The sequence below is a fragment of the Vidua macroura genome, chromosome 2, assembly GCF_024509145.1.
Source record: "Vidua macroura isolate BioBank_ID:100142 chromosome 2, ASM2450914v1, whole genome shotgun sequence".
NCBI classification, from domain to species: domain Eukaryota; kingdom Metazoa; phylum Chordata; class Aves; order Passeriformes; family Viduidae; genus Vidua; species Vidua macroura.
Window position 1 is genome coordinate 64361567 of NC_071572.1, and position 72089 is coordinate 64433655.

Sequence of the window (72089 nt, forward strand, 5' to 3'; positions counted from 1 at the left end):
ACTCTATGCAGGTCCAGGTAGAAGGAGAAAGCAGATTTCACATGTTTACCTGGATAAAAACCTCCTGTTGGTTTGGGTTTGCACCTGAAACTAGGAAAAATGGTAAACAAAGCTTCCTGAGCAACTGATGTTAAGAGTCTCCTTCTTTCCAGTTGTAACTGCTGTCTTTCCTCACAGCAGAGTCCTACAGCAGGTTATTGTTCACAACTGAAGTCAAAGCTCTGGAGAGAAAATGTGTCAGGGACAGGAAACAGCAGTGAAGTTGCTGAAGATGATCAGAAGTCATTACATAAGAGGATTGAGACATAATTACTATTTGGTGTAAATATTTAAATATTAGATTAGCATAAGTTAGCAGAAAAAGACAACATTTTTAGCAGTTTTAAAATGGCCTCTGAAAATTATGCAGGAAAGAAAGATAATACAGTATCTGCTTGGAGACCTAGACTGTCAGTGAGAAAATTAAGGGGAAGTTGCAGGGTTGTTGAGTTTTGTATTGGCCTATTGAGGGAAATGAATATGTGAGAGTCGCATCTACTGCTGCTATGATAGGGAGTTCTTACCTGAGGGTAGGTCAATATTTCTTATCTGTTGTGAATGGACTTTGAATTCACCTTTATCTACCCCCTCCTGTAACTGCTTCCAGCAAACTCTGGCATGAGTTTTAAAAGTGGTAGGACTGCTCCTAAGAAGAATCAAGGGATGAATGGCTTCAATTTCATCCTTCTCTTTGCAAGCAAATTGGAAGACTCCTAAATGGGCATAGTTCAACTTTATTTTATATGGGTACATCATACAATGACATTTGTGAAGCCTGCTGAGCATGTTGTCGTGACATGACAATGCAGTCTCACAAGGTTAAAGTGTCATGATGGCATGGAATATAATTAGGAGAAGACTTTCTTATTTTGATGATCCATAGTTGAGGGGCTTTTCAATTAAATTGTGTCTAATTTCCTGCATGCTTTCCAGCTGGAGGTCTGCATTTGCATTCACCCCTGCAATTGGAACTGAGAGAATGGTTCAAAAGGGATTTGTAAGTGTGTTGAGTTGATGTGCTCATTAGTGTGGTTATATGGTATCAGGAAGCCTGGAAAGTGCAGCAGCAAATGAAAACATGGCATACCACAATGTCACTTCTCCTTCAGCATTTGCACCCTGTCTCTGATAAAGGTCAGCACAATTTAGCTTATTACCCACATTGCTAAAGTGCATATGAAATGGAGAAAAATGACACAAAATGAGCCTTTAAGCCGTATTACCCTTATACTATTTGAAACGATGCTTATTAGGCAATTCCAAGTATTTAGGACTGTATTCAAAGATCTCCTGCTAAAAACCCCAAACTGATTCTTTCTTTTAACATCCCTTCTGGATTCCCCTCCCCTACTCCAGCACACTCATGTCTGATGAATTTGTGAAGCTGAACTTTGCTTAAATATTGGGTATAGGAGAGAATTAAGGCTGTGGTGTTTCGGTTAGAGAACTAAACTATTTAGTAATTGTGCAAACTTCCATCCAAGGAGTAAACTAAATTCTTTGGTTTAGGGTTTTCACTCCACCTGGCTTGAGTGCATCAACAATGCATTTAAACACCCTGATAAACAAAAGTGTGAGGGAGTGTGTCATATCAAGGCAAATCTGCAATCTTCTCTTTGAATGCTTTCAAAATAATGCCTGGAGTATTTGAGCTCCCTCCTTCTCCCTTATTTGGTTCTTATAATTTTAAGCAATTCTCAGGAAAAACTGTTGCATATCTAAGCATCTTGGTTAATAGAACTACCAGATGATATTACAGGCTCTTCTGGCTCAGTGTGTTGATAAAAGTAAGCACATGTTGTATCAGCGTACTGAGAGCTGGCAAACAGCCGTCGCTGCTGTCCCAACTACATTCTCACCCATTCATGTAATGAAGGCTGAAGACATTCACAGAGAAAAGCATCTTCCAGTGGAAACAATATTCCCCCTCAAGGGGTATGTTCTGAACTCTAGAGCTGTTTCCATGACTAGTTTTTAACTCATTCTTGTAGTATTGATTCTTTTTATGTAATGATTATTTTCTCTTTAGAAACCCACAGTTATTGCCACTATCTTACAGTTTTGGTTTTAATATGATGTTTTAGATAATTTTTACATTAATTTCATTTTCTGGACAAAGTTAAAGAACAATAATTTTGATGATTTATTTTGATTTAGTAAAAGAACATAGATAGTCTTTACTAGAATAATACATGGAATGTAGAGTATTCTCTAGTATCTTTTATCACAGCATATCCATACTCTACAAGTAATTAGTCTTGTAGAACCCCTTTAGGACACCTAAAAGCAGATGTCAGAACTTCTGAGCTATGTTCCTGGTTTGGTAGTGTTTCTTGTGGTTGCATTGCATAATGTGTTTACTCTCTAACCTACTGGACCAATTTGTGAAACAGATTCAACACAGTGGAAACAGCATTACCATATATTGTCAGCTAAAGTGCCATTGGCACACAAAGGTGGGCAGTTTCACTGAAATAAATGAAACTACAAAGATTTACATCAGGTCAAAGCTAGGTCTCTGAAAAGAGTAGAACTTAGTGGACTGCATAATTCTACATATAGAAAACTTGCAGAAAAAGCAATCTTGTGGACTGTGCAGGACAAAGAGAAATGTTTTCTCCTGTTGGTTGATTCCTCTGCAATTCATGCAATGTGACAACACTCCCATTTACAAGTATTCAGAGTCAGTTCTGTAGTAACCTATGTGTTCATGTACTGAAGAAGGCTTTCTCCACATATTGTCAAACACATTAAACTTCTTAAGGAAAAAGTAAAAGAAAATCCATCTGCTTATTAATGCACTGTCTAATTGTTTCCATGCAATTTCTTTTATGTCAGAAACTATTTAACAATATTTAAGCTTCTCCATTCTCACCAACTTTGTGGCTAATTACCTAATTTTTTTCAGATATTATCTAGTAGTTAACATTATAATGGCTTATAAAAACACACTGTGTTATAGCCTACCACATAAAAACATACAGTTTGCACATAAATAGAAACTGAAAGTTTGCATTGTTAAATCAGCTTGTTAACTCTATATTTTCAGTCTTCCCTGTGTAAAATACTATGAAAATTATGAGTTTATTTAAAAGTTAACATGTAGTGAAATTGTCTGAAGGAAAGAACAGAGGAAACAGTCAGGAAACCTGACTTTAACCACATCAGTCCTAGATTTTCAGTGCATATATTTTTTGCCTAGCAAAAAAATAAAGTAATATAAACACAAACAAACAAAACCAAAACAAAACACCACCACCACCACCACCAAAAAAAACCCCAACCAAACAACAACAAAAAAAACCCCAGCCACAACAAAAAAGATTAATGGACACAAGAAATCAAGCCCACAGACAAGTGGCTGTGGTAGAGGTGTGCTGCTAAATAGAAAAGACAATTTTGCAAAGCTTGCATAGACAGTTGTTGGTTAGAGGAATGCATCCCTCTGGAGTTTGTAAACACAAAAATTATCTGAATCAGCAGGTAAAAAGTCATATGCAGATTGTGTAAGAAGTTCAATGGGGAAATTCATTTTCCTCCTGGAGATTTTCCAACATTTTGAAGCATTAGTATCAACCAAGGATTTTCTATTACCTCCAAGATAAAATCCTACTGGTGAAGATCTCACCTGTCCCAAATTTTTCTTCAAGGGAGGGAGAGTTCCTAGGTCCCATTCAACCTGCTCTGCCCCCTAAATTTCTATCTTATAGTTTGAAAAGAGATTGTTTGAAAATTTCTAGAGAATCAAAAAGGCTTAAGGGCAAAAGGATGCTGAATTTTGAAACTGTACATCAGGAAAATACAGTTTCTGCTCTAACCTGTCGACAACTCTCTGGAAGTGACTAGTGGGTTTAAACCATCAGGTTTAAACTTATTTACCAAGTTGATAAAGGGCAGGCCTCTGAAATATGGATGATTAAATACTCAGCACTGTGGGCTCCCATGCTCTCTGAGCTTGGTGCTTGTCTAACACAGCCTTTTAGGACTTAGTAATGAATTTTGGTTTAATTTTCTAGAAGAATAAAAGTCTGTGTTCATAGCTTTCAATCCTACTCTCCAAAAGTCTATGTGTGTGCTTATGCTGAGCTGAGATAAATTTCACAAATAAGAGGTAAAGATGCTTTCCAAGTACAATTAATGCTTGGGAAAGACGAAGATAACAATACAGGGAAAAAAAGTTTCATCATAAACATCTCAAATACATTATCCTTGTTTTTGTTGGTAAAAAATTTACCATGCTGGAAGAAAAGCATTAAAAAGCAGCTATTATGGCATTTTTTCTGAATATTTTGACTTACTTAGCCCAAAGCTCTGTGATTTTGATGGAAACAGCATACTGGGGAAAGAAAACCAGTTTTTATATTCAATTCAACTCTCTTCATAGGCATTTTTTTTTTTTTTTTTAATTGCAGCTCATAGATACAGACAGCTTGTGAGCGTCTCTACATGACAAAGTTCTCTATTTCACTGCTTGGTTTCATACATTAGCATCAGAGGTCAGTGGTGGCCATATGATGTAGGGAGCCCCTGTCTGGGGAAATCAGAGGAGGTGGAATCATCATCACTGGGGCTGGAGGCAGCAGTCTGTTAATTTTATTCCTATTTATGGAGTTAATTTTATTCCCATTTTGCTGTTATGGTGTTGTGTTTTGAATTTTGTATGTTAATAGTGTTGGTAATAATGTTGGATTGAAAGCTGTCCAGGGACCATGGCTTGGGAACTGTCTGGGCATTGGTTGGAAAGTGGGGAGGAATTGCATTGCACATCACCTGTTTTGTATATTCTAATGCTTTTATCATTACTATTACCACTATGATTTGCATCCCTTTCTGTGTCGTTAAACTGGGTGAGCAAGTGCCTAGTTGGTGCTTTTTTACTGGTTGGGGTTGAACTGTGTCAGGACCTGACAAATTCAAATTTAGCTGTGTGGAGAAGGGATAGGAGGGAGAGCATGTTCTTTAGCATGACAAATGAGGGATTAGAGGTGCACTATAGGGCTTCATGCCTGTTTTTACCAGTATATGACATTAGGCAAAAAAAAAAGTCTTGGGCAATAGAATTCACTTATCCACATTTCTAAGTAAGCTATCATTAACCCAAGGCACTTTTAAGGAATTAAAATGTGGTAAGAATATTCCCAAAAGGTTATTTTGATGTGAACATCTTGCTTGCAGGACAGGTTGGATTTTGGCATCTGGCCTTAGTGCCATGGAATAGTCCAAGGCCCATTTAATTTAGATGGTAGTGTAGAAGGAGTATGTTTTCAGCTAGAAACCCACCATTCAGCAATTACTGTGGATGATCCCAGCTCAGGTCAGTCATACCTAGAGCTGTTGAGAATTGTGTCACAGTTGTGTCATGAGCCACACCAATACCTGTCACCTTCATACCTTGGCTTACCAGCTTCCCTTGCCCCTTTACACTTTCTCAGTGCAGCCAAAGACCTGACCTCACCACTATTGTATGGTAATGATATTGCACCCTTTAACCTCTCTGAGTCTTTCCAAGTCTAATTTGCAAGGCCTGGAGAAATGAATTGTGGGCTGATGGTTTTCAGTCAGCATTGCATATAGATAGTCACTTAAAAGGCTTAGCAATGTGATCCCATTTGTTCAAGAGGATTGAGCTTGCATAGATATAAATACCATTTACTCTGAAAGGAGTTGACTCCTCTGGATGAAGTTCTTAAGAATCTGGTGACTTATCATCCCTTCAATATAGAGGTCAAGCATGATTACTTTTTGCATCCGTGCATTTGTTTGCAGCGTAAGGCATGGTCAAATGGTTTTTCATACTTTTTTCCAGCTAAGAATGCAAGAATAAACTCAAAGTTGCTAACACATCTAAGTAAGCCATTAACAAGGCTAATTATATAATTGCAAATAGAAGTTCTTTGAATCCTATTTGGATATGTGTGCTGCTGATCAAGTATCATAGACAGTAGCAAGGTCAGACTGAGTTTAATTTCAGATGTGCAAATAAGATAAGCCTGTGAGAGAAAGGAGAAAGAAGAGGTAGGAAGGAAGTCTGCTAATAGGCAAGTTTTTTTCTGGACATCAATGAGGTTTATAATGTAGATTCACTATTCTGTTACTGAGGTATGAAAGTTACTTCCTAGCCTCAGTAAAGTAAACCATATTTAGCAGCAACTGTTGATAGGTGCATGTGCCTGGGAAGTGACCAATATTCTTTGTGAACACAGTTTGCTTGCAGTACTCTGGGTTGCAGGGTTAGTCTTGTATTGTACTTGAAGGACTAAATCTGGTTCCTAGATTACTTCTGTGAAAAAAACTGAGTAGTAAAAGCTGTCTAATTCACTGTTTTGCTAGAAGGTATTATCTGAGAGTAGCTGATAGGAATTCAATTTACTTTTAGATAATGTTAAATTAACTATTACTTTTTCAGAGCAAGAAGAGAAAAATCCAGTATTGCTACTGTGCTCTAAAATATCCTATTTCCTTTTGTGGGACATTCAGCTATATCTTTTGCTTTGTTGCTCTCAAAATTAGATTATTTTCTCTGGTTTTAATATTAGTACTTGCTACAATTTTCTCATGAGTATTCTGCTAAAAAAATTATTTGTTACAATATTATTTACTAATGTTGCTGTGTAATGGGTTTACATGGCAAGATTTTGGTACTGGGGGGACATACAGGGATGGATTCTGGGACAAGCTGCCAGAAGTGTCCCCCATGTCTGATGGAGCCAATGCCACCTGGCTCCAAGACTGCCCCACTACTGGCCAAGGCTGAGCCCATCAGCAAGGGTGGTAACACCTTTGGGATAATGTATTTAAGAAGTAGCGGGGAAAGAAAAGACAACTTCAGCAGTAGAAGCACTGAGAATATGTGACAGAAACAGCTCTGCAGACACCAAGGTCAAAAGAGAAGGAAGGGGAGGAGGTGCTGCAGTGGCTGGAGCAGAGATTTCCCTGCAGCTCAAGGTGCAGACCACAGTGGAGCAGCTGTGCCCTTGAAGCCCATGGGGGACCCCACGCTGGAAGCAGTTGGATACCTGAAGGAGGCTGTGATGCCATGTGAAACCCCTCCTGGAGTAGGCTTTTGAAAGGACCTCTGGCCCCATGGAGAGAAGAACCCACACTGGAGCAGGCTTTTGCAGGATTTGTGGACCCATGGAAAGAGGAGCCCACACTGGAGGAGGTTTGCTGGCAGGACTTGTGAACCTGTGGGGGATCTATGCTGGAGCAGTCTGTTCCTGAAGGACTGCACACCATGGAAGGGACCCATGCTGGAGCAGATTGTGAAGAACTGCAACCTGCAGGAAGAACTCGTGTTGGAGAAGTCCATGGACAACTGCCTCCTGTGGAAGAGGCCCTACACTGCAGCAGGGGAAGAATGTGAGGAGTCTTCCTGATGAGGATGAAAGATTAGCAGACATAACGTAATGAACTGACCATGGTCCCTATTTTCTGTCCCCTCTCTGTGGGGGAGGAAAAAAAGAAATCAGCACAAGTGAAGTTAAATTTAGGAAGAAATGTGAGGTGTGGGGAATATTTTTTAATATTTGGTTTGATTTCTCATTATTCTGCTTGGATTTGATTGGTAATAATTTAATTTCACCAAGCTGAGTCTATTTCGTTTGTGCTTTGCTGAGTGATCTCTCCATATGCTTACCTCAACTCACAAATCTTTCTTTATATTTCCCCTCCCCCATCCAGCTGATTCTATCCAGTGAATAGAGCAGCTTTGGTGGTCATCTGGTGTCCAGCCAAAGTCAGTCCACCACATGATGATGTGCTTCTAAAAGTTGCACCTAATAAGTGGAGCACTGTGTCTACTGCCTACTGAACTGCATTTTAAACTAGTGGATAATTATGTCAAGAATGAGATTCCTACAACATAAAACATACGGCTTGCTTATGCTTGAAGGTTTAGCAGAAGCTTCATCTGAGGTTGGGTATGCTGACTTTCTCCGTGATAGCAGTGGAAATACTTGATTTATTGACTCATAAGGGTGGCAGGACTCTGAGTCATGCATGTATTTCCTTACTTGCCTGATGCACCTTCAGCTGCAGTAGCTGTAGAGGAGTAAGGTAGTTCTTTCTTGGTCTCATGCCTTGTTTTGGGAGTGGAGTGCATTTGGGAATGAATTATTTGGAATGAAGCCCAACACCATGGCACTCACTGCAGACAGAGTCATCTGCACAGACAGAGACACATCTGATATAGCTATTGGAATAGGACTGAATGTTTCTGAAATTAGACTAAAATGATCATAACAGCTTCTATTGTCAAAGGCAGATGTTCTGTCTATGCTCCAGAAAAAAAAAAAAAAAACAAAACCAAAAACCAACCAACCAAAAACAAACAAACAAACAAACAAACAAACAAAAAAACACACAAAAAAAAACCACAAAAAAAAAAACAAAAAACAAAAAAAAAACCACAAAAAAACCACAAAAAAACCCCACCAAGAGAGTGGACTGGAAAGAAGAATAGCTGTCAGTATGGAATATTATGACTCTCTTTTCAGAGTTTCAGTGTCTTTAGTAGTATTGTATCAATTTCTGAGGTGCTTGTGTTGTAAGATAATTAACTGCAAACTACATTGAGAAGCAAATCAAGAGAATCAAGAGTGAAGCCTAAAATATGAGGCAATCTGAATCTTAACCTTAAAGTTTTCAAAGCTCTGACTTATAAACAAATATGGGGACTTCAATCCACTGGTCAGGGTCACAATAGACAACACCACCCCACCACCTGAGATCAGTAAAAGACAATTGAATGACTTTTGTCTTGCTCAAGGTTTGTATTTTCAAATACAGTGCACTGTAGCAACTCTGCTGAACAGAAAGACAGAGACAAAAGTGGTAAAAACGGCAGAAAAAGAATTACCATAATATTCTCTAGGATGTGAAAAGACACTGTGTGACAGAGAAGATGTGCAGGAACTCAGCAGTGGGATGTTTTTGCAAACTGGGTTAGAAAAGACCAGAGCAACATGTGAGGAACATGACACACATCCATTGAGACATATTTCTCTTTTGCAACATCACAAACACATTTCCTTCTATCAACTGGTTGACTTTTGGGAGAGAACTGTAACTTTAAGGATGTGTCAGTCAGGTAAGGGACAGAAAGAGAGGCAAGATTTATCAGAAAGTTGGGGAACCTCTAGGAAAAAAATTAAACACTTCTATTTTAATAGCTGAACAAAGAGGACAAAATGGGAGTAGTTCTTGGAGTCAAAAGTCCATACCCTTGGAAGAGAAACAGCAGTACTTACTGTTACCACATGGAAACTCTTACAAAGAAAGAAAAAGTGAAGAAAATTATCCATTTTATGGGAATTATGTTAGCAATATACACTCATCCGATGGGATGGTAACAAGTGCCATCAGCAAGATACATTTTTGCCATTACTGTAAACTGATTGTTATTCTAGATGGGAAAAATCTGCATGCAATGAAATCTGGGTGAATCCATATTGGCTGGATTGCAGAGCCTGGATCTTCTGGAGATCAAGAATCCCAGAAGGTACTCCATCACATAGTTCTAAGAAAATACTGTTTCCTTGACATTGCAGCTTCAGGAATGGTGTTTGTCTCCCTTTGCGCAAAATCCTATCAGAAAAGAGGAAAATAATTTTGACTGATATAGTAATGCAAAATTCTTTGTGTAGAGAAAACAGCTGTTTGTTAGGGGAGATGTTCAGGGGCTAGCAAATATAGAGCTTCAGTATATATGCCCACACATATTTATCTTGGGACTATGCTACTTTCTTCCTGTATTTTTGAAACTGTAAATAGTAAATTCATGAATGTTCACTGGAATTCTACTAATAGGAAGAGAAAGTGCATACTCTTCCAAGATCAGTACCAACTTTGGAAACAGGTTAGTGCAGTGCATGTCTGTGGCAGGAGGTGATGGGTTTATGTATTTTTTAAAGAAATGGTTATATTTTTTTTCTTCCATTTAACTTGAATTTTTTTTCTCTAGCAAAGGACATCAAAAAGATGCAGCTAGTGACCTTTTGGAAGCTGTTTTTTTCTATAGTCCTGCTTGAGTGTGGTTTTTAGTTGAGCTGCCCTTCAATTATAACGAGAAGAATGAGATAATTAATATAAGCTTGCTCCTTCTCCCTTCCAACTAAATAACAGGTTTATTTATTTTATCTGTGTTGGTACTTATTAAAACACATTCCTATTCCCTAAGCCTCTGGGTTCATTTACATCTTTAGAAACATAATTAAACTTCAGTCATCCATAGCTGTCTGTCCACATTTGAAATTGCCAGAAGACAGGCATTAGATTAATAACTTGCAACAAGTTATATCAGAGGGGGAAGCTGACACCGTTCCTGAGATGGACTTTGTCTTAAGCATGGAGACCTCTCCATGTCCAAGTCCGGCAGGGAGTTTGTGTGGGCAGGGGGGAGGATATAAAGGGTGACAAAAATGTGATTTTTGGTTTCCAGGCATGATTGTTAACTTTGCCTGTGTCAGCTGGACACTTCTGAACGGTATGATTTTTAGAGAATACGTGTGAGGCATTCTTTAAAAATAGAGATCCTTTAATGTTTTGCAAAACAGATACTTTGAAATAGAATTACTTGGTGTGATTTACAGAAAATTTGAACCACACATTTGTAGGATTTTTGCTTGTTTGTTCTTTTCTGCATAAATAGTGTGTTTATTTTCCCTCCAGAATTTTTTGAATGAAGAATTCATTAATTTATTAAAATGTTGAAATGGAATAAATAAAAGTATTATATGTAGACATCTAAAAAATGTGTATGCACTGTATAGCAACACAGGCTGTCATTTTAAAGTAATGTGCTACACAGAAAAGGGATTTAAATTAAACCTTCTCTCCATTACTTTAATGGATGTTTTAGAGAACATGTATTGCACTGCTTCTCTCTTTTTTTCTTGGTATCTTTTCCCCATTTTCTTTATTCATATTTTTTCCTTTTTTCCTTTTTTCCTTTTGTGTTTTGTGTCATTCCTTCTAATTTCCTGCCTTACTCTCTCTCTCTTTTAGCAGAGTTGGTTTTTCTTTTTCCACCTTTCCAAATTTCTGTTCAGCTCCACCAAAGACTCTCAGGGCTAATCTCCTGTGTGTCCCTCTAACACCCCCTGACTCAGGCTATTCCTCTGCTTTCTAATACTCGTCCTTCTACATCTTCTTCCTGTTTTCCTCAGTCATCTTCCTACTGTTTTTTCTTTCCTGATTTCATTTATGTGTTAACACATCCATGAGAAATTTCTTATTGTGACAAAAAAAAGTCTCTCCTCTGTCTCTCCTAGCTATCCCTGGCTTCTGCTCTTGGCCTCAGCAACAGATTTCTGGGGGAAAACCTCTGGCCTGTCCTGTTGGAAATGGTTTCTGGCAAAACGGTGTGAAACAGTCAGAGCAGGCCAGTGAGTGATTGTCATCAGGTACAGTAAAGAAGGATGTGAACAAACCCATGAGAGAAAGGGGCTCTGAAGGAAGAAGTTCCTTTGAGACCTGTCTGACATCAAGCAGATAGAAAGGGGATGTTTAACAGAAGCTGGCAATATTTAACAGAAGCAAGAGGTCTTCTGGGACCTCATCCAGCCCCAGCTCTCAATGATACAAAAATATCTTGACTGTATCTCAAAATACAAGCAATATTGGTTATTTTTAAAGACCAGACGTGTCTTAGGGACAAAAAAAAAAAAAAAAAAGACCTATGTGGTTCACACAATTTAAATCAAATAATGATTGAAGTAACTTGTTGTTTTATTAATGACGTAATTAACTGCCAATCACTAAATTTTACACATGGGACAGCATCAGCTATACAAAACAATAGCACACTTCCAAAATAATAATAAACATGTATAAATTTCTAACCATCTTTCTGAAGGAATCCTTAAAAAAAAAAAAAAAAAAAAAAACTAAGCTAGTTTTGCCCTCACCCTGCCGAGCTGTACATATTCTCCCACCCAGCCCATCCGCACCCATTGGGTTGTGAGGACATTCTGAGAGTGCAGGTTCCTCTGCTCACACACCTCTCGTGCTGGAGATGCTGCTCTCTACAACCCACCTGCTGTGAAAGCACCCTGGCAGTTAATCTATGGCCCCTGAGGTGAGGGCTCCTGCACATTGTACCCAGTATTGTCAGTCCAGTGGCTGGCTGCTCGCTGTGTGGGATGGATGGGAGGGCTGCTCTGTAAGGCTGTGGCAGAGGTGACCATGCTGGCTGGCAGCTCCTGTCTCTGCCAGACCAGGTTTTGTCTGGCCCTCTGTTTCCAATCTGGCATCTTTGCCCCATGTTAGAGATCTTCTCATTTCCCATTTATTGCTTTTCAGGTTGATTTCTTCTTTGTATCAAAAGTCAGTGTAATTCCCTGGTTGCTTTTTAATCTGGATGATGGCCATTTTCCTCTTTAACCCCTTTCTCAGAAGCTACAGGATTAAGTACAAAGAATATACATCAGAACATTGTTCCACCCACACTGACCAGCTTTGCTAACAAATAGGATTAAATGGCTTGGTTAGTATCTCTGTAGTCTGCCACATCATCTTGCTCTGAGCTGGCTTTTGAGACTGCTGCATTATTCTGTGTAAACAAGCAGACACAGAAAACTCTTGCAAACAGGAAAGCAAAAATTAATAAAAAAACTACCCATGAGGAATGCCTGTGAATAAGGGAGGGCTAAAAGCACCTTGGATCTCTGGGGAAAGTCTGCAGCATTGCTCTATAGTTTGTAAGGAAAGCCAGTCTGAGCTTTTGCAGATGAGGTCTCTATTGAATCTTATGGTAGTTTTTCAGCTGTGTAACCCATTACTCTGCCAGATATTTTTGTGTCTCTGGAAGACTTCCCAGAAGAGGGCATGTGCCTGCATTTCAGTCTGGCATCTTAATTCAAACTCTCTTTCTCTCCAGAGTGTCTGTCTTAAAGGCAAATATGGAACAGGGTGGTGTTAATTACCACTGGTCACCATCTGAAGATGAAAATATATGTGGGGACAGATTTGAATGAGAAACAAACAGCAGCAGTACTTTTAAAGACATAAAGAACAATCAGACCTCTTTTGCCAAAGCTGTAACTTGGTATTACTGAAGGGTAGCATTAGATAAGATTAAGTTATATATCTATAAATCTATATGTATATCTATATCAGCTGATGATTTTTTAAAATACTTCTACCAGCTAGGCAATTATACTAAAGTCTAACTGTTGCTAAACAAACATCCTTGATTTTCAAATGTCTACTGTTCTATATTTAATATTTGCAAAGGAAGAAAATGCAAGGTCTGACCCCTGAATAAAATTCCTGCTTGATAAAAAGTTCCTGTTTAGGAATGCACCCAAACTTTCCAAGAAAATAGGCATTTGGTATATATGAAGAATAATTAAAGTCAAATGAAAATGAGATGTTTATATGCTCAAGGACACCAGAAAGAAAGCCGAATTCAGAGTTGTGTTATTTAGTCCCATAGTTTCCCTGTATTAGTAACAATATGAATAGCAGGAAAAAATATCTGAGTGGGGTGGAATTTTTGCAGAGAAAAACAAAAAGCCATCCAGACATTCTTTGTAGTATCCTTTTTTCTCTTAGAGGAACAGACAAGGGAAACTTGGAAAATGATTTGGCTGAGAAAGATGAGGATTTCTACAATGTTAAGCTTTAGAAGAAGTTAAGAAGTTAGGGAAGTTAAGCTTTGAATAAATTTTAAAAGATAGAGCTTTCTGTACATATGTAACCGATAAGGCATCTTGCACTGGAACTCAATGACAAAACAAGTGAATTGCCAGTGAATTGTTGAAACCTGCAAAACAAGACAAAGTTGGAGGTCGTCTGGAAGCTGAAGAGATTCCCAAGAGAGGCATGGATTAAGATGTCAAGGGTACCTACTGACTGGAAGGGAAACAAGATGCTTTCTAAACTGAATTCTGCAGTTCACTGAAGTCTGAAACGTCAGAAGTTGTCACTCAAAAGGGAGAACTGAGGCTGCTGAGGTAAGATCTTGTCATCCTTGAAAGGAGCAGGGCCAGCCAGCTAAAGGAATGAGGATGTGTTTGAATTGGATCAGCTGTGCAACCAGCAGCAGAGGCAGTGAGCAAATGTTGACAAATTCCATATGTTCAGCTTTTCAGGTAAGGTAATTTCATCCCAGAATCTGGACAGCAGTGACAACTGATGAATTTCGAAATGTTTTTGAGAGAGTGATTTGGGCTGATTTTGAAGACACTGCTGGCATTCTTCTGCCATTTTTTTTCCCCCATCAGTCACAACTGTCAGCAAAATTGTGGATTGAATTCCCAGAAAATAAATAAATAATTTTCCCAATGGAAGATTAATAGCTGGCTATATGTCAGGAAAAGGAAAACTTCTAATCTGGAAAGAATGCATGTATATGCAATGTAGACCACTTATGTACCCCAGGGCAGTCCTGTATTTATTTGATGTATGTTACACCTGTGAAATTTGTTAGGTGGATAATTTTAAACATTTAAATGCCAAAAAATTTTGCTATTTCATTATGAAATTCAGATATTTCATTGAAAATATTGGGAGAAACCTCAAGAAAAATGGTTAAATTTACTTTTAAATGTTTCCTCAAAACACGGCTAGTTTGTAATTGCCTCCATTTATTTCATATGAATGCATTTATTTCCATACATATATGCACAAATACAGCCACATATGTATAAATAATACCTCAAAATCATCTATATCCAAATTGATGAACTTCTTGGGTAGAGAAGAAGTAATTTGTCCACACCAGAACATGCTGCCTTGGTGTAAAAAAAATATATCAGGCATTTAGGCACGAATGGTTTTACTACAAGAGTGTTTGGCTGCTTTTCTGCCATAATGACCAAAGATAGCTGACCAGCTCTGCAGCAGGTCCCAGACCTTTTCATCAGCAGTTAACAAAGGGATGGACTGATTTCTAATAGGAATGGGGGAAACGACTCATGTCTGTTAGCTCCATAGGGCATTTCTGGTTCTATAAACTGGTTTGAAAGGATGGAAGTATCCCAGATAATGGCACATTAGTATGGCACAGTGCACAAGCTAACGAGCCTTGCCTCTTGGGGGAATCATTAGGCTGAGGGCAGTGCTATTTTGACAGTGTCATAGTTAACTCAATGGTGCTGGTTTGGTGGGAGGGGGTGAAGTCCCTGAACCATCCTATATTGCTGCATGGAGTGCACTGGCTTGGAGTACCTCTAGTTCTGATGCTTAGGTAATCTAAATTAGGTTAAATTAAATGTTTACCAAATTAATTTAAATTAAATTGCTTCTGAAATTGTCTGTTGTTATATATTGGATCCAGTTTCTAGACAAGACAATGGGGCATTCCATGGACTTCTCTAAGTTTTGTATCAGTCTTCAGACATTTTCATGTAAGAGAAATAGCAACAAAGTGGGAGAAGGAGGAGAAGGAAGCGTAGACCAGCCTGACTTGGCACATTAGGAAATTTAGACAGATACTGCAATAAAAACACTCTGTCTTATCTTCAAAGGCAAAACAGAGTCAAGGCTCAGTTATGACAATCTATGCAGAGAAAGCTGCAGGGCTAGTTAGATGATGAGAGACTGATTTTCATGAAGAAAGATATATGAGCTGACAAGAACACAGAATCATTTTAGAGAGCAGTGCAAAATGTGCTGTTTTTTTCCAGATATTTCCCTCTAGCTATACAGAGACAGGAAGGATGTCCTACAGAAATGTATGTTAGCTCAAGAGATCCCACCTGAATTTCTTGTTCTGCCACAGTCTTTTTGCAAAAACTTGAACAAATCTCTTTTTGTTAAATCCACAAAGGTTGCTTTTCTTAGTGCCAGTTCCAGTCTCTTGCTTGCACTGATCTCCAAGCCATAGCATTTTTTATCAGTGGATGCTGGGCACTTTCAGAAGAGCACAGTAGCTGAGCACCTATATGGATTTCAGTTTCCTTTTGTTTCAATGCCTCCTGAGTAAGAAAGGGAATGAGGTGCTAGAAATTACCCTGTTATCCAGGCTAGCTTTGTTATCCAGGCTAGTTCTGGACAATGGTTTGGAATTATATGCTTTTTTGGTTTGTTTGGTTGTTGTTGTTGTTTTGGTTTGGTTTGGTTTTTGTTTTGTTTTTGTTTTGGTGCTTTTTTTTTATTTTCCGAAGGAGGGTTAAGTGCAAAGTTTTTTTCCAGTTGCTGTCCTTTCCATGTTGCAACAGCAACACTGTTATGGTTCAATGAGTGGTTCAATAAGTGCATTTAAAGAGTGTGAGACTACATAGGTAGCAAAGGTAAGCAGCTGCTTTTCTACCTAAAAGTGGTAAAAACACAGAGGTGGTAGAGGTTCAATTCTGAATAACTGAGTCTCAAGGATATTCTGTATTGCACAGCACAGTGTCACAGCCTGCCTACCCAGGCTGCCTCATTCTGAGGGGAGGCAGATGTTTCAGCATACTAACAAGCCTGTCATGAGTGCCACTCTCACGTGGCTACAGAGGTGTTCAGAACTGGCTTTACTCATAGGAAGCCAGCCTGGGACCTCTGTCATGTGCAGTGTATATGGAGATGCTCAGAGGTATTCACAATGTGCAGATCAGCGTCAGCTCGGGCACGGCAGATTCATGGTGACTTAAGGGAACGTTTCATTAATTTGAAGCAATTATACTTTGGCTGGACAACTGGTCTCTAAACCCTCATTATAAGGCTCCTATACCCACTTAAGGGACAAGGAATTGCTTTGTGAATAGAGGCAGACAGGTCCTTGGCTGTGTAAATCAGTGCAGCTCCCTTTAAGTCAATGAAGCTATTCTAATACACTCAAGGTGAGAATCTGACTCAAAGACTAATGAAAGAGAAGTGACACCAAGAATGAGATTTTTCTAAGGCTCTCAACATTAGTCTGCCTTTGTGCCTGTTTCCTCTGAAAGTAAAAGACTTATTAAATTCTGAGAGAACAGATGCCAAGCTGAAAGCTAAGAAATCCCATCCATCAGACAAAGAGTGCTACAGATTGCACTCTGGTGAGAGGTGACTGACTGTGTAGGTTGAGCAGTTTGGTGCAGTACATTTTGGTCAGCAGTGAAAAAATTGAAAAACTCTGGTCCACTCAAAAATCAGGAGAGGAAAGCCAAAACAGACAGGATAACCAAAACCCAGTATATTTCCACTGCATTCCCAAGTACTGAAACAGAAAAGCTACAAAGCTTTAGATTCTCCCAGGACTCCAAGATGTAGTGTCTAGCCAATGTCAGAGTAGCTTTTTGGATACATGGTTCCATGAGGAATTGTTTAAGGCAAAGCTGTTCAGTGTTGATGTTAGACTATATGCCTAAATCATGTGAGTAGGAGGAGACAGGGCTTGTTTTGAGAAGGGCAGTGGGATGATGTCACTGAAATGGTCAATATCTTTGCTGACCCATAGTGGAATCAGAAAATGTTGGATTAATTGACCTTCACTGTCCTTGCTGTATTGGACCTAATGACAAACAAATGGCAGTACAACATAAATAATTCAAAGAATTTAATTCAAGAAAAAATGTTAAGCAAAGGAGCCAAAAATAATACTTAAGCAACACTCCTCTCAGACAATCTTTTGTGTAATGATACAAGAAAAGAAATTTAAATTCATAAATTAACTTCTAATGGAGCAGGGAATGGGTTAATGTAACTGGAGAAGATAAATGTCAGGATAATTTTTTAAGTGCGTTATCTGTTAATAGCACTGAGCTGATGTGTTAGCAGAACAGCACTGATGTGTTAATGCAACTTGATCAAGCTGATTATATAGCAGCATAAAGACATTTTGCTTATCTGCTGGCCTCATCATCATTCATTTTCAGTATGTTTGAACTGACTACACTACACATCAGTAGTTATGTTTTATATGCAGTAAAATTGCCACATTACATGTTTACAATGATATATGTATATATATTTGCTTCCTGAGGACAGGAAGCTTTCCATCATTCTTTGGCTGTGCAAGTGTTTTCACTGTGAAAAGAGTTTCACACAGGAAACATTTCATTTGTCACAACTATTCTTTTGAATCAAATTGTTATGGTTAATTCATCAATGAGCAGATTCTTGACCAGAACATGAGGATATCCCTCAGTAACAGTTACTTACCTCAGCTGGCTTCAAAACAGGCTTCCTGAAAGAATAAGGGTTCATTTTCTGACTAAGGGTCTCAAAATGTAGTTCTTAGATAATCTTGACCCATGGTTCACAGGCAGCATGCTGTCTGTAGGAACTTCTCCATTACCCACCACCCTAGGGAATATAAATGTTCCAACTTAATCTGGCAGGGAGAGAGAAATACCATATTGTCTGCAAAATGTTTCTGTCTTGTGGCTGGTGCACCAGAAATGGGAACAGTATCCATGTGGAAATGGGCTAAGGCAGGGTATAATTTTTAGCTCTGCTGTGGAAGCAGCTCTGTGGCTGTCTGGGGTTCTCTGCTGAACAGACAATTGTGCTGGCACAGACAGTCATTTAGGAGGCCATCCTTAAATGCTATAATTTAGGGGAGCACATTGTGCCTGCTGTATTTTATAGAAAGCAGATGAATCCCTGCTTTCAACAGTACAATCCAACTCAGATTACTGTTTGAAGCTTTAAGTATTGCCTCTATATGTAATTTTTCTATAACATCTCTGTTTGCATTGATAGTAAAATCTTAAAAGGGAAGAGAAAAAGAAAACATCATTAAAAAGTTAGGAAAAAAAACCAGAAAGTACTGTTTGGGGTAGGAAACTTTTAATGTTAGCATTCATATGAGAACACATGCAGTGCCAGTTCTTTGTAATCATCAAAAACCAGAAAGTATAGGCATAGGGGAAAATATGAAGTTGGAAGTACACATGATGAGAAAAATAACACCTAAATTATTCTTATTTTTGCAATTTCTCTTTAAGGCATTGTTCTCATAGCAGAGAGCATAACTTTCACTGTTTTTTAAAGTTTCACTAATTGTTTTTTTTGCTTTGTTCAGATCCTGGAGAAGTTTGGTAATCCTAATACTACTTCATAGCCCACCAACAGTAGCCCCAAATGGAAAAGCATCTTATTATGAGATGTTGTCTTCACACCAAGAGACATTTTGAGGTAGTAAATAGCAGTTTGTGGAATAAAGCACTTGAAAACATGCAAGTACACTCAGCAAACAGATGGTGTTTAGAATGAGCTGGATTCCCTTTTCATAGCTCCAGCTCAAAATATTTCATTCAAAAGTTCACTGTGAAGTGTTTTTCTCCTAATGCCTTAGCAAGCTATAGTGGTCTTGAAGGTTATCTGTCACCTCAGCTTGAACACAGGCTTTCATTTCTCAAGTATGATCTTACTTGCAATTAGACCATATAGAATACCAAATATTCTGTTCTATTTAAAAAGGGAAAAAAAAAAAAAAAAAAAGAAAAATCTCCACAGCTCTGTTCACAGCAGTATTTGGATTCAGGAAATTGTACTATAATAGCACCAATCTGCTAATGGGGTGTTTCTACAAGAAATTATAAAAGGAAATATGCCTTTTTATGATGAACTCAAGTTGTTTGTGGGAGGTTATTTTTATTGGAAAATTAAACATCATTTTAGATTTGAAAATGTTGTTCCGAGTGAAAGATAAGTCCAACAAAACCCAGGCAGATTTGCCAACTGGAATTTTAAAGTATTAATTCCTATTTCTTTATCCTATTCCATTAAAGGGACTGAAGTTTGTTTATGCTCAGTAACTATAATGGCACAGAATTATGGAGGGACAGGAAACTAAAGAGAAGGGAACTGTGGCCAGTATTGGCTTGGATAGAAGAACTGTCTTCTTTTTAGAAATGATCTCTATGATAGCCAAGATTGCAATGTTGGAAAGTGCATGGAAAGGCTTAGAAGGAGTGAACTCCTTCTTAGAAGGAGTGAATGCAGGCCCAGGTTTGGCAGTGCCTGTACCCACGTGTGGTTGTGTTTCTGAGTCAGAGAGGCCTGGAAGGGGACATGAATTGTCCTGGTATGGGGCAGTGAGAACAGGTCAGCTACAGTCCTTGTCTATTTGGGGAAATTGCCAAGGAATTATTTAACTGAAGCTTGTTACCTTGTGCCTTCTGGCCATTTACATGGCATGTGGGTTTGCCTGTGAATATTGAACGTGCTGCTTGCACGCCCTGCCTCTACTTAGTGCTGTCACAGGGCTCCTAATGTCGCCTTCAGAGCCAAGCTGCCCACCTGCCAAGCCCAGTGCAGCCCTCAGTATGGAGTTATCCAGGAGAGCACAACCCCTGGGCCTGCGAACATTTCCAGAAATTGTTCTGGGTACTTCTGCCTTCCCAGTGACTCTCTCCTTGTGAGCCCCCTGAGCAAAGCTGCTGCAGTGCACCAACACCTGTCCCAGAGACTGCAGCTGCTCTCTGTCACACCACGTCCCCGAGCTCCAGTTTGCTCACATGCAGGGTATCCTTGACATGACACCACAGCCTGACTAGGGCATTAAAATCCTCTTGCTAAGAGGGCTGACTCTGTTCATCCCACTAGCTGGAAGCTGATCCTTTCTCTTCTTTTCTGACAGTATCAAGCCCTGGTTTGCTGGGTTTGCACTCACCCTGGAAGAGGAGCATCTATGACCATAGGCCCTAAGCTGTGAGTCCTTCTCAGGTTACCTCTATTACATGTGATGAATCAGTGGCCTTGCAGCCCTGCTCAGCCCTGGTTCCTGTTGCCACTCTTAGTTATTCAAGGCAGGATCCTCCACCTTGGCCAAGGACACTGCTGGACAGTTTCTAACCCAAGGCTGTCAGGTGGCCCTTGGTGGCTTACAGCCACATACAGAGTCACCCATCGAGCACCAGAACTACTGCCAGCTATTGCCACGTACGTGCATTCAGCACACGAGGCTTCTGCACATCAACCATGGCTGAAACCTGCTCAGATGCAGGCTCCTCTCTGACTGATGTGCTCAGCCATAACACAATTCCTTCCAGGCCTGACTGGAAGCTGTGCTATAGCATTTTGAACAAATAATTGTCCTGCCCATATTCTCTCTGTGCAAGCACACAGGCAGAGAATGATCCACTGACATTTTAACTAGGAAAATATGAGAGGAGAGGGGAGGGGAAAGCAAAGAAAAAGAGATGGAGTGGGACAGAGAAGAAAAGAAAGGCAGGCAGAGGGAAAGAGGAAGAGATAAGAGGAGGAAATATGAGAAAGTATCCTATTTTTGTGGCTATTTTTCTATGACATGCACATAAGCCCAGGGTTTTCTGGAAGGAGCTAAGGGACCAGTACTGCTAATGATGAAATGTCACTCTTGCAGACAAAGTATTTGTGGACATTATTATTTTTTGTACTGACATTCTGGTAGAGAGAAAAAGACAATCTATCTATCTGTTGGTACCCATCACTAGAGAAAGTTTTAGAAGTACTTGTTTCTTCCACGGTCTCTTCTGTGTAAGTTTGAGATTTGGCTGGTTCATTTGTTTTTTACTTTTCAGGAAAAGATACATTCTCCCTTAGTTCATCTGCCTTGTAATTTTTAAAAGCCAGCAGAATTACTACAGCACCCAAGATGCAATATGGTATTTATTTTGCAGACTCTTCACTGTAACTACAGAACTTCACCACAGAACTGGGTTCAGAGGCCTGAACAAAAAGAGAATATAAACTGTCTTCATGTACCCAAAGATATTATGACAGAATAGAAATAGCTGTTTGTTGCTAAAACACAAGTTTACTGTTTTTCTAGTGTACTTTAAAAAGCAAGTTCTGATTATAAAGAAAGCAAGTAGTTTCACATGCAGCAATCTTATTTGAAATAACTACTATTCTCGCATGAAAGATTTTCAGAGGGAATTTTTTACTGTGATTAGCACAACTCTGTTGCATTTTACTGATAATGTTTGTCACAGAAGCCAACCAGAAGCCAGAATATTTTCTTTCCCAGGCTGAGGAGATATAGACAAATACACCAATTGCCTATGCAAACAAAATACTGTATTCTGTGGCTGTCAAATCTGGATCAATTGTACTCAATATTCTTTTCTACTGGTGAGTTCCTAGGACATACATACATATTCCACCTAAAGATACAATATTTGAAAATGGAATTAGCAGTACACAGTCAGAGCCACCAAAATAGGATACTTATCAGAAACCATGCTTCTAACTCACATGATTCAGGAAAAGCAAATGTGGAAATACATCTTCATAAAAAATTCACACAATCACAAATTGTGCCATCTATTTCTGTACACTACATTTTTGTTACTCCTGGAGAAAGGTCTTTTTATTTAAAATAATTGTTGTTGGTTTTTCAAAAGACAAAAAGTATTAATCTTTTCCCCTCTCCTGCTGCCTTCTAGAAGTAGTCAAAGAGCTGAAATTAATTAAGTTCTGACCTCATGTCAGCTTTGTGTATCATCATTAACAGAAAACAACATCCTTAAGGTCTAAGATCTGCACAATTAAAGCCACAAATCTGTGGCTTTTAATCTTGAAAAAAACAAGATTAAAAAGAAAGTGTTGAGAGAGAGAGTTCAAAAGTTGAATTCCCTTGCATGGGGAGATGCAGTCACTGAAATGTTCACCTAAGGTACCCAGGTACATTTACATAAATCCCTTTGTTCTCCTGTGCAATTACCTTTCCATTTGTCTCCACAGAGTTTCCTGTCTCTAAATCTTGTGTGCTTTTCTCATTTATTTCACACTTGCATGTTACAGCCCAGACACTCTCAGAAACAAATATCCATTTGGACAACAGAGGTGATCAGGATTCATCCTGGATTCAGCCCTGGTGTATGGAAACAGCCCATTGTTTTCTTACAGCACCTGTTATTGGCTGCCAAGAAAAAAACACATGCCTGTCAGGACACAGTTCTTTATCACTTACCTTCCTAAAAACCCTGATATGTGAAGATCTGCTGGCTGATTTCATTACTTTATGCTGATTTTGGAGCTGCATTAGATTAGTAGGGCTGGAAAGATTGATTCTGCATTTTACTACACCGTGACTTACACCAGGGTTGCTCATTCTCATACTCTTACCTCTAAGAAATGAAGCCTTTGCTTATTCACTTTCCAAGTTTGGTAATTTCCAAACATGTGGGTTTTGTCTTTAATGCCATCTTTCTTACCTCTTCATATTTAAAAATTTGATCTAATTTTTGGGTTGCATGGCTCAAAAAGTAAACAGATACACTTGTTTCAAAAAATCAATATAACACTTTTTGCTTCAAAATGAAGTCCTTTTCCATTTTCACTTTGCCCTTGAGAATAAAGGGTTGAGTTGAAGTAAAATGCTGTATTAAAAACAAAAATATTGACTATTTTGTTCTTGCTTTATCACAAAAGAGGGAAAAAGCAAAATTAATTAAAGCAAACCTTGATTTTTTTTTTTTTTTTGTTAAGAACAGTTAATTGGAAAAATAAAGATGTAAAGTGTTTTTATGTCTTCATTGGTTTTTTTTAATTACTTCTTTGGATTCATCTTTACTAGTCCTTGGTACAGTCCCCTTTCTACTGATTTCTGTCAAAACCCCAGTTGTTCTCTCTGAATGGTGCTTAAGGCATCATCTTTATTTTTATTGGGGTTTTTTTCCCATTATCTTTACTCTGACTTCTTTTTGTCTTACAGCACTTTTCTCCCATGCTTCTTAATACTAATAAACTGTTTTGCTGTTGTTGAGTCTTCCATATTTCAATTTCATATTTCCACACTTCAATTTGAATTCCTCAGTCCTACTGGCATGTTTTAAAGGAATGTTTGGTCACCCATGAATGTATTACCTCAGGGGAGTTAATTAAAAAAATCTTTAATTGGAGAGGACAAGAATTAATCCTTTAAAGGAGTCACAACCTAGGTACACCTTTCAGTCACCCACCTGTGTACTAAAAAAATCTGCCAGCTTGCCTTTTCATTGAAGTTGTGGGTGATCTCATTTGTTTATGCACTGTCCTTGTGTTGAAACTGGTTAGCTTTTTGCAGAGTCCTGATCTAAAGGACTTTTGAATGTTCTCATTTAGGATGATCCCTCCAGTTCACTTTTTCCTCAACTGATGCAAATTTCCTTAACTTCCTGCCCATCATTTTCCAAACTCTCTCAATGGTACATTGGATGCTACTGTCTTGTCTCCTAACACAAAGTCTAATGATAAAATTGTGATTCTGGTTTCCTTTTTCAGAAATCTGTTTTAGTATCCTGTACAGGTTTCTACTTTATTAGTCTGATTCTTTCTAGCTGAAGTCTTATCTTATCCTTGTCTATCAGAGTGCAAGAGTTCTGAATGTGAAATTCAGGGGGCCTCATTCAGACCCTGTTTATTCAATAAATTAAGACAATGCTCATTCCCTTTAGTGTCCTATACAGATTCCTTTGTCTGTGTATGCACTCTTATCTTTCCTTCCTAACTTCTATATTCTCTGTCATGAAACCTTTTTATACATTTTTCTCCTCTGTTGTTGGAATTCCTTTCAGCTGTAGTTGTACCCAACTCTGTATTCAAAATCTCATTGCTGTTTTGCAAAACTTGCTAATGCTAATCCATTTCTGTAAAAGTATATTCCCTTTTTACAGGACTGATTTTGTCTCACTTGGTAAAATTAATTAATGCAGTAAGTAGTTTTTACTGAAACCTGCAGAGCTTCTCTCCAACATAGGTGGCTGCATCTGACCCTCCATAACACTCTGTATAGTATGTGGTTGTGCTAGAAACAGTCAGCCTGCCGGAAAATTATTCTCTGGATCAGCCAGGGTGGTTGGTTTTACTTTTTTTTTTTTTTTTTTTTTTTTTTTTTTTTTTTTTGTTTTTTTTTTTTTGTTTTGTTTTGTTTTGTTTTGTTTTTTTTTTAACTATGTTCTCTGTTTTCAATATAAAATTGCCTAGAACTGAGACCTGTTTCATAGAAATGTAGATTGGCCTGAGGCAGGGAAACTAGATCAGGTTGCTCAGTCCAACCTGCCTTTAAACACTTCATGGGTGGGACATCCACCCTGGGCAACCAGTTCCAGGGCCTCAGCATCTTCACAGTAAAGAATTTTTTCCTAATACCTAATCTAAACCTACCCTCTTTCAGTTTAAATCTATTCCCCCTTATGTCCTGTCATTAAATACTCTTGTAAATAGTTTCTCTCCTTGTGTCTTAAATGTCCCAAAGAACATTGTTCACACTTTAAAAAACTAGTTACTACCAGTAAAATGTAGCATTAATAGCAAATGTTCCAGGGGAAAAAAAGAAAGACATGTTCTATAAAAAGGTTGCAATGAGGGCATACAAAGACTGTCAACTGCTTCAACTGAAATGCATCCTGTCATTCTGGAAAAGTAACCAGACAAACAAAGGCAGAGGAACAAATTATTGAACTCCCAGTTCACTTTCACTTGCCCTAATCCTGTTTCCAAATAGCAGTAAAAAGCCTGAATTATAGGGAGAGAAGCCTGGATGTACAGCAGTGTGGGAAATGTCAGCTGTTGTCCCTCAGCTGTTTGGGGCCTTACTTTATTTTCAGCTGGCTGCCAATTCTAGTTGACATTGCTGCTTTCTGGAAGGGAAACGCAAAGATGCTGTTTTTGTTATCACTGTTGTTCAAGCCACTAAAGTAGGACTAGCTACAGCTTTTGCTGTTGTTCTGGTTAACAGAGGGCTTGAAAACAGCATGTTTACAAAGTCTGTAGATGCCATTGAAATAGTATTTCCCTGGTAACTTTCATTAAAGTTATCTTAGTACTTCTCCTACTGGTTGGGTTTGTTTTTGTTTTTTTTGGTTTTTTTTTTTTTCCTCCATAGGTTATTGAACAGAAGCATGATTTCCAAAACTGTAAATAGGGCCTTCTGACTCACCCTTCACTCTTTCCAGACTTGTAAATGAAGAGTGTAAAAATGACAATAAATTTCCACTCTTGAAATGTATCCATAAAGGAAATGAGAAATCTATATTCAAGGTGTTCAAGGAAAGACTGGATGTGGCACTCAGTACCACAGCCTGGTGACAAGGTGGTGTTAGGGCATAGTTTGGACTCAATGATCTCAAAGGTCTTTTCCAAACTAAGTGATTGGTGATTCTGTGAAGATCATATGAATACAGAGGGAATTAAGGATGCTCATCATGCTCAAGGGGACACGTTTGAATCAAGTTTCAGGTCAGCAAGAACAATTTTCTCATGTTTGCTGGCAAACCAACCCTTACCAGGTATTAACTTTCACCTTATTGCCCATGTTCCAGCTCATGTTTGGAGCTCACTAAAATGCAAGGATATAAAGAAGATAACTAGTCCTGTTTTGAAAACAGTCACTGTTTTCCTTTGTAATTCCCTTTAGTAAGTTAACCATATTTTATGTCAAAAAAAAGTCAGTTTTTATCTCTAATTGTCTGATTTCTCTTTCCAAATATTGTATCTATGTCTGTCCTTGCTTTAATAAGAAAGATACTGTTCTAGCACCTTGCATTTTCTTCCCATTAAGATGTTTATATGCTGGCATCAAGTCAGCTGTCAATCTATTTTTCTGATAAAATCAACAGACTGAACTTCCTACTTCTGCTACTGTAAAATATTTTTTCCAGTCATGAAGAAATCTATCTGGCATTTCCCTACCCCCACACACCTCTCGTGTTTAAAATATATTTAAATGTGTCTATTAAAATGTATGCAGTTTTCTAATATCAGCACCATGAATGTAACAGAGGTGAATAATTTCCACATATGCAGTCTCCATGCTCTAGCACATAAAGCATAAGAAATGCACCAACATTTCTTACCCTGATCTGGTGATCACTGTTGCTCATCCAACATAACCCACAAAATTTTCTTTTAGTCCCTTCATTCTAGGACACAGCTCCCAAGTTACAGTCCTGATAGGGCCTCTATCTCTTCTCCCCAGATGTTTCTTCATTGATTTCTTTCACTGCAGCAATTCTATTTTCTTTGAATGGATCCAAGACACCAAGTAACCAGGGCACTAAATTTGTTCTGCCTGATTCTCTTGCCATGCCCATTGCTTCTTTGTGGTATCCTCAAGCTTTATCAACCACCCCTCTTAGAAGCCTGTTCAGGTACTTGGCCACCGTCTTGGCAAATAATGCTTGCTAATATTCAATTTAAACTTCCCCTGATGGAGGTTTTTGTTGTTCCCACCCAATCTCATCAATGGATATTGAGGAAAACAGATCAGCATCTCCCTCTCCACTCCCCTTCCTCGGGAAGCTGTGGAGAGCAATGAGGTCACCTATCAGACTCCTTGATAATAACAACTCTACAAAAGTTATTTCTATGCTGCATGAGCTTCTCCAGCTCTGAGTGTGTGACCAAAGGAAAAGAGTGTGTGTGATCTTCTTCCTCTACTTTTCCTGGATTAACCAGAAGGAGGAACTAGAAGATAGTATCAATTTTGTGACAGAAGATAAACTAGAATAAAAAACACAGATTCAGGGAAAGAAATATAAATGGCTCTTTTGATATATCACCTTCCAGTTTTCCTTATCCAGCTCTACCTGGTTGCACTTGAAAACTAGGATGTAAAATTGTAACAAGAAATGCTATCTCCTGGAATTTGTGACTTCTTAATTAGCTCCTATTCAGTCTGAAAATCACAAAGACTATTCAAATGTTAATTCTTCAGATTGTACTACATTCAACCTATTATATGGGTGCAGTCATCCATTATCAAAAGTACAAGAGGGGCTGGAAAACCCTTCCCAAAGCAGTTAGTGCAGATGATACTAATAATGGAATTAAAAATTTGCAGGGACATCAGTATGTTCCTCGATTTGCTCATCCGCTTGTCAGAAGTGAAAAACTTCATAAAGCAATAGGGAAACAGCTATTTCTTTCTTCTAGATACTCTGTCTGTATCTGTATGACAAAATGAAGCACTTTCATGAACATTTCCATACCTGTTTAATTTACTGTTAGAGCTGTTGCAAATACAGGGATATTCTCTAGCTTGCAGGAAGAATGAGAAAACTCAGCTGCTGGGAAGAAATGCATTGTGACCATATAACAGAGTAATGCAGTTTTTCTCCTACACAAGCTGTGGTTTTGTCAGGAGTCCCATCTTCAGGCATCCAGCTTAATTCTGCTTTGAGCTCTTACCTTCTGGGCATGTGTTCTTCTCCTAAGATTTTGTGAGTGAGGAAAAGGGGAAATATCTTTGCTGCTTAGTGAATAATTATCCTCAGAGAACCACTAATAGCCACAAATATACTGCAAATGTGGAAGACAGAAAATTAAGCTGAAGTGATTGTGCAGTAGAACCAGCTGAATGAACCCGGAGAATCTCTAGAGATCTCTGTAAATAGGACATTCTTCCTGGAAGTAATGTGGTTGGTGTTCCTAATCATACATTGTAAAAATGCTCTGCTTTTCTTTTTTTATTTTTTTTTTATGCTCATCTGTAAACATAGTTCTGGACTTGGTACACTGCTTCCAACTAGCTTTTTTGTGCTTCTTTGGTATGCTGCTCTTGCTGGATTTTCAGTTTGTCTTGTTAAATTCCAGTCAGTCCATTTCTACCTAATTGCATTACAACTGTCTGAAAAGCTCAGAACCAGATAGCTTTCTCCACCTTCTGCATTAGATTTTAGTGTTTAAGCTTTCCATTTCTGTGCACAAATCTGTACAGAACTCCACATCCACAAATATTTTTCCTTGGCTCCTTTTTTGCCATTAGTGAGAAAGCCTACTCAGAAAAGTCGGGACTAGAAATAGAATCTCTTTGAAACAAAAATTAAAATGTGTCAACTCCCCAGAAGGCTTTTTGTTTTATTTAGGAAACATAAAATTCATAAGAAATGTCCTGGAAACGAACCATTTGCTTGCTTTCCTCCCAAGGAGATTTTTTGCTAAGTGCTAACAAAAGCAAACCCCCTTCTTCCCCCCCAACTTGGAGTGAAGAAAAGAGAAAAAGCAGGATGACCAGTATAAGAACTACTTTTTTACCCTTCCTTTCCAACCTTTCATTCCAAATGGCTTGTGTAGCTGCTGCAGCCTTGTTGGCACTAACAATGCACATTGAAGTGTGCTTATTCCACTGGCTTTGCTGCTTTGCATCTCAGCTGCTGCTTGTTCTCTCCTAGACTAAGAATTCCTACAAATGCAGGGTCCTTTTCTTCCCAGTGTTACATACACTTGAAAATGCTTTCCCAGTGCTTAATAAATAAACTAAATGAGGTACTGCTTCTTGTGATCACCAGCCACATGAGAACAAGGTAAATCTGTGGATGTCTGGCTTCTCTCACCTTGGTTTTCAATTGTGCAGTATCATCCAATTGCACTGGTGCATGTCATGAGGATGGTTTTTCTTTGGCTCATCTACAAAAACCTCATCTACAATAACCTAGAATTATGCCACTACCCTGTATGTAGGTATTGGTTTGTGTGTGTGCATGCACACACATGCTAATTTAAGTGATATAAAGATGCCTTATGGTACTCAAAGGTTCACAGACACTTTTGTGCAACCAAAAGACATGGATAGATACCTGCTGGGCAGTCCATTGAGACTGGATAAAGGTGGATTTGAAAGGACGACAAATACTGACATTCAGTGGTTTAAAGAGCCCAAGGCACATTACACTGAAAGGAATCATTGTACAAAGTAAATTTCCATTATTATTATTTTTCCCTATTAGTCAGACTGTCACCTTCCAAAAATCTAATTCCTTAAATTGAATGGCTGAAATTTTAATGTGACTGGAGCCATCAGGGCAAAAACTTGCACTCAGGTCCCTCCTAAGTACATATTGAACTAATTACTGGAATTGTCATTAAAAAAAAAAAAAAAAAAAAAAATTGCTTCAGCTTCTGTGAAAAAAGTGTTGTATTTCATCACATGATAATGTCACCAGGAGTTGGGTGGACCCTACAACCTGAAATGTAACTAGAGCTTTATTAAAGCTCAGAGAATGCTTTTGGTGGTTTGGAGCTACTTTTCTGTTCCCTCTGATTCTGAGATTGCTCACTTAAACTGTTGAGTGGTTTGTTACTCCGGGCTCTTCAAGGATGCTCTAAATTTCACTGATGTAGAAGCAAAAGGAGGCTGTGCTGGTCAGGTGATTATAGCTGAGAATCAAAGTTCAGTGTTAATCTCCACTAGATTATTTGTCTCATCATAATACAACTTTATTATCCAAATGAGGGAATAAGCACTTTCTATACCTCTCACAAGAAATAAATTATTATATGAGAAACACTGGTTAAAAAAAAAAAAAAAAAAAAAAAAAAGCCAAAAAACCATCTGTGTAAGTGTCCTGGATTTACAAAGTTGTCCAAGATTTCAGTGTGATACTCAGGGTGAAAATCCTGGCCATCCCTGAATGCTTTTTCCCTAGAAAGTAATGTGATGTGGTTACAGTGGAAGTGCTGCCCCAGGCATGCTGAATAATCTTATAGTTTACCATTCAGTCAAATATGAGTGTGTTTTACCCCAAACAAGCAATTTAAGTGCGGCCCAGCATGTGGCACATACTGATTCTTAATACATGAAGCATAAATTTCCAAGGTGAATACCTCCTCTAAATATGCATCTTAATCACAATCCTAGAACTCTTTTAAGGAATTAAATCCTCTTAAGAAAGCTAACATCCTGCAATGAATTATTTTTAAGAAATTAAAATGAATTAATTTCAAAAGGCAATTGCAAACAAATACAGTAGAAGGAGAACAATTTGCACTAATGACTGGGATAGCCATGGCAAATTACTGAGTTTCACAAATTACTCAGTGAATAAGCAAAACAAATCCAGCCCAAGAATAATGCATCATAAAAATGTCCAGCATTTTGTTTTTCCAGATGCAATTTAATTGTAATTATGGTATAGTAAAGCAAGGAAAAAAATGCTTCTAAATGCATGGAAAACCTGTGGACCAAATGCTGTAGTCTCAATGTAAAATCCTAGCTAATAAACATCTCTTTGAGCTACTGAATTGTTTTCTGGTATTTCTTATAATGCTGTAGGGGGTAAGAGAAATGCTAAATTACTGATATGAATCATAAGGTGTAAATGAATGAGTCTAAAAGAGCAAGGACTATGAATGCTACAGAAGCAGAGGTTAGCTTTCAAAATGAAGTATCACTGTCTGTGTGCTTGTAAGTTCCCCCTCACCATGATAACTGAGTATTTCACAATCCTTGATGCATTCTCTCCTCTCATCATTTTGAAGCAGGGAATTTTTCCATTTCTCAGCTGTGAACTAGTACTGTGGAATAGATTAAAGAGGTCACATACAAAGTCTGCTGATGAAATGGGAATTGACCTGAATCTTCTGAGTCTAGTGTGGTACTTGTTAAAACAGGCTTTCATCTGATAAAGCATCTTAAGTAAAGCAAAAAAAAAAAAAAAAAAACAACCTGAATGTTATTGTTCTCAAGTATTCCTTAGTTCTTTAACCTGTTTATCGGGAAGGATTCATTTGCAGCTGAACCTAGAAACCAGAAATCCCCACAGAAGATCTATACAGGCTGAGGAGGGGCAATGCTCCCAAAAACTGCAGATCTGTGTGTGGACCAGAGCAGCCATTAGGGAATCAGATGAGGCTGGCCTTCAAGTTTTTGATGATGTGCTCAGAAAATCCTGCCTTGTTGGAAGCAGGAAGAGGCTGAATGGTGAAATCATAAAACACAGCGGTGTAAAGTAAAATAGCATCAACAGATGGATTAAAGATAAAAAATATATTCTTAGAGGTGTTCACACAAGGTGTACTGGTGTAAATCCTTCAGCTGCTATAAATGAACCAAAGCTGTTAATGTCTGAACTTATGCTCTTGCTTCACCCTCTTTTTCAAAGTTACTGATGCTTTCTTTTTCTCTGCAATTTGACTGGGAATCAGTCTGTGTCAGAAGAATCCCAGAAACTATATATTTCCCTTATGGGTGGAACTTCTCAAGGTACAGCAAAGCTGTTGTAATGCCTTCCTCTAAAACTGAGTAGGAAGGGATTTCCTGGACTAGGTATTTTAAAAAATGAGAGAAACTTAGAAAACAAATTAAATTATTGTTTTGTGACTTGGGGTGCTTCTTGGAGTTTTTTGTTTGTTTGCTTGTTTGTTTTGCTTTGCTTGTTTAAGACTAAGGAATATTAAAGATGAGGAAAGACCTAGCAGTAGAATGATAGGACAGAACTGTGGATGCCAAAAGAGGCCAAGGAACTCTTTGATAATGGAAACTCATATAACAATACTGCTTGTGTAGAGAAGGGGGATAGGGATGTCTCATAATTTCCTGTAGGTTGAAAATAATTATTTGGGACCATTTGAATGACATATTACAGTTTTGTGGAGCTGTCTTCCCTGTGATTCTGTTAGAACTCCAAAGCCATGAACAAATAGAGAGAGAGATCAGGTCCTGTTCCCAGCAGGGCACCAGTGTGGACTGCAATGCAGAACTGGTGCTGTTGTTACTCTTGTCTGCTTGGAACTTGACTGATTGTACCTGAACCCTCCATGTTTCTGATTTTTGGTATTTACTACATAAATTTACATTTCTGGCAAGTAGATTCTAGAAGACAGCTCTCTGTTGGTGTTCCTGCTGAATACAGTCCATCTCTAACAAATTGTTGGACTTGTCTGGCTGTTGCAAAACAGCTTTTCTGAGTTTTCCTCAGAATGCTCCTGAAATGTTGAAGACTTAGAGGTTCAGAATATAAACTTTCTTCCAGCTACCAAATTAACAGACTATCATATTGACCAGGCATATAGGTTTACTCTGCAGACCCCTATTAAAGTGTTTAATGACTTCAGAAATGGGTTACTTCCAAAATAGCTTAGAATAGCATCTTTTTTCCTGTGTGTGCATTAGTAGACTAGTCCAGAGGAAGGGGGAGCTGTCCTGACTCCTGCTGTGGTACAGATCTGTCACTGGAGGGAAATGAGAGGAGTGAACCAAGCCTGGGGATGTCTGTGCTGCTTTCCTTTAGAAATAAACAATAAATACAGACTTTCAGTCAGTTAGCTGATTCTGCATTTTTAAAAATGTACATGTCTTTATTCTTTTTTAACTTTTTAAATGAGTATTTCTGATTCCTCAGAGCGCAATATTCACCTTTCCTGGAGAGTATGAGGAAACTGTGGAAAAAAATTTGTAACGTTCTCACCTTGACTTCTTGTCATAGAGCCACTGACATACCAGTTCCACCTCCTATCAAAATGCATCTAAAGAAACAGTCATTTCACATACTAAGTTGTTCCAATTATGTCACCAGATGACACAAGGAAAAATAACACACCACAGCTATGGTTACGATGAAGAGACTAATTTATTTCTTCTGACTCCAATAATTTATAGATCTCAAAAGGTGCCAGTGGATTGGAGAGTGAATATGCCACCTCTCCAACGACACTGGACAAACTACCAGTACATCAAATTTCTCCGCCTCTATGAAAGAATGCAAAACAATAGGTTGTTTACAGAAAGTTGTGTGAGAAAGTTCTCTACAAGAATGTAAACTCAGAAGGCTTTAGAAAACTCTTAAAAATCAGGGCGACACAATCCAATCACAATTTATGGAAGAACCATTCCAGGTTGTTGCCCAAGCAAGCACAAAATCATATTTATTTTTAACTATGCACAAATGCTTTTGTTTCTCTAATAACTGTTGTGTCTATTTGGCAACTCAGATTTTAGACACCCTTAAACCTCCAGCTTCAATGGGATTGATGTTGATAACCCATAAATATGAAACTCTTTCAAAGACATCAACTGATATTCACAATATTTTTTTTTGATGAAAAAATGTCCAGAGTAACAATGTAATTCTCCCATGGGAAAATACAGCCTACATTTGCCCTAGGGACTATCATGGGACCATCTTGGAAAACCTTTGCCTGAGATGTCCATCTGAAGCAGTCCCTTTAAATGTGGAAGCTTAATAAAAGGGCTGGTTTGCAAGTGTGTTTGCAGCTTTTCTCTCCTATAGCTGAAGAGCATACTTGACATGAATTATGCTTCCCCTTGCACCTTTCTTTTATGTTTATGCAGAAGTAAAGAGCAGCAGTCTGATATCTCTCGAAAAGATATTTCTGTTATATTTTAGAGTGTTGTTTCTTGTATATACTCGTGCATGTCATGTCAGCTCTATAATTCAGCACCTTATAAAATAGTATGTGCTAGGTCTTCCTTCAAAATTCTGGTGATAACTTTCATTGTGTTTTGTTTTGTTTCGTTGGGTTTTTTTGGTGTTTTTTTCTTTTTCTTGGTATGTTTTGTGGTATTGTTTTGGTTTTTTTCTAAGTACTGAAGGGAAAGTTGGAAACTTTTTATTTCTTACTGATCAGATTAATGATGTTGTGGTCACACCTTTCTTCCTCTCCATGCTAAGGTCTCCATATTCAGAAGATGCAGTTGAAAACATCACGCCTATTTCAGTGAGGTTACTCTTATTAATGTTAGACTTTGGGATTTGTTTTGCAGATTTTTTTTGCTCGCCTATACAGACAACTAAACCAAAAGTGCATTTGGCCTGATGTTTCAGTTCTGTGAACACTGTAATGGGGCTACTCATGATTTCCATTATTTCAATGGATTTACTCATGCAAGAAGGTAATAATTTGCAGGTGGATTTGCAGGGCTTGATCTCATTCACATTCTGTTAGTCAGCTGCTGGAATCTCTTAGTCATGAGACCATTAGAACACCTTCAGCCAGGTAGCAACTCTTGGTGGTCAGGAAAGGTAACCTGACCTGGCTGAAAAAGGAGGAATGCCATCTCTGGATCCAGGGGATAAAGAGGTAGTAGGAAATCCTTCCTTCATCCTAAAACCAGAACATGATAGACTGGACTCTGTCTAAGAATTATGGTAAATATAGCCATGCATCTCCTTTCTTTTGATTAGAAAGTTGTCTGAGGGGATAATTCTAAAGATTAGACCAAAATGTAATAGTTGAATCTTGAACCAGTATGATATTTTTTTAAAACAAAAGATGAACACTTGTTTAATTTTAGGAGATAACTATAGCAATTTTTTCATTATAAAGGTTTTTTTCTTTGGTCATTGTTAGCTACCCAAAGATATGACTGAGGACAGCCCATAAATCTTAGTCTATGTGTTTGACTGTCACAATGTATTTTCTCTGTCATTTCTTTAGAGAAGAGGAGAATATAGCTTTTAGCATTTCCAGGAGGGGTGAAGACTCAGTTATCAAAGTTGATACATTGCTAGTTAACACTCACCCTTTTTTTTTTTTTTAATTTTCTCTTACCCAGTTCCAAGCACTAATGGTGAGCTGCTAGAGTTAACACTTATGCTTCAGGTGTTTTCTTCTGATGAGATCTTCAAGCACTGTCCCCTTCCAGCCTGACCTGGGCACTGCCCTTCCTTACCACTCTGGAGTCCCCTACCCTCCAACACTGGCCTGATGCCTTTGCATTGCATCATCTTGAAATAACACACACTGGAGTGGGAACACCACCCGGCAGCACAAGTATTGTAGCTATTTCACTGCTTATTTCCTTTTGTTTGCTTACTTGCCTTTCTCATGTTTTGCTTTTTTGATTTTTTCTATGTGCTTATCCTCCTTGATGAACATTCTTTGAGTTTACTTTAACTAGTTCCAACTCTGGGCCTAATTCCAACTGGGGGCTGCCTTGCAGAGCACATGTTGCTGTGGGTGGAAGAACTTGTCTTTGCAAATGAATGCAAGGGAGGTGGCCTGCACATGACTAAAAGCTTTCTCATGCTGTGTGTGTATGAAAAGGAGTAAACAGTTGCTGCTGCGCTGGTGTGCCCCAGTGGGAGCTTATGATTCCCATTTAGTTGACCAGCCCATCGAGACACCACTGTTGTTGCACTCATGTTGCAAGGGATCACCCTGATTTTTGAGAGTAGAATTGTGGCACTGCCCAGAGTCCCTTGCTGAGCTCTGAATTTCCATTCTGAGTTCCAAACACTTCTGAACGCAAAAGAATGTTTTACTTCATGGTTAAAATACAGGTGAGGATAAAGGAATTTGGAAAATAGTTGGTCTAAAACCTTTCTTGTACAAGCACACATGGTTTTTTAAGCTGATGCTGGTTCCAAATGTTATGATTTGGATTTTCTCCTGAATAATAACACAGAGCTATAGCTCTGCAAATTAAATGTTTGCTGAAAACAGGACTAGAAGGAGAGAAGTAGGTCACACAATGCTTTGTAATATGCTTAAGTGGAGTCTGTATAGTTGGGGAATTCGAGGTATGTTTGTTTTTCTTTGCCATCTTTTCAAGTCATGTCATTAGACTTGCGACCAGCTCTCAGGTTGTTTCAGGAGACTCTGATGTCCCTCCTTTTATGTTTCATACCTGTCTTCAGCAAAATAAGCCTGGCATGTAGGGAAATCTTAACCAAATTGAAACGGGGTAAGGAGCAGAAGTGGAATATTAACCCTGACATGGCCCAGTGTAAAGAAATCCCTGACAGCTTTTATATTTCCTGCTGTGGGAGAAACCAAAACAGCCTGACTGTAACAGAAAGTGATGCAGAAATAACAGCATCAGCCATGAGAGAGAGAAAGCTGGAGGAGAATGACCTGTTGCAATCTGATCTAATATTAATCTGGATAGCTGAGCGCCTTTGGGAGCCCTTCTTGCTCACGGACATGCATGTACAGGAGGTGGATACCCAGCTTTATACAGCTAGGGCGTGCACTCTCCCATGCCATCAGGGCATTGACCGGTTACTCTGGCACTTTCAAGCCACAGGAGCAGCAGGATGGTTCTTACCATCATTACCTTGGGTGTCTGGCAGAACCAGGCAAACTTCTTGTAAAGAGTAGCGAGTCATTGCTGTGATTAATTGTGTTTTTTTTTTTTTTTTCATTTTCCTTTCCTAAATCTAATTGATGTGGTCAGGGGAAAGCAACTTATTTTGATCACATCATTCTACCTATTTTATTTTAGTTCATGTGTTTGGTTGCAGGTAAACAAACCCCTTCAGATGTGCTGGCACAGAAAGCACAGTGATATTAGCACAGGTTTGGCAGTGCTGATCCAATTTCTTGCTCTGCCAAAGACTTTCTGTGCTGGCTTGAAGAATAAACAAGATTTCTCTGCAATTCAGTTCCTCATCTGTAAGATCATAATAAAACTAGGTGATGAATGGATTCTTTTAGTTCAGCAGCCAAATTGTCAAATCAAATGAAAAGGTGACAATTTGGTTTAGAACAGAAACTACTTACCAAATCAGATTGAACATAAATAAAGGTCATTTGGAGCATTTCATTTCCTCTAAAATGAATTCTTGTGATCAGCTTTATATACTTAAAGAAGACCATTTTTTTCTTTGAAAAAATATTGTATTGAAATGCAAGCTTAGTTTTCATGACAAGATCTGAAAGACTGTCATTGCCAAACAGTTCCCTGTTTTCCTCTTTTATACTCTGGGCCTTCTCCCTGCTTTACAGAGCATTTTTCACAGGAGCTGAAGAAATATTTTTTCTTTCCTGAAACATTACTGCTTGGGAAAATAATAACAAAAGCAATAAGTTAGTTCATTTTAAACAAGTTTGTGTTGCCTAACACAATGTGTATGTATGGAGGATGCAGGATGCACCTAGATGCATGGAGGATGGAGGATGCACCTAGATGTCTCACATAGTGGTGTTTGTACCTGGATAGAAAAGCAGACAAGTAATCTCTGATGAATAATTTTACTTTTGAGAAGAAGTGTGCCCTTGTGGTGGAAAGGTCAGTGTAGCTCCACAGTCCGAATTTTATGCCAACTCTGTCTCTAAATTTGGCCTAATCTCATTGCTGTTAACCATAAAGCAAGTTTTATAGCGAGCAGGATCAACCTCCTCTGTGTGACCTTGATGAGTCACTTAACCTGCCATTGATTAAATAAGGAATTGTCCTTCTTCATAGAGGTGTCTTTCTGTAGAATTGTCTCCATGTTTGCAATGTGCTCTGATTTAATAATTTCTCTCCGTAGATCTTCGGTAGCATCACAAGATTTAATTCAGTTTGGTTAGACCACTGGTAAATTTAGGAGAGGGGAATCAGAGCAATGGCCATGCTGCAATCTTTCCCCTCTCTGTCTTTTCCCATCTTCTCTTATGCTTTAATAATGAGAATGAGCTTTTAGATGGACTGTTAACACTGAACAGTGTGCTGGGGAAGTGAGATGTCATTAAAATATAGAAGACAAATAAGTTTTCTTTCCTCAGTACCTGACATGATCTGATTGAATCAGCAGAACAATGTATCACATAAGAACATAGGAATAAACTAATAACAGCCTACTAGTTGAAAAATTATCTTCACTGCACCTAAAAAGGCCTTAAAGTTTCAGCACTGCCACACAGCTATTTCTGTTCTGGTGTTTCTGTGAAAAGCAATGCCAGAAGCATTTCTGGGAAAATAAAGCCAGAAGAATATTTGTCATTCATATGAGCATCTGACACAGTTACATAACCTCTGAAATCACTGCAGCAAGTTTTGAACAATGTGCAAAGTGAAAAAAAAAATGCCCTCCAAGCTCAGAGAAGAATTTCAAGGCCACTTGGAAACTGCTGTGCCATATAACTCTGTGCAGGCACATAATCTTCAGCCTGGTTGGAGACAGAAGTGCCTGGGATGCTGTAGATTGACCACCTTCCTCCATAAGTAATCTGTTTGTTTGCTGAGGGGTTAATGAGAGCTATACCTGCTCCTGGAGGATGACTCCCACAGTGTTCTAATTTCTCCTTTTTGTTTTTGGATGGAACATTGGTGAGAAGGAATAAGAAACAGAAAGAGAAGATGTGCATGCTGTATTTTTGCATTTACTCTCTAGTTAAAAAAAAAAAAAAAAAAAAAAAAAAAAAAAAACCTTGAGAAAATTTTGAGAATGTCTATGTCTCTAACTCAACAGTAACTATTTCTGCTACCTTTTCTCTGCCAGTTTTTCTACTAGTTCAGACCACAGTAATATTCATACTGATAAGACTGACCCTGTACCCAGTACTGCAGATTCTGACCATCAACCAACAGCTCTTAAACCATCAAGAACAAGAAAGACACAAACCAAAATTAAATGTCAATTTATGTTTATTTCTTGTCCTAGGAAAAACACTGCTTCTTTTCATTTGTTTCCATTTCTTTAGTCTTTAGGTGTTTTGTTTTCAAGGTTTTCTCTGTGGTTTGCCAGGCCAGGTGTAAAAAAGTCTGAAGTTCTCATACAATTTCCCAACTCCCAGAGTAGAAAGCCCATTTTCTTCATGTCTTGCAATGATGACAGCCCCAAGATTAGCCCACGCTGCTTATTCCATGTGGGGTCTCAATAAAATTGCTGCTGCTTTTCACAGAACTTAATAGTTTGGCCAGGATCCAGCTGCAGAATTGAAGTCTCTAGTGGCTGAAATAAAAGTGAGGGAAGGTAGTATCTTTTTTACTAGGAGGGAAAAAAAACACAAAAGGTCTAGCCTATGCAGAATCGCGGGGCGGCCGCTCGGAGCGAGCGAGCGGAGGGCGCGGGGCGGCCGCCAGAGGGAGCCCGAGCGCCGCTCTGCGCCCGCCGGGGCTCGGGCCCGGACGGGTAACGGTGCCCGGCAGCCGGGTCACCCTGTCTTGCAGCCGGGTCACTCTGTCCGGCTGCCGGGTCACTCTATCTTGCAGCCGGGTCACTCTGTCCGGCAGCTGGGTCACCGTGTCCGGCAGCCAGCTCCGGACAGTCCGGGGTAAGCGCCAGCTCCAGCCTGCCCGTCTCCCCAGTTACGTCCACAGTGCACGGGACATCATGTACAATGTATATATGAATATAAATAATGTATAGGACATTACAAACACCAACTGCTGGTGGGCATGACCACACCACTACATTTCTGTGGGATAACGTGTTCCCTGAGCGAGGCACAAGCCTGATCTGTGTCCCGGGAAGTTCACACAACACAGACTTGTAGTCAGCTGCTCTGCCAGGAGGCTAAATGAAGTTTAAAGCTGTACCAACTTTCTTCTGCGGGAAATGGCACGCTGAGTTGAGGCATTAGGCAAACTACCCTGCTGTTAATGAGAAAAGAGAAAATTCAGTCTCTAAAGAAAGGATCGGCCTGTGAGGTGCTCTTTGAGTCTGAATTTTGTGTGCAGTATTTAAACCTCAAAACTGTGTCATACAGGAGCATCCAGGACCTCAGGAGCAACACCTGTTTCTAGCTTCACTTTGCCAAAAGGATTCACTTTGCCTAAAGGCTTTGCATTGGCTTGAAGTTAAGCATGGAAGATGAGAAATTGTCTCCCACAAAAATCCTTGATATTAGATGATTAGATTAGATGGTATCCTATCTGCCTAACATCCTGCTACAAAAGGTGGGATCCAGCACTCTCTAGACTGTAGCCTGTTTTTCAGAGCAAATTACTTTCTCAGATATCAGTAATGAATCAGAAACAGTAACGAGGTTTTCTTTTATCAGAAGTTCTAACATGCTGAGGAAATGTACCGAGCTGCTGGAAGAGCACAGCAAAGAGGGTGCTGTACTCTCTGGAGTGCAGCTTCTGGGTTTGCTGAGCATATAAGCAAGCATGTCCAGGCTTGATGGTGGTTCAAGAGATGCTTTATTACAGACACATCTATTCTCACCAAGGATTGAATGTACACCTAAGTGGTTTCCCAGTTTCTTAATTTCAAAATCTAGTCCATGTCCTTGTGAAATAAGAGAGAAATGTTCCATTTGCAGAAATAGATTTTAAATAATGCCCTTGTTATAACCGTGTCAGAAAGTTCGCATATTGATATTTGGAGGTCTGGATTTTAAATAGGTTCAAAATTTATTTATTATATTATTCTTGGATTAGAGACCTGCTATTACGTATCACACTTGAGTTATATACAGATAAATTCTATTTAAATTATTTAACAGTAAATGACTAGGAAAAAGTTGGATGATTTGAATCTGGTTTGCTCTATTTTTTGATAATAGCACATTTCATATTATGATTTGAAACACTCAAGGTTGTTAGCATAATGTTCACTCCCACAGTGGATGAGTCAGCTCTTCAAAACCAATAATTAGTATCCTCATTGATTCACGCTATTACTGAACCCGTGATGGGTCATTTGTGGCTTGCAGTCTTCTGGACACAGCCATATGGCATCCCAGTGGGATCCAGGGCACTGACCCTGGGCTCTTACAAGGGATACATGGTTGGCATGCTAGACTACTGATTAAATATTAACCACAGCAGACACATTATTTCCACCCTGCTTGAAATGAGTCTTTAATTAGAAAGAAAATAACAGCAGCAAATGAAGTTTCATGGTTGTTGCCAGAAGTAAATATTTTGACCCGTTTCCCGTGGTACAAACTCAGAAAAGTCCCTGGAGACTTTCAGGCTGCCTCTCAGACCAAATACAGGTGTCTTGAATGGTATCCAGCTGTCAATCATCTGACATAGGCAAGGAGATTTAAATAGTAGAAATGACTTGCCTAGATAAAAGAAAAGTACCTCTGTTAAATTTAGCCATGTCTTTTTCTAGGAGCAGCTACTCCTGAAGCTGTAGTTGTATGGACAACTGAAAATACTTATTTTCTTTTATTTTTTTTCTCCCGTTTTCCTCATAATGAAAATTCTTGTCAAAGAAATTTACCAGGAGCTTTAATTCAATTCATTATTTAACAGTCTCGTTTATTATTCGTACATGTCTTGATAGAAGAGTCATTGGTTTTAATTACATTCTAGGGGTAGGGGAAATAACTAGTTAAGGATGCACATTTTGCACTTAATGAATAATGTATGATCTTAGGTACATAGCTTTAATGCTTTATCTCTTTATGAGATGCTGAGATAATCCAGAATTTATTTTTTTCCCTGAGAAATGAAGACGTAATTTTTTTAAAATTCCTTATTCCTAAGACCTTGAATTTGAATTCAATTTTTTTACCCCTAAGAAGCCTTTCCTAAAAATTAAGCAGATTCTTAATGTTTAAAACAACCTCTAATTTACTTGTAATTAAATAGAAAGAGATTTGCTGATCTTTAATACTTATTACACATCCAAGGGAGTATTTTCTAAACAGTAATTTTAATTTTTTCATTGCAGAGAAATATAGACTTACTGTTCCTGTCAAATTATGTGCATCTCCTACACCTATAAGCCGCCACTTCAATGTTTTATTAAAAAGAAATATGATTAAGCCAGTTGCTAATAAAAACAGTGGTTTCATGTATATAAATCCTGCCACTCCCTTTCGAGTTATAAGCGCTAAAAGTGGATATTTTGTATTTCAATACGGCTTTCTCAGGGACAAAGATGAGAAGTGTCTTGGTGTGTTATTACAGATTTTTCTTAATTTTGGAATATATTATATACATATCTATCTATCTATCTATCTATCTATTTATCTATCTATCTATCTATACACACACACACACACACATAACCTTAATATGACCATAGTCTTAGGAACAATTTTTGCTGTGGATCAAAGCAGGAGCCCACCAGATGCACTGGTAGTACACAGTACCAGACTCTAAATGTCTTTTATAGAAAAACTTTCTCACAGAGGGGTTCAACCAGCTCGTGGTTGTTTTATGCTCATGTAAGTCTGATTTCAGCAGTAAATGCTTGCATCATGCTGGTGTTTTATGATGTCTGTTTTGTATAACCACTGTTAGTCTTTGTCTGCAGTATCTATACACTATAGAGCTTTTTTCCGAAGATAACGCTTGCGTCACATACATTTGTGTGACAACTTGGTTAATTTTCTCAGGCTAAATTTCACAGCATAGCACTTCTTAATTTAGGTATTCTGTGGGATTTTTAGCCCTAGGAGTTTTGTTGAAGATCATCATTTATAAAAACACTACTTCCCCTTCCCTCTACTCCCCCAATATTCTACTCTGGGTTATAGTTCTGCATGTTGAAAACATGTATTAATTTTCTTCTTTGCTTTTAAATTAAATTTGGCTACTGTAATCAAGGTTTGAATTTAGTTAGGTAGTCTTGAAAGTAGTGATGTCTTAACCCACAAATGAATGTTTTCTCTGTTAGAATGTTTTCTGTGTTAGCAGCTAGGAAGATTGTCTACTTAAAGAAAGTGAGATGATAACAAACATAAATTGTTGCTCATTGGTATCGAAGTAACTTTCTACTTATTAAGTGAGGACAAGTTGTTCTTGGAAACAGAGGAACCATTAATGAAGATGTGACTTTCAGGAGATCACAGGAGCTTCTGTGGGGAGATTGTGCTGAAGTTCCACCTTCATCACTGGCACACACTAAACCCTGTAGTAAACCTCTTAAATGTGGTAGCAATGCTCTTTGCCAGAAGTTTTCCAGTTCTTGGTGTAGCTGCACAGGTCTTGGGTGGTCTTCCTCTGTTTCCTCCAAAGGGAAACTCTCTGCACAGCCTGCCAGTACCTCTTCAACCCCATAAACCATCAGTAGAAAAAGGGAGAATCTCTTCCTTATCTGTTTATCTGTGTGGCAGGAAAGGTGACTGCTGGCATCCAACCTTCATCAGCAGATCTAGTCCAATGACTGAAATCCTTGGGAAGATTCCCTGTGCCTTCCCAAGCTTTTGGGTTAGACCTGTTGCAACTGCTCCCTCTTCCACTTTGCATCCAATCTCTTCCTGCTACATTAAACCTTTCAAAGTTTCTAAGAAGAAATCTATTTTGAGACTTTGTGGATTCATTCAATTAATTACATGATAGAGCAAATTAGCTGTTTTGCTTAGCTGGTATTATTGGCAATAGGTCAAATTCTGCCTGTGGCTTCTCTCTTCTAGATGCAGAGTAGATCTATTGAAATGCATACGGACTCTTACCGTTTCACTTGGGAACAATTTGAAGCAGAATTTAGCCTATTGCACTTAATTACATGAAAATCATCTTGTAGAGGTCTCATTAGCCTTTCTATTTGTGCCACTGGTTTTCTACATTACTCATTGCAGCTAATATGTGAGTAATATTGGTCTGGCTGTTTCCATACAGAGACTTTATATTCTAATACTCCATTTGAATCCCTAGGTGTGTTCTTGGGTTTTCTTTTGGTGGTAGTAAGACTTGATTTAACAAAGGGATAAATGATTTCAAGACTATAATGAACCTGCACTAGAGAAAACTCCATGAAGTCAACAGATGTCTGTTGATTTTTTTTTTCCATTACTATGCCAGGAACTTTTCAGCATGTTACTCATTTTTTCCAGGTTCCTCAGCATCATCAGGGCCTTAGATATAATGCATATTGGAGATGGGGGACTCATGGAAAACTGTACTGGTTTTACTTCAGGGTTGCTGTGTGGCTGGAATGGCAAACATTAATGTTTATGGTAATAGAAAACAATAAATTTTGCAGTGCTCAGAGGTGCAATGTCTATTTCTGTTACCTGTTAGAAGATAATGCAGTCTCTGAAGAACACTGCCCCGGGCTGTGTTCTTGTCACTCCTTCCTCCTTCATAACTGATTGAGTAATCAGTAAGAAATCCTCCTGGAGACAACTGACTGAACATAGGAAGGGGGCAACTATTGGCTAGGAATCTTCCTTGTTAATTGGAATGATATCTTAATAATCCAACCTGTCACTTTGGATATGTGGAACACAGGGCCCTAAAATACAAGCCAAAGTGATGTTCTCATTGCTTGTCTGTGGTAGATAGGGACAGGCGAACGGAAAATCTCGGGATGTGATGGAAAGCAAGACCCTTCCCCCCTCATCCTGCTATAGGTAATCAATCACCCCTGAAGCATGCAGCCCCTCCTAACTCCAGTAGTTTTCCACTCCTTACTAACCCTAGCCGGACCCACCGTCCCCCTTTGATGTAGTAAGACCCCCTTGACTATTTAACCTCACGAGATGAGATAATAAACACCATTTGACCATCCACCACATTGGTGTCTGTGCATGTCTGTGGCCCGAGTGACCCGGGCGAGGCCGGGTCACCGTGCTGTGTCTTGAAACCAGGTAGCCTGCCTTCTCCGCGGAAGGCAACACTTGTCATCACGGATTCAAGAGGATTTATGGATGTTTTATGACATTGTACTGCGGGAGAATTAACTGCATGTCACCCTCATATAAGGGGAACAGTTGCTCATCAAGACTTCCTCAGTCTTTCTGTAGTCTTTAAGCCTTTGCACTGTATGTGAACTTGGGCTGTCTATTGTGACAGATGGATAGATGCAGCTTCCAAAATACTTTTAGCTAGAAAATGAAGAAATTATTCAAGGATACGAAAGAATATATTTTCAACCATATTTGCTTGTGTTTGAGGAGTAAGGGGACATTTTTGTTTGGTTTGAAGGTTTGGTTTTTTGGGTTTGGTTTTTTGGGTTTTTTTGGTTGGTTGTTTTATTGTTTTGGGGGTTTTTTGGTTTGTTTTGCTTGTTTGTTTGGGGGTTTTTTTGTGCGTGCTATCTTTTTCCCAGTAGCACCTATTTTATTGCGTAGAACTAGGGACAAAGTCCTCCCATTTCTTGTGTGCTGTAACATTTCAGATCCTGACAGATTGTAGGGATATATCTCTCCTGTCAAATAACACTCATAGAAACTTTAATTTTTTTTCTCTGACCTTACTAAGCCTAGAAAATACAGCCTGTGAACCCTAACTATTGCTGTGTAAAATCTGTTGAAACACTAATCAAACAGCATGTTGGCTGGCTTCCAAGGAGTGTAACAGTGCTCAAAAATGACCCAAATAATTTTTATTAATGGGCTTAACATTACTTTCATTTCAAAAGAGACAAATCATTTAATAAAATGTGTGTTCAGTTGTGTTCATTAGTGCTAATCAGTAGTTCATTAAACCTTAATCATAGCAATTTTGGGCCACTAATATTCAGGTAGTTTAATAAAGGCCCCTGCAGTAAAAGAGCACACTTTGCATATTCAGGAACATATTTATTCCTAGCAAACCCTACTTAAATACACAGTGTCCATTCGGGTGGGTATCAGGGATGTGACAGTATCAGATGAAAGAAAGAAAAGTGTGCATGGCAAAACACCATCAATAGAATTTTAACTGCAGCATATGCTGTACTTTTATATTAGGAAGTTTTGTCACACAGACCACGGTTAATTATTTGGTTGGGGGTACCATTTTGAGCAAGGAATGCATCAAGCTAAAACTTTTGACGAATGGAGTTAGCCTCTGTAGTGGAAACAGCAGGACAAAGTCCAAGTACACTGGTAATGCCTATTATAACCTATTTTGAAAGGCTGATTTATAAAGCAGCATATTGGATCATACTGTGTCTCCAGTTCACAGAGTAATTAACATATGTAAATTTTCAGTGTATGTGTAGTTCTACTGAAGTCACTGCTTCTAAAGTCTTGTTCAAAGCTCATGAATGTGGCTTAGTAATTTTCCAAGATCTCATTCTGTCTTCCAGGGAAGGCTGGTACCAGCTGAACGATTCTCTCTGGATGTGTGAAGCCCAAATTGTGCTACAGACAACACTGAATAAAAATGCTTCACTTTTTACTATATATATATTAAAAGGCACTCTGAATTTCATGCTTTTCACTGAAGTCTGAGGAATAAGAGTGACTTATATCAATATACTCATTCTGTGTCAGCATTACTATGTGCCAGAAATATCATGAGCTGGTTCATTCCAGTTAAAATTTTATACTAATGCAAGTTTCCACAAGCATGTCAGTTCTAATAGCTTTTGTGAAGGAAACAAGAGTTAGCAGTTGGTTAGAAGGATGGAATTTTAGGTGGAAACCTGGAATTTCTTGTTGGCTGTTCTCAAGTACTTTCCACTGAAATCCAGTTGTAATTTTGAGGTGCTGCTTTCTATACTTTAAGTGACCATAAGTGAAGCAGGCAGAGCAGCATGTGAATCTCTTCCCTCTAAGAAGTGTAGTGTACTGTTTTATCATCTCAGTGCAGTAACATATCATCATATGGTGAGATTATGCTTCAGGTCTTGTCCAGGTAAGAAAATTATTATTTAACTCAAATTGGGTCCCTACTTTAATTTGCTTTTACACTCTTCTACCATCTATTTTTTCTGATTTAGCAGTTCCCATGGATGGTGTTGACCCATTTCAGTGAGATGACTTGATTTTGTATTGAATTTTTTTCCTCTAATAAAACATTCTGCCAGAAAGAAGACAATGATTTACTTCTTCCCACCTCTCTAGATTGAATACCATATAGAATGTATTTCCTTTATTTCTTGCTGTAACCACCCCTTTCTGATTTTTTTTTCTTGATTAAATAAAGAAATGAAAATGCTATGAGAAGATATATTTTGTAAAAACTGCATGTAGTAAATGAATGTCCAGACATTTAATGCAATAGAATTCTAAATGTTTCTGGCTAAGATAGCTGTATTCATCATGTCATTATTAGGCACTCTTGTATAGACAAACAAATGGTATATTTGTTTTCTGCTTTTCTCTTGAGTGAAGTCTCATGCAATGCACTTTACCATGTCTTTACAGTTCTGCTTGAAATAAAGCTGACATTACAACAGGCTGATGATGCTTTAATTTATGGCACAAGAACTTACCACCAGCTCCAAGAAGCAGTATGGGTATGTTGTCAAACCTGCACTATGTCACTGGGATCTCCAGCCCAAAATAAAAAGATTAAAATTTTAGTGTGGAATGCTTTCTTCTCCTCTCTACTGTCATTTGACATGGAGAGCAAACAAATCTAGTGGAGACAGAGAGATCTGCACACATAGCTTGGACCTCACAAGCACAAATAACATGCTCCATTCCTGGAAGTTTTCCCTTCTGCCCCATCTTTTATAATCCTTTGAAACTTACAGGCACTTTTTGCACGTAATATAGCAAAGTCTGAAAGAAGAGGTTGGATAAGGCCTGGAGGGAGAAGATAGCTCAAACCATATATAGTCTGGATTTGTTGAAGGATCCAATACAATAGATTTCAAGGACTTGTTTAAATAATATGTAATAATAAGGTGCGGGGTTTTGTAAAGTCAGAAGAAAATCAAAGCAGAGGTTATTGGGAAGTCCCAAGAAGTCCCAACAGCACAAGCTCTCTGACACACACCCTTTGTGATATGCAAGCTGTTAGCAAAAAAAAGCAGTTCAGCCTATAAAAGGCTCATGGGGGACTGGCATGAAATTCTGTTATACTGTAACATTTTATAGTTATGAAGGTGTCATGTCAGATGTTGAAGAATTGGTCCGGTCTGCATATGAGGACTCGGGTAGATGCAAGTTCTTCTAAACCCTGTCTGGAGTCACCGATAGTACTTCAGCAGAGGAAATCAAAGGCTCTGTTTTGGTAGTTGGTCTTTTTTACTTCTTTTATTTCTTATTTCTTTTTTTATTTGTTTATACTGTCATAGAGACTCTTCAATGGGGAAAAAAAAACATTCAGCTTAGATAAAGAGCAAGACTCTCCATGAGTATATCTAACAGACCTGGTTACCTGAGGTACATTGTCTAGTGGACCAGTACTGGAGTATAAATAACACCATTTGTGGAACAAGAATGGAAAGAGTATAATTAGGAATGCAACTTGCTCATAAAAGTTATATACTGGCATTGCTCAGGGCATAAAATAATTTAAATACATTATTTCCTTGCAAAATAATAAGAATCTAAGCTGAAAATACTAATAAAATATTTGGTTTAAGACCAACAGTAAGGGGATATTTGGAACAGATGAATCCCATGTTTTATGTAGGCTAATAAAATATTATGAACTGGATATATTTCTAAAATTGCTGCTAAGGGGGACTGGATGATGTGGAGGGATTGCTAACATGGAGGGATTGCTAACATTAGATCTTGCTCACTATAGTTCAGGAAGTCTTAATATGAAGTGAGCCTTCTCTTTCTCCTTAATGGCTGTTTGATGTCCTTCATGAAATCTGTGTGGGTGGGTTTTCAATTCTGATGTTCAGCTGGTAAATATCCATATAGTGCAATAAGAAAGTGTTAATTTACTGTTGTGTTTCCTACAGAATGCATTGCAGGGAGGGGCAGAGCACTGAAGCTGGGGACTAGAGACTGAACATCTAGCACATAGTCCATGTTACCCATCATGTATGATTTAAATAGCTCAGAATAAACATTTTTTGCTATCTTTTTTAGAAGACTATTGTTGTGTCTATATGTTTTGTTTTTATAGTTGCCTTTAAGTTGGAAACAGGTAGTCATGAAGCAGAAATGTCTTCTGTTAAGTTGGCAATATGAACTGCTTGTTCTCCAGGAGATTAATTTCCGTCTTTCTGAGATCCTTTGTGGACATTTTAATGTTCACTATAGTGTCCTTCACTTTAAAGATGTTAAATGTTAACTTGTCTTTAAGGGGCCTCAAAATGAGTTTTATTCTCCAAAGTCCTTTCAGCTTGACTGTGGGCTTCTGATTTCAAAGGGATACTTTTTCTACTAAACAATTTCTGTCTGTGCTCTAACTCTAGGAGAGACTAGTGAAAATGGTGGGAAAAACCCACTGAGATGAAGGGTTTCTCTCTTTTTTTTAAATTAACTAATTAATTACAATAAATAAAAACAACCAAAAGAAATGTATTTGAAGTATAAATAAGACAGTTTATTTAAGTGTAAGATATTGAAGGAGGAAGTTAATAAAAAGATATGTCAGGAAAACATCAATGAAATATAGAAATTCTAGGGGAAAAAGGGTAGTAAATGACATATTACACACCAGGTTAAATATGTAGCATATAAAAAGAGAAGTGTACAAGGAATCTGCACTCAAGCCAAGGGTCAGCAAGGCTCTTGGAAAACTAAAATGGATTTATAAATTAATGTTGCAAAAATCTGAAATGGTTTGTTTGTTTGTTTGTTTGTTTGTGGTATTTTTCCAGAAAAGCACTCGAAGATCCCAGGCAAGAGATGATGATAGGTATTTCTTCTGTGAGGAAGATAAGGGTTATAATGCATTAGATATCTGAAAACTAAAACAGCAGCTGAATTGTATTCACAAGCATTCAAAATAAGTAAGGAAAAGGTCTTAATTGCAAAATGTAGAGGAAAGTAATGTGTAGATAAATGAATAGTGTTTTCTGCAGCTTGCTTTGCTGGAGCTGTGGTATGGTAGTTGTACGTTGTCATAGAAATGGGAAATTTTAAGAAAATGGGAATTAAATTTGCAAACACTTCATAAATTGTTGAATATGGAAGCCTGTATATATATGTTGTTTGGTAAAAGAATTTACCACCATAGTAATTCAACTGAATTTGAAAGTGGGCCTAAGGGATTTGGAAGCACAAATTGCAGTGAAAAATTATAATGAAAGTAGTAGTCTTGTATCAACTGAAATCCATGAAAATCAGCCCTAAAGTATTGAGGGCTTTTGTTGGTTTTTTTTTGTTTGTTTGTTTGTTTTTTTGGTTTTTTTTGGGGGGGGGGGGGTTGGGTTGTTTTTTTTTTTTTTTTGCTTGCTTGTTTGTTTTCCTAGTAAACGTGTCTGGATAGGCATTAGGAGAAGTTTTACAATTTAAACATGTGGCATCCAAGAGTACAGGTTTTTCTAGTGGGTTTCAGCTAAGTCACATTTCCTACATTCTTTTCATTTTGTCTTCCACCCCTTTACTGTGAAATGTCTGCTGGAAAGGTGCTGGTGTGAGACACTTTGTTAAACGGGGAAATTTTATCTGAAAATCTGAACTAATTTAAAGCAAGAATGCTGTAAAACTGACTTGACATTGGGGAATGAAATGACTTTGGAATCCCCTTTGGAAAGAACCAGGGCCATAAGAGTAGATGTCACTTTAGCTAGACATTATAGCCTGAGTGTCAAAGGCTTGTTGTGAGCTGCTCACAGGGAGTCTGAAAACCTGTGTATGCATGGACATTTTGTAACACCAAGAGGCTGTAGGCAGATGGATGTGGGGATTTGGGTTGTTGAAGAACTCGAGTCTTTAATACACAGAGAGTGTGTACTTGAAAAATTGAGTAGCTGGTCAGCACTTTACCTGAAGTGCACATTCTAGGTTTGGTGGTTTTTTTTTTTCCCTTTTTCTTTTTATTCTGCTGTAATCCATCTTAAACTCTTGCTGGTTTTTATCTTATGTTTAATTTTCATCTTATGTTTGATTTTCATTCTAAGGATTTTTTCAAGTGAGGGGTTTTAATCACACTTGGAGAAAAATGAAACTATTTTTTTTCTCATTTCTGTCCAATTGGCACTGTAGACAGATGGAAATATGTGACTAATATAGTGGGTCAGTGCATTCCTATAACTTGAATCACAAGAGTCTAGTGAAACTAAAGGCCCTGGCTTTACACTTTTCTTTTTGATCCTAGCTCAAGGCAGACCTAAAGATCAAAGCATGCCATGTCAACAGGTATAAAGATGATATATTGCCTCTCTGCAGTATTCTCTGAGTTGGATGAATACCGCATGGTGCACAGAACTAGCTGGATGATAGAGTGTAAATGAAGTGTTGGTAAATGAAGTATTTGAATCATTGGGATGAATTTTGGAGGGAAAAACCAGACAGCTGATTCTTTGATTTGTCATTCTTATGCCTTATGTAATGTCAAAATGAATTGGTTTTTATGCATTTTAGAGCATTAACACCTCTACTTGTTCACATAGATGTGAGTCAAAGAAACATTTCTTTATATCATCTTCCTTCTAGCAGCTAAGGAATTCCTTTGACAGAGTTTCACTGATTTAGAAGAGGACTTCTTCAAAAGCTCAATTATTTTCAACAGCTAAGTCCTCACATACAGCACTTTTCTTTGATATTTTCTTTAAAATTAAACTTAGTAATCACTAGCTATGAGTTACAGACAACAGCAATGCCCATTTTGTGAAATGCAGGCTTATTAGGAATCATTTCTATCCTGGGATAGGGAGAGAAGAGCTAGAGAATAGCACTTTTCACATTGCCTCCAGAAAGGAGGCTTTTTGCTTTTGTTTCCTTGGAGGTAGAAGCAGAATTAGATAAAACTATCCTAGTTAAAAATGCTTTATGGGAATTCTAGTTCAAGACCCTCCTACTCACATTTCCTTGAAGCAGGCTACATATGGAGCCTGTAAGACTTGTGACCTGTCTGAAAATAGAAGTTCTGGTTGTTGTCAAGATATAGCCCATCCTGAGGTGCTGGAAGGAGCATGAGAGGCCCTTCAACTGAAGTTTGCATGAGGTAGGTGAGCAATAAATTGAGACGCAGTTTGTTTTGGCTTTAAATTCTTCTGCCTGAGGACATAATTGAGAATAACCTTTTTTTTACTTTCTTTGTAAAGGAAATGAAATTTTGACTAAGATTGCCTTAAGAAAAAAAAAAAAAAAGAAAATTTATGTTTAATGGCTTCACTTACAGGCATTTTATAGACTCCCTCCAGATAGGCCCACTAAATATTAAACATCTTTGTCTATGTGTCAAGTAACTGGTTTTCAGTTTCCTTTGAATACAGATTTCCAAAGGAAGACTCTTTCTACTACTAATACACCAGAATAAACTACAGATTAAAGGCCGTGAAGTATTTACAAAAAAGCCCTGTGAAAAAAAAATGTTGCCATTTTGACACTTCAAATCAAAAATCACAGTAGGCATCTGGTGGGCACTGTGCCCATCCTACTGAAACATTTTAAGGATCTGGTGAGTTACATTGGTGCAGAAAGGCAGACAGCAAAAATGAAAAACAAAAAGCAAAAATTGGATTCAGATTATTTATACAAAGCTCTTTTGGAATCTATCTTTACTATGCCCAAAAGCACACTAGAAACTTCATGGCCACAAACAGAAAATGTCTCTGCCTCTGAGAGTTTGCTTGTAATTAAACATCTTGGTTCATGTGATCCCAAGGACTTGAGGGGTGAGAAGTGGAAGGGCTACATTTACTGTAATATAGTGATACAACAATATGCCTTACTGCATTTCTAAATTGAGTTGCATCCAATTATTTCTAACTGTTTTTAGATTCCAGTTATTGACATAAACCTCACTTCTACCAGGTTGTATACAAGAATGGCTTATGGGGTGATTTAAATTAGGAAAAGATTATGGTCTGTTTAATGGGCAGATATTCTCTATGTAAGGAGCAATGTGGTGTACTTGAGGGGAAAAAACCAAACAAACAGAAGACCCCAAATTAATACAAAATTGCTTTCTGAAGCCTAGTTTTGATTGCTTTTATTAAAGATCAGAATTAAAAAAAAAAAAAAATCAAGGTAGCACTGTGATTCATTCTGTAGAGATGAACTTACTGAGACACTGAGGCTGCTCAAATGTTGGGAATGTTGGCATTTTCTGAATGCTACTAGGTGCAGATTTAACAAAGACCTCCTGTGGTGTTACAATAGACCCCAAATGCTGCCACGCACCGTGTTGGTGTGAATGCCCTGTGACTGGATGGCTTTGCCAGATGTCTGGAACCATCACAGCCACTGGCACTGCTGTGACACTGCTCTCTGACGGGCTCACCAATACCACCTTATGTCCTGTGGGGCAGAAGGGAGCTGGGTCACTTGTGGTGAAGCCACACGAGCCAGGCTGAAACTTCAGGGTTCAGTTCTGAAACTTGAGTTACTTCTCAGGACTGTGGATGTCTTTGGCTCACCACATTAGATATGGGTATAAATGATGCCATGAAAGCCTGTAGTTATTCATTCTGGAGCTCCTGAGATGCTTTGATGTGCATGGATTAGATGGTGAAGATACCCTAGCTGAGCTGGCAATATCCCAGAGAGGGCAGATACATGCATATAGTATGAATATAAATTCTCTTTGAGGTCTTACAGAGAAACAGGGTTTACATACAGATCTGACAACTATTTTGGGTTTCTGTAGGAGGATCTGAAAAGTGGAGAACAGGAATGGGAACAGGAAAAGGCTGTATATGGAGTGTCACTTTGAAAGTTTCAGGTAGAAACCTGCATGTGCTTTTACAAAGAATGAATAAAGTAACATTTTGTATAGGGTGGAAACAGGCTGGGAAAGGTCATTGTACTGAGCCTGGCGTTTGTAGTGGCTTTGTTTGAAGGTGGAGATAAATGAATGGGACTTGAATTGATTTGTCCTTGGTCCAAGGGGACCGGAATGAAGCCAGGTCCATGCCATGCCCTACTCTCTGCCCGTTGTGCTTTTCTTGTGTCTATAAATTACTCACATGTAAAAGGTATATATTTATAACACAGATACATCAAAATTTATTTATTTATTTATTTATTTATAGCCACAGGCCTATGGGAAAGCTGACAATTGAAGGATTCTGTGTGAAGGAGCACTAGTCAATATGTTTATTGTCTTCTAGATAACGAGTGACAACCCCACCATGAATTTTATTAGGCCATGTTAATTTTCTGTCTGTTCTCAGACCTACAGAGTTTTAGTGATGTTTGTTATTTTGTGGTTAGTTGTATTGGGTTTTTAGGCTTTTTTTTTCCAAGTTTCCTTTAATTATTTTTCTTGCAATTTCTGTCTCATCTTCTAAATGAGGGAAAGAATTTAATCTTTTGTAATGACAATTAAACACAGTTTGAAAGATCATAGTCTGGATGTAATAGCCAGATTCTTGGAATTAATTAACTCAGGAATTAAGTGAATCATTCAAAACAAATAGCTTTCTTGAGAAATAGACCCTCCAGCATTCTTAATATTTTCACTGGGAAGATCATATTGTTGTCATCATTGTTCCTGTAAGAGCAGATACTACTGGTTCCAACTGAGGCTTTCTTTCACAGTTAGTTCTTGTCCTCCAGACCACAGAGAAATGTGAATGCATCACATTTTTTCACGTGTTTCTTTTCGATGGGTATTTTGGTCCTGTTTTCTGACCTGTCCTTTTGAACTTAGAGGGGTGATTTGCTTGTCAAAACTCATGTAGATGGGTATGCAACAACACCTTGAGCTCATTGAGGGGAGAGTGATTTACGGTGCGGTCTTGGACCAGCATGTTGAGACAGCTCTGATCTGAACCTAGATCAGCTCCGTCCTGATTTGTCAGGAGTTTGCCTGTGTCAGAGGAGGGCAGGTTTCAGCTGGGGTCTTCATCCCACATTTTAAGTGGTCTCTTATAAGGAGTGTGTAAAAGATAAGAGATGATGAGATGATGATGAGATTTTGTCTCACGGTTTTGTAGAAAGTCACAACTGAAGCAGAACTCTGATGTAGGTGTAGTTTTTCTGATGAGCTGTGATAGAAGAACATTCTGTGTAACTCGAGTTTTCCAAGTTCTGGAACCATCTGCACTAGAAGCTTTGGTTTTTTGTAGTCCAGAGATAACAAACGTGTATTTCAGGCCCCTCCTTTATCACTTTGGAGGGGCATCAGCTAGAACAGTTGAGAGCACCATCTCCACTGTAGTATTTTATGTCAGTAAGATACTAAAGTTAACAAGGGAAATGGAGAAAATAGAAGGCAAAATAAAACAATTGCTATTGTTGGTAAGAGACACGAAACAAGTTAGTGGTGGAGTAGGATTACAATTTGGTTCACTGGCAATTCCCTTCAATATTAGAGTCATGCACCATGTGTTTTTCTTAAAATGGTTTGATATTTACTGATATTCTTTGAAATTTTTTGGTTTTATCCTAAACTGTGCATTGTGTAGAGTCTCTATAGCTTTTATTGAGCAATAATTCTTTGTGATTAGTTCATGAAATAAAATATTATGAATTGAATGACATAGAGATATATACTTACACTTTTTGAAAAATATTCTCGAATTTCATATGCTGTTGCTTCAAATTTTGTCAATTCTTTCTGTGAATGCTTACCGTCTAAAAAATTATTTCCTAGGTCTTCGGAGGAGGCAGAAAGTGGTAGGAAAACATTTCAAAGACCCTTCATTGAAAATTGGTAGGGCTGTTGTAGAGTTAAATATTACTCAACTGTAGTTCAGCTCTCTCAACTCTCTCTAAGGCTGTGGAATTGGAAGCAGGGGAGAACACTTATTTGTGTTATGTATATTTAAGAGGGTTATTGTGCCTTCCCCCAAGTCCCTGTGGGCTGACTCCCAAACTGCTAGAAATCTTTTAGGGGCTGTGCAATGAGAGAGTTCCCAAATGAAAAGGGACAACACTAAATTAGTTTGTGTTAGCAGTGTAAAGAGACAACAAACAAGGATATTTTCGCCAATATATGCATCTACCGATCATGCTTTTAAAATAACTTATTTTGTGATTAATTTTTTTTTAATTGTCTATCGATCCCTCTCATCACTTGCAGATTTTTACATGCTGTTTACTTAATAGAAAGTCTAGATAACTTACCTAAATATTTTGGGGATGTGTGTATGCTTATTTAAGCATAAACTCTGGATTATAGTAGTGAAAGAGTTAGCTGCAAAGTGAGTAGTTATTCATGAATGTGATGCTGCAGGCGTCAGTACAAAGGTTGCAGAAAATTAACCAGGGGGCAAGAAAGGGTCAGCACTAGTTTCAGGATATTTTTCATTGCTTACTATGTTGAACGTTCGGAATTCTTGTATGAAAAGAAAAATCAGCTTCCAAATAAAAACAAGAAGGCAAAAAAAAATGTTAGACTACTATCTGAGACAGCATAGATTTTTCTAGAACAAAGTACAAGCAATGAAGTCCTGCCTTTCAGTTTAGCAAGATAACCCAAACACCTAAAAATAAAGGAAGAGAATCTTGAGTAAAAAACAACCTAAATGATGGTACAAAGAATAGGAATGATTTATTATTTGAAACAATATTCCAAATTTGACCAAGCTAGAAAGACAGGTAAATATGAGGCATTTAATTCTAATTTGTCATGCATTCCCCCTCTTTAAATTTAAAAGCAAGATAAGCTACAAAGTATTTTAAAGATAATGAGGAGATTTTAATTTTGTTAAAAAAAAAATCATTCTATAATGTCTGCAGATGACTAATTATGTTGTGTTCCTGGAGGAACCAAGTTACTCATCTGCTTTGAAACTGTAAAGATAATAAAGTCATTTAATGTTGTAAAACTTAAATTCTGAACAATATCTTTACCTAAAATTGCTTCAAAGTTATAGAAGCCTCAAGCTAGACATATATAAACACTAGCAGATTTTGTAGTAATTTTTGTTCTGTGTTAAAGAAACAATTCCAAAAGAAAAAAAAAAAAAAGAAAACACCCCATAACAAAACACCTTTTCCACACAATTACACTTGTGAAGCATCACCCTTGAAATGTAACACAGACAAAGATTTATTTCTCTGCCATTTGTTCCCTGCATTAATCTTCAGGTCTTTTAATAAAGGTGGGGAACAAAGGGTCAGGATGACTCCAAGAAATGGTAATGGGATACACAGAGCTCTTCACATATAGGTCAGTACATCAAATCCAGCCAGGATGAATGTTGCCTCAAACCTTTTCCATCCTGTTATTACTCTGCAGCTCTAAGGAATATAAACTGAGCAATGTTTCTGCTTTCTGGTAAACTGGTGACTGGTGCTGGGAAAAGCTACTGTCCCTCTGATCCAGGTCAGTGGTGAGGGAGGAATGTGGGATTTGACTCCATGCCCAGCTACTCTTATAAGTGACTGAAACATGTAGATGAGAGCAGCAGTGAAACTTGCTTTACTGCTGCCTCAACTGCAGTGCTTTTCTTCTTGATCTATGAAAGATTTTAGCTCAACCCCCTCAGCTCAGTAGTAATATGGTAGACGAGAGAAGAAATAAAAATAGAAGTGGGATGTGTCTAGATCCCAACTGAGAGAAAAAAATACCTACAGAATTAAATGAGATATCTCTCTAGCACAAACATAGACCTGTGAGTAGGTGTAGCCTCTGAAAGTAGGGTAGCAAAATCAGTGTAGATTTAAGTTCCTGTATAATTTTGAAGAGTTGAGAAATGTATAGAGCCTGGTAGAACCTGCTTCAGAGAAACTAAACTAACAAAAGTCTGTCTGGCCTCTTGTAAATGCTGACTCTAATAAAATAATGCACATAGCTTTCATCTGTGATAATTGAGTGTCTAATCTTGGTTCATAAATGGTTGGAAGATGTGGGCTTTTGTTTATGTGTTCAAAGGGGTGTATGTCTCCCCCCATTTTTAAGGACAAAAGTATACTCTATAGGTATTAAATAAAAAAATTCAAGGACAAATATATAACTAGGAAAAGGACCAGCCATATCAAGAAACAAAATTGATAGTTTTCAATATCCTTATTAAATGGATTTCATACTATGTCCTGCAAAAAACTTGCCATGTTTTTTCTGGACTTTTTCTTTTGAAAATGGGTAATTATATATTCAGCTGCCCTTGGTTCAGCAGGGACCAAACACCATGTACCTCCAGTTCTGTCTACTGCAGTAAGGGCTGTCCCATTTTGATTCCTCTGTTACCATCTCTCATCTCTCACTAAAACCAGCATAGTTATACAAGTGTAAACAATCCAGCCTCAGGGGAGGTATACTTGTGTTTTATTTGTCTCTCTCAGTAGAATACTTTAAATGAAACATTCTTCTGCATGTGTTAACAAAGAAACCAAAACAAACTTGGTATGTCTAAAACTCCAAGGAATTCAGAACTGAATGAGAATTTTATGTTAAAAGACCAGAAGTAACTCTTTAAACTTTCTGATGCTTGCAAAATGATTCAGTAATTGAATTACAAAAAGCATTTGTATGAGTTTTTTTTATACTTTCTACATTACGTGTGTGTGGCTGTACCAAATCAAGGTTTATCTGGTGCAGCATTCTGTCTCAACAGAGCTGAAGGTGGGTGCTTAGGGAAGAATACAGGGAAAGGTTTGGTGTGTGATATTCCCTCTGAACCACAAGTCAAAGACTTCATGAGTCAAAGGTAGTTTCTGTGTATTAAACAGCCCTTAATGCATTTTTCTTCCTTGGTCTTGTCCAGCTATTTTTGAGGCCATGTAAGCTTTTAATGCATTCCAGAATCCTGTGGGTTGGTGCATCACAATAAAACCACAAACCACAAACTGAGTGTAGAACCTGCAACAGCCCCCAGCTCTGAGCAGCTTCAACTCATGTGGTTTTGGGAGAGGCAGAGAAGAGTCAATAGGGCCCCATCTTCCCGTTTTGGCTCATCTTCCCATATTCCTCTTTGTGTGCAATGGGATGTGGACAGACATCACTTACAAGCACCTCTCAATAGTTTGTTCTTTGTTTCTTTTCACCATACTGAGGACGGGACTGTGCTCTTCTGATTATGATTTTCTCAGGTTTTAACAAAACTGAGCTACATCATTAAGCCTTTTTAAGTGGTAATTTTAAACAGGAGGCCTAACCACAAACACCCAAAGCCTGTGATCTAGGATTCCCCAAAGGCCTTATTTAGTGGACGGGTTGCATGTACCTATTTCTGCCTAAAGTTATAGCCCTAGTGTTTTGGAAATGTCTTTCATGAAAAATTACAACCATTTTTTAGATGCCTGAAAGTAACTGTAAGAGATAGAACAAGTTTGAGAAAATGCCTCTTAGGGTAGTTGATCATTGTTTTGCTGGTATATCTGGTACCTGAGGGAAGGAATCTGTTCTGACAAATGCATTTCCACTGCAGAATTACCTCTGGGCAGGGAAGGTTGAACAACAATTCCACTGACTGTAAAATAATTGGTAGGTCCCTTATTACTGGTAACAATACCAAAGTTATCTATGTATTAGGCTGTGTTCTGCCAGATAGCCTTCCCCTTGGAAAAGGTATTTTTACCTTGATAACTTCAAGCAAAGCCCAGTAGCCCCCATCAGTCGTCATGGCAGGTCCCACTGGTGGTCAAGCAGTAACGAGATTTAAGCCTTATCTCGGCTGCTAAGCCTGCTCTCTGCAGCCGTGGCTCTGACTTCCCTCAGGAAGAGGGAATCAGCATTCAGATGCACATCTTGGAAAACTCAGTTGTGCACAGAACTGGGGACACCCCCCTACTGCAGCTACTGCTGGTCCCTCCCTCACCAACAGGGACCTTGGATTATGCCTGCCTGGAAGGAAGGAGCTGTTGGAGCTTGGTTTGGATTGTCCTTGCAGTGTCAAGGACTTGCCATCTGTTTAGTGTTTATTCTGCTAGTGGATTTTCAGTCTCAGTGTTAAGGTTGCTAATGATTAATTAATCCAGCTCAGTATTGACAGAGCACACCAGGCAGTTATAAACTAATTGCAACAATTTCTCTGATGCTGCCTTTTGCAAAATGTACTGTCTGGGGCACAGATGAACAGCAGCGGCTCCATTTCTAGCCTTGACTCTGAGCTAATTAGGACAGATCTTGCTCCCTTCCATCCACTGAGATGAAAAAGAGAATTTAGAAAAGGTTTTTGAAGGAATAGTTTTGCCTGATATGGTTGTTGTTTTTTTTTTTTTTTTCCTTTCTGTTTTGTTTGGTTGATTTTTTTTTAAGGAAAATATTATGGGGCTTTCTGTAAATTCACTGCTGTCTGTAGCCATTAGGGAATAATCAGAGGTGTGACAGCGTGTACACAATGTATTCTTCTTGAGAGGAATACATTATGTTTGACAGTGTTCATGTGTTTGTTTGCTTTTGAGTTTTGTTGTTTGTTGTGGGGTTTGGTTTTTGGGCATTTTTTGTTGCTTGGTTGTTGTTTTGCTTGCTTTTTTCTTTTTTTCTTTTATTATTTCTTTTTATTTTTGTGGGTTTTTGAGTTTTTTTAAAGAAGAAGGTGGGGTTATCCAATGCCCTATGCCTTTACAGTCTGCTATGTTCCTTACTGTGACGTGCAGCTGGTTGCCAGCCAACAATGTATGCTTATCCTCATGGCTGTCTGATTTGTAGTCAGGGAGAATGTGAAGACATAGAAGGAAGGGAAAAAAAATATAGAGGTGGAGCTCAGGCTGCACAACTTTCCATGAGGGTATTCTGAAAGAAAGGGTCAATTCTGCCTGTGCAGGTTGCAGAAGTTCCTTCCTTTTACAGGTTTCTGCTATATCTTGTAGTTACACATGTATATTGTGCATCCAGCAAATCTGACTAGAAAAATTCTTATGAAATAGAAGTCAATTTGCCCTTACAACTGTATGCATCAATTTATCCGAACCATTTGGTGTTTGCTCCATGAACATCTGGAAGGAAGATGGGGGTAGGTGTGGGGAGGAATACTTTCAAACGAAACAATCAATGCTAGAGCTGAAATCAGAGCTTTCGCATTTAAAGCAGCTTTTCTCTGAAACTGAATTCCAGTATGATTCCAGGCTGCTCAGATTCTAGTGTTAACATGTCTCTTTAGGTTTTGATGACAGTTAACATAAATACTAATGACAATTTCACTAAAAACTTGGTTTCATATTACATTCTTTTTATTTGTTCTCTTGTGCTGACATGCTCTGTTTAATAAATGCAACTTCATGCAAAATTGTCATGTATGACAGATATCTTATTACATGCCTTGAAAACAAAAACTTTTTTAAGATTACAGGCATTTGCACAGAACATGACCAAGGTGTACTCACATTTGGTGTAGTGAGTATCAATCATGCTGCAGGACACAGTAAGAGTGTCACAGGAGAAACTTCAGGACAAAGCTGAAGGAGAGCTAGTATGGCAAGTGAACAGAAGGCTAATGTATATTTAGTAAAACATTTTTCCTTTCTTTCCTCTCATTTTTTTAGTATCTATTTCCCTGTATTTCTTGTCCTCCTGTATCTTTGTCATGACAAAAATAAAATTACTATCCAGCTATGTGTTTAATACTAGACTCACAGTATGTTTCTTTATTATATGAATCTTGTTTGTGTTTATGTAGCACTTGTTGATGTACAAGCAAGTATTCTTCACTTTCTCTAATAGCCTTACTGTAAATGAGTCTTTTACAGAAAACACATAAATACTATGATTCCCAGCATTATGATGTCATAGCACCTATAAATACTCAAAGTACAGAAATGCATCCTTCTAAATGGAGAGTTTATAGTCCTCTTGTGGATACCTTCCAGCCTGAGGATGAGCAGCTCATAACTCTTTTTTGACAGAATAAATAGGAAATCCATGATTCCTATCAAGTTCTGTAGAGAGACCCAGACACACAGATCCATATGCTATGCTTTGCCTTGTACATGTTTGAGGCGTTTGCAGACTTAATTGCTATGCCCTGGGGAATCTTCAAGGCTACTGTTGGCAGATACAAGTGATATTAACAAGACAAACATGTCTCAGTATATTTACCAGGTGATTACTGCTGTTTCAGAAGCAGTAAATTATTGTATTTATTCATCTGTGATGCTTCCATGGGAACAAAAAGCAAGCTATAATTTAATTTTTTTTTTAAATTCCTTTTTTTCCCCTATTTGAGGGCTGGTTAAGGATAGGGAAGTGGGAAGAAAGAAGTGGGTTTGAATGGTACTATGGCAGCAGGCATGTAGTGTAGTTTACCATTACCTGGGTCTCAACAACAACATTTAAAATCACAAGGTTTTCACTTGTTTATGCAAGTGATTTGTAATGCCATATACCCTATGTGCTAACATATATGGTCTCCAAATGTTTCATCTGTGTCTTGGCATTCTGTTTCTTAAATCACTGCAATATGTTGAGCAAGCAAAGAACTTATCATATAACTTGATTTAGCATGTGTGTGTTTATATTTACAAAATGTTAAATATCCTGTCTCCTTTCTCTCATCTGCACTTCTTATTCTCCCTGTTTCTCCTCCCATCTTCCCCAAGACATTATTAACCAACATTTGAATTGTGTGTGTCCTGATATGTTCTGACTTTTGTAGTATTTGGCTTAAGGTAACTAAATCAACCATACATATTCAGCATAAAATCTTCAACCTAAAGCTCTACATGAGAATCAAAAAATATTTTTCCTCTTTCCCCTCCAACTAACCCTTTTAGGGCTGAGTCAGCTCATGCTTTTTAAAACTAGGCTTTTATTTGAGGATAAGCAAACATAGTCATGCATGGAGGCTGTGTGGTAATGTGACCACTGATGTACTAATTCTGCTTTTTCTTACTTTCTCTCTCAGCTGGAAAATCCCATAAAAGGTGTATATAATTTTGAAACCTTTTTGTAGAATTCAAGAATTTATGGCAGTGAGCTTCTACTTTTCGCAATATGTACACAAAAAAAAACCCTGATATAACAAAATCAAAACCACATTTCTTAGGAAATGCCAGAATGGGATTGTAGAGAGTGTTTAGTTTTTTGCCTGTGAGACCCACCTTGTTTGACATGTGCAGTGCTTGCCTGTTGAGCAGATGCTTTGTTTTCTTCCCCCGTCCTTCAGTAGAGGTGTCTAAACCTCACCTGTTAAATGCTCTTTAAAATTCTCTTGAGACATTGCACTATTGGTTTTAGCATCTGCCCTCAAAAATATGCTTATTTTCAGAAAAATGCTGTGAACTGAGGTGCAAGGTCTTGCAGCTGGGTCAGGTCAAGCCCAAGCACAAATAACAGGCTGAGCAGAGGATGCATTGAGAGCAGCCCTGAGGAGAAAGACTTGGGGTGCTGGTGGACAAGGAACTCAACGTGAGCTGGCCATGTGCCCTAGCAGCCAGAAAGCCAAATGTATCCCGGGCTGCATCCAAAGCAGCATGGCCAACGATCCATGGAGATGAATTTTCTCCTCAGCTTTGCTATCTGAGACCTCCATGTGCCTGCATCCAGCTCTGGTGTCTCCAACATAAAAACGTGGACTTGTTGAAATGAGTCCAGAGGGCCACAAAAATGTCAGAGGACTGCAGTACCTCTCCTATGAAAACAGGCTTAGAGAACTGGGGTTGTTCAGGGGAAGACAAGGCTCAGGGTGACTTTATAGCACTTTTCAATATCTAAAGGGGCCCACAAGGAAACTGGAGAGGGAGTTTTGACAAGGGCATGGAGTAAGAGAACAAGGGATAATGGCTTCAAAGTGGAAGAAGGTAAGTTTAGATTAGACATCAGGAAGAAATTCTTTATGTTAGAAGTGATGAGACACTGGAACAGGTTGACCAGAGATTTTGTGGATGCCCCATTCTTGGAAGAATACTTAGGCCAACTTGGATTGGGACTTTGACCAACCTGGTCTAGTGGAAGGTGTCCCTACTCACGGCAAGGGTTTTGGAACAAGGTGATCTTTGAAGGCCCTTCCGATCCAGGCCATTTTATGATTCTATGATACTGGAGATGTATGAAATTAGCTCCTTTGTGCATCCTTGTTTTGTAATGCCTAAGAAATTTGGGTGGTATTTTCTTCTTTTTAGCATACTTAGCATTAGTCAACACTATATGTGGACAATATGTTTATAACACTTACACTCGTGATTCTCACTGAGCAGTTCCCAGAGTACTAGTGCAATCCCCAGCTGCAGTTATGAGGTCTCAGCATTTCTGCAAATAATTTTTCAAACTAAAGAAAATGGGGAACACATTGTAAGTAACTAACAGCAAAACACTCAATTAATTAACTTCTCTAGCTTGAGATAGGAACATTAGTTCTAACAGAATAAGGACAAATATTGTTTGGTTTTGTTTTTTACTTCATAAATTTTACCTTCCCTTTGCCTCCATTTTTTCTGATCACTGAAGAATGGGGAAACTCTGGGAAACTTTCAAACTCAATATGGAGTGATGAGAGTTCATCGAGCAGAGACCTGGCCTCTGCATCTCATCATGTTCATCATACTCTTTGATCTTTGCTTGCACATTACTTGTTGGGAATTTGTTGTTGTTTTCTGATGTGCTGGTTAATTTTCCTCCTTAATGTTCTTACCCTCCTGCTAGCCTTGCTTGTTTTCCTTGTTCAGCCTGTTCCTTCCTGTTTATCTCTGACAAAGCTGCAATTATAGAAAGAACAGCTTTTTTAGTTCTCTGGAAAATTTCTACACAACTGTACAGCATTTTCAGCTACTTCAAGACTCCTACTAGTCAAGAAAATTTTAGGAATAAAGGTCTTCAGTACTACTGGAGACAGTGTAATTGCAAGAATAAAGATCAGTGTAGAACTTGTCTCAGTGTAAGTGATAGGATGCCTGTGCTTGATATTTGATTTCCAAATACTGCTTATTTTTACACTTGTGCTCCCTGAGCATGCCTATTTTGAGCAGGAAAGAAGCTTGAAGAATTTTTTTTAATATTCCCTTTATGGCAACGGGCAAGACTTCAGATTTTTTTATAAGCAAAATAGTATTAGGTGAATGTTGCTGGAAAAACACAGTGTGGTTATTGTGAAGTATAAAAAATTTATTCTGATAGTGTGATTGGTAGGAAGCTCGAGAAGGGATAAAAGGGAATTATCTCACATGGTAATGTTTTGGAGATATCTGTCCTTGGTAAGATCAAGCCCTTTCTAAAGACAGAATTTATAACTCAAAAATATTTTCAGGAGCCTTGGGGATAAATGGTTTCTGTCAGAGATGATTTAGCAGAATCCAACAGGGAAGTGATTCCATTTGATGCATCATAATCATCATCCCAAATACCCCCTTAATTTCTTTGTAGAATGCTAACAGGATTGCCTCACTGTCAGCTCTTCCTACAGACTCCCAGCTGAAACACTGCACAGGGCTGCCTGCTTACTGCAGTGCAAACCTGCATCTGCTTTAGAGTCACACAAAGGGGCCTGAGAGCAGTGGGCTTGAATGGGACTTGCATGGGGTTATCTGGTAAAACAGTCATGCTGCTGTCTCCTTAAGACTACTTTCTGGTAAATTTAAAGAAAGAGTAAAAACTACAAAAGGGCAGATCAAAAGTGTGAAACTGCTCAGATTACTTTTTTCTGATAACCACATAATATTTTCTACCCTTTCTAAGATAACTACAGTTAACTAGAAAATTCCAGATATGGGATTTTCAAAGTCTTTCCTATAACCACTGAAGTTCTGTTGTGCAGAACTCATTCTACATAGCTGTTATCATCCGGTGGTCATGCTCTTATCATCCGTCATTGAAACATCAAGTTAATTGTCAGATATTTCTTAGATTCATAGCTCTGCATATGCCCATTTTGAAGACCTCCATCTTTCATACTGCTTTGCATCCATTGTCTCTGTATCTCGGAAGCCACATACTTCCAATTGAAGAGAAAGTTTACAATAGCTTGCAAAAATGAATAACCTTGACTGTGTAAGGTACCCTGTAGGAGATCTGCAACCAGCAGAAACACATAAAAATGAAAGAAACTGTGCCTGCACACATAATATCAACTACAATTCTTTTTAAAAAGTGGATTTCTGATTTCCAAAATCAGATTGTTTGGTGTAGGTTTTTTTTTCCCCCATATGTCATTTCTACTGTGATGATATTCTTGCAAATGCTCTTTCTGCATTTCTACTAGCATGCTTTAGCACACTGTAAACTTGCCTTTAATGTTGAAACCTTCCCTAAGTTTTACATTGCTTGCCCTCTGACCCACCTGAAGGGAAGGAACTGCCTTCCCTTACATTTGGTAAGTATTTACCCTGTGCTTTCTCAGAAAACATGGAGATCTTGTGAATCTTGATTTTCAACATTATCAACACTACCTGTTCCCAACCTGGTTATTAGCCTGACAAAACCACTCAGCCTTGTACTTCCTTTTACATCCCCCAGATTTTATGGCAACATCTTTTCTGCTTCCTCTGGCTGTGTAAGGATCAACAGATCCAGACTGGTGTGCATCTGGCTGTGCCACAGAGCTGGTAAGATCACCGCATCAGGACCTCCAAGTGCTTGTGAAAGGAGAGGTGAAGAACTGGAGCAATGCAGCAACGTGAAGCAGGGTATGAAGTGTGTAAATATCTACTACAGCAATTCTTAGAGTGCTGGGACCTACTTAGGCCACTCCTGAAATGTTTGTGTGAGCAGTAGGATGGGACTTGTTTTATCTAGTTGTGGATATTTTGCACAGGGAGAAAAGTTACACTGTGCACTTGCAGGCATTTTTATAAAAGATGCAAAAAGAAATGTATGACTGTACTCTGATTCCTTTTTCAGATTTTTCTGACTTGATGGCCACTTAGTGTCTATGGTCTTGGAAGTTCAGATTTTCTTCAGTTTGATTAAGAAGAAGGAGGTAATTCTTAACACATAATTGATGGCATTGTATGCTCAACCTATGTATACAGTACCCATACATCTGGGCTTCTGATAAACCTGGAATCCATGTTTAAAACTTACCACTGCCACTGCAGTCAGACATAGTAGCTTTTGTGCTTTGTAGAAAGTGCAAGTTAAAGATCTTAGATTACTGTGAGATGATTTTAAAATATTGTGTTCCCTTCAATGAAAGAAGATTGTTAAATAGTTCATGGAAATTTTTACTTAAGTGTTTAAAGATTTATCATCCTGTTTGTTATGCATGGTTAAAACCTTCTTTTCTTTTGTGAAGATCATTCCCAAATGTCCTAAATGGGTTTTGTATTTTGTAATAATTTGCACAACCTTATTTTATTCTGCTTCGCTGCTATGAGTAGTTCTGTGAATTAAACTGAGATAACACTAGGTTTTTATGGAATAAACACTGCTTTCAAATAGGAAAGGAAGAATAATTGAAAGAGATATTCACTGACATTTTCATATCAAAGTAATTCTTTGTGACTCTGCCAGCAAATATTATTTTCCAGTTTTGTCAAACAATGTGTTTAATGTAGCAGTGAAATAACTATTAATCTGAGGTCGATAACTACAGTCTTGTTTTTCTTGTCTCTGCCCCTGCTGAGTCCAGCCAAGTTGCCGTGGCCCCACACAGCCCTGTTGAAAGAACATGTTTTTTTTGAGGTCTTATCAGTTTGCAGCCTGGCAGAAAGTAGCTGCACTTATCGGTGCTTTGCAGTGGCTCCATATAGCACCACGTTGTGGTGTTGGGTGTTTTTGGGATGTCTACTTTGGCATCAATCTGCAATTGCTGGCACCACATACTACCAAGTCCTCTCTTTCTGCTCTTCTTCCTTTGTCTGACTTTCTGGTTTTCTCACTTGGGTGGCTGCAACAGGTCCTACATAGCCGAGCTGCCCTTGCACAGACACTGCTGTAGAGGGCTGGGCTGTGCCTCTATTCTGCACCTGCACTTCTGCCTAGCCTGTGAATCTGTGCATTGCCATAAAACTGCAGCTTCTCCTCCTCTGATTTTTTAAATTCTTTTTCACTTTTAAATCCAGTGTTCTAATTTTTTTCCCTAACAAACCTGTTGGTACAACTCTACTTACACAAATGAGCACAGACAGGGTACATTTCTATTTCCTCTCAAATGTCTATGGCCTGTGCCCCAGGTCTTTAACTGCAGTAAAACTTTTATCCTTTTCCTTTTCTAATCCCTTATATATAGTCTGCATAAAACTCCTGTGTTGAAAACATTTTCTCAACTCTCACCACTTTTGGAAAGCTCCTGCCATTTCTTACCTATATTAATAGGGCTGCTGTTTCTAGACAGCTTTTACCTCTCCCCTCTTCTTTTCATTGTTTCTTCCAAATTCTTTCTCTCATGTGCCATGGAACAAATGAAATTAGAGATAGAAAAATACCTTTCTTTTTTACCTAAAACATTTTTTTCCTACAGTGTTTATTTTTACCACTTCATTGAGTCTTGTTCTAAACATCTCATAAGATAGGATACCTTCTAGACACAATTCTGTCTAATTAATTTTGTTTTTTCCCTGATGGTCAGCCTCAATGGCTCATTTTTCTAAAAGACTTCCCTTTATTACAGTTATGTGCTTTTAGACCATTCAAACACTACTTTACTGTCTTCTTGCTTTCTATACCTCCCATGCTTTTTCAAGTACTCCTGTTGATGTTTTTATTCCTGATTCATTATGGCTGTGCCAAGTTGCATATTGTGGGGTAAAATTTTGCTCAGAGCTGGTAATTTGGTACAGAGGTACAATGGAGAAATATTACCATGCAGCAGAGTGCAGGTCTGGGCTTTTAACTTTTGAATACCTGTGTTCCTTTCTGTGTACTCACCCACTCTTCTGCCTTTTTTTTTTTTTTTTCTCCTGTATTCCAATGAGTACCCTGCCACTCTAATAGCAGGTTTTTATTTTCCTCCCAGGTTCCTGCTTTAAGGTACAAAATGGATTTCACAGAGCTTTCAATTTCTTTTGGCTACAAACCTGCTAATTTTAAAAGTAGACTAATCTCAACAATTTAACAGTAACCTTCAGTGTACAGAGTTAGCATAATTATTTCTAAATATATTTAGAACAAAAACTAAAATCCTGCCTAAATGACAGTCTAAAATATTCCAGCTGAGTGATAAGCATATTTGTCTTAGAACTGTTAGCATTTATTCTTTCAGTGTTTTCTCTCTTCAGATTTTTATCAATTTAAATAACTACATTTTCAATTTCATGTAGTAGCAAGCAGAATTTGGCTTCTACTCCGTCTTTCATATTGTCTCTTTTTAATTAATTTATTTATGTGCATATCTAATCTAAAGGCAAAGTCATCAATTACAGACCATTGGAGCCTTTGAAACTTCTAAAATTATAATGACATCACAGATGAAACTACAAAATATGTTGCAACTGTAACTTCTGTTGTGGTCTGTACCAAGGTCTTGTCTCAAACTATGGGGCAAAGAAAGAATTTGTTAAGACAGATAGCAGTGGAAATAGAGGGATTTTGAATAATTTCCCAATTTGACCTAAGAGTCATTACAGTCCCTGGTATTTTATAAAATTTTACTGGTGCTGTGGTTAGAAATATGTCCCTTATGTTTAGAAATAAAAAGGGCATGGTGTGGATGTTGTGAACTGGCTGATGAGGGAAGGAAAGAAAGCTGTTAACTCAAATTTGCTTTCTTGGTGAATTTGAGTGACAACCTCTGTTAAAGTGACCTTCCAACCTCAGCATAATTAAATTCATGCAGGCATTATGGCAGAGCAATATGCAGATGCAAAGGATGTTTGCAGTCTTTTGGCCACTTGAAGATCATAGGAAGAGGAAACATTAGTGGTATTGCTGTAGGATGAGCCAGTGTTTCTTACAGATCCAGATAAAAATCTAGAAGGCATAAGGAGACACTGCTGCCTTGAGATGGTAAAATGGCTTAATATTGGACAGGAAAAAGTTGTTTGTCTGCAGAGCACAAGAAGAGCAGAGTGCTATGGACCACTTGGAAGGGAAAGGATTAATAACTCTGTATTAAATTAAGATAGTGCCATGCTGACTTTAGTTTAATTTTTAATTTTTTTTTTTTTTACTCAGTATATGATACCTAATATGAGACTGAAGATCAGAAGCTGCTGTGATAAGTGTCTGGGAGCAACCTGAATAGTCTTATGAGAAATGGAAGATGAGATCCTGCAGGTCAGTTGTCACCATCAGGAGATAACTATCCTGAGGGGCAGGTATGTACAGCTACTTTGGTGGGTCTTAAGTGGAACCTTCATGTCCTCCACTAATACAAGACATTGTCTATGGCAATGATCTTTTCCATAAGTTTGAATCACAACTTGGAATCACAACTTATGGCAAGAGCATGTCGAATGTGTCTCCAAGGGATGGGGCCTCCCTGCCTGTGCACATCTATGAAGGTTTTATCATGGTTGTATTACATGCAGGGGCAGTCTCTGCCCCAGACTTTTCCTGTCTCCTCCAGATTTTTCCACCAGAGATTTCTGTGGCCATGGAATATTCTTCTCTTGAGTGCAGTAGTATACTGCATCTCAGTATATCATCATATCATATGAATAATCACATGATATCATATCATATATCATATCATGTCATATCATAGCATATCCTCTTAAATTGCAGTGTACCAAAGCATAAAAACACATTTCTCTTTCTATTAGCATGTGGCTTTTGGTAATATGCCACCTTTTTTGCCACTTTTCTTATGTTTAGAGGAATTTTTTGCAAGGTTGTTGTTTTTTTTTTCATATTAGGTGAGTTTTTGGGAGGGGGGTGAGTTTTGGTTGTCAGTTTTTTCCCTTTCCCTGTTTGGAAAGTACCAGGAAATTTCTTACATTGATGGCAAGAAATAAGAGAGAGGTGATGATTTATGATGCATCCAGACTTCTGTCTTCCACCTGTATGTAATAAACCTGTGGCTGGGATGTGCAACAATGCAGCTACTGATGGTGGGCATTCTCCTGCCTTCAGATACTTTAGTGCTTGAGGTTCTTACTTTTGTTCATAAAGTAACACTAAGAAAGATCTGAGTAAAGTTGATGGAATGGTGTATAATGTTTTTAACATATTGAGTATATCCTTTGGGAAGCTTATTGAGCATCCTTTGGAAGGATCTCATGGCATAAAACAATAATCTCTGACATACTTAATATGTTTGAAACTGGATAGCATATAGTGAGTCAGTCAGTCATTTGCCTGCTTCTGTTAGAGCTGTGTTAATGTTTGCTTTGATCCCCTGGGAATTTCAGATACATTGGCCATGTGCAACAGATCCAATGTATCCAATGAGAGCTGCATTTGTCCTGCTCCTTGTCTTTAAGAGGCAAAATTCAGATGAAAGCACAAAATACAGAGTACCCTTCTCTGCTGGTTAGGAAAATGTTAGTGGTTATGAGAAGCCATCTGCAATTGGAGTGGGACTATACCCAAACACAAGTTTACATTTTTCATTTTGTCCAAGGAGAGGGGGGGGAGGAAGTCTGATTCTCTGCTGAGAGGTCCCAGGCGCAGCAGACAAGAGATACATGGTATGCATAACGTCATGCTTACAGTGAGTCTCCTTTGGAGATGTGCCTAAGGAACTACAAAATCCTATCCACAGCTTGTCTTTGCTGACATAAAAATCTCATTCCAGGCACTCCTTATGACCTTCAGTCAGCATATAAAGCTGCATGGGAAGGTTAAAAGAAACAGAGGCAGGTACCAAAAGGATGGGAAAAATGTGCTTTTGAATGTAAATATTTAAATTTTGTGCAACAGTGTCAATTGATTTCATATGAGAAAGGTGGGGGTATTTTAAAAGGAAAAATTAACAATACAGAAATGAACTGGGCTTAGAGTTCTTTTTGCCATATTGGGTAGGGTGTTGGTAGAAGCTATATGATCGGAATATTTATTAAACAAGTGAAATTGCATTTTTTACTTCTCCAAACCTCCTTCTTCAGCTTTGGAAACCCTAGTAAGTCAAAGATTAATACTGCAGGGAGAGCTGGTGTGAGTGATTAGCATTACTTGCAAAGGAAATGTACCTAAATTAGTGGTATTTGCAAAGAAAGCATTATTCAACCTGAGAATAGATTAAGAGAAGCAAGTAACTAATGAAGTCATTTTCTGTATTAAAGGAGCCTGATAAGATTTTATAGAGCAGTGTCTAGAGCAAGGAGCATGTCTATCCTCACAGTATGCACATCACTCAGCAGACATATTGCAATAAGTGATCACTCAATGGAAGGCATAAACAGATCTTAGTTTCAAAAGTACGACCCAGACCAACAGTACTGTGTCAGTCATTTCACTTAAGAGAAACTGAACTCTTTTATGCCAGTTCTATGCTTGATGCCAT